Consider the following 70639-nt stretch of genomic DNA (forward strand, 5'->3'; position numbering starts at 1 on the left):
TGGGATGCAGGTGTTCTAGTTCTGCTCAACTTTGAAACCATCTACTTTACATTTGCACTCAAAGTTTGTCTGTCATGGAATTATATCACTCTGTACTCAGCATGGAATATAGGACTGCTCTCTGAACTGCAATCCATCTATCTGAGCTCCACTTACTCAGGTATGTGTCCAATTGGGGTCTCTTTAACATGGAATCCTTTATCCTTCCTTCTCATTCATTATTTACAAATGCATCTTTCCATTTCTTCAGGATGGAATCAATGCCTTACATCTCTTCATATAGTGAAATGGATCTTTGCCAATACTTTCAGAATGGAATATTTTGGCATCATCTCTATTCAGCATGGAATACTTGGTTCTTCTCAGCATGACATCATCCATGTATTCCAGCTTTGATGAAAAGGGTAAATGATCTCCCCAGTGTTATGTTCAATACATGTAAAGTGGATTTGCTACATTTCCTCTTGTTCTGAAATGCATCCCTTTCCTAGCAGGTGTCAGCAGGGGATGAGTCAGCAGTTGCCTTCATCAAGGAATACACCTATTCAAGTTCTCCTCAGCGTGCATCTTTCTACTCAGGATCTCAGCATGGTACGTGTTGAAAGCGACTGTCATCTGCAAGGTAAGTGCCCAGGTAAGCATTTTTTAGCATGCAGTCTTAGTAGCATAGTGCTCCCTGTCACAAACTATTCCTACTGCTGTTCTCCTCAGCATGAGATCTGTTTCCCTCCATTCTACTCAGAGTAAATAAGCACTTTTCTGCTCCCTTGAATGACCTCTAGGCCTTTCAGGAACCTAGAGCCTGACTCCACCTTGTAGAATATGAGCTGCTGACACACACAGACTCTGCATGGCATATGTCTGCAGCTTTCATCCTCAGAGAGGTAAATGTGTGTTATAGCACCATTCTTCGTTTGGACTTGGCTTGGAATGCATTTGCCTCCAGCCATATTTCCCAGGAAGCATTTGATCACATCCAGCTGTCTTCACCAAGGAATACACGTTCTCTACGTGTGCCAGCTGGGATCCCTGTGCTCAGCATGTCAGGCTGGCAAGTGATATAGGAAGTTCTCCTTGGCGAGCAAGCTATGCATCAACTCCAGTTGTTGGCAGCATGGAGCCTTGCTACTTCCTGCTCCTTGTCATGGAATACCTGTCTTGTAGCTCTGAACAAGTCCAGTACAGACACTAAGCCCAGTACAGAAAAGAGTGGGTCTTCTCCAACTCATTTCTTCATGGAATCCATCAGCCATACATGTAAGGCCTAGCCAGCCTGGGTTTACCTTATCAATCCAGTTATCACCATGAAATGAATGCACTGTTGCTACTGAATATGGAAGTTCTAATTTCCACTGCACATAACATGGGATGCAAGTCTTTTCATTTGTTATTAGTGGAGTGAGAATGGACCAGCTCTCCTTCTCTGGGAATGTGTATCCATGAATTCTCTACCCTAGAATGTTTCTCCTCCAGTTCTTCTGAGCAACAAATGCATGTCCATGACTATTTTCAGCACAGAATGCATGTAATCCAGATGTCCACACCAGCGAATACATTGCTTCAGATTTTTTTTCTGAAAAAAAATTGCCTTCACTGGGCTGGGAAGGTGGCTCAGTGGTAGAGCGCTTGCCTTGCATGCCTGAGGCCCTGGGTTTGATTCCTCAGCACCACATAAGCAAAAAGAACAAAGATATAAGTGGCAATGTGGCACAAGTGGTAGAGCGCTAGCCTTGAGCTGAAGAGCTGAGGGACAGTGCCCAGGCCCAGATTTCAGGTCCCACGACTGGACCCAAAAAAAAAATGCCTTCACTACATTCAGTGGTTTCCCTGAGGCAGTTCCAGGCACAGGAACATCAAATCCAGCTCTGGTCATCAAGGGAGGTTTGAACTCCAGAATTCTCCTGCATGCAGTAGGGACTTCTGCATGTCTCCCATGGAATGGACCAGATCCAGTTCTCCTCAGGAAGGTTTAAGAGTCTATTTCCTCAAGTTATTTCATGGCTGCTTCTCTAGCTCATTTCTCCTCACCAGGGACTGCATGGAATTGCCGTCTCTTTGGCATGGAGTGTCTCTACTCAGTCTCTCAGGATGGCATGTCTTGAAAGCATGTGTTCTCAGCAAGAACTGTTTTAAATGTGGCATTCTGCATGATGCAGTCAGGTCATCACATGATACTTGGCCTAAAATGCCTCAACTTAGTATAGAATATAAATGTTGAGGCCATCCCTGGCTGGATTCTGTCTACACCTACTCCTGTCAACTTGAAATCACTGTAGCCAAAGATTGCAATTCTCCTCGGCATGAAATGTGAGCACTCGTCCTCTACTGTGCATGAATTGCACCATGGGTGTTGTCTTAGGAAAGATTTGCTTTCCATCCATACAAGGCTTGCAGTTCTTCTCCTCCAATCAATGTGAGAATGGAGTGAGATTCAATATTCAGCAAGCTAGAACTCTTGTTCCAGCATCCCTCTGCCAGGAGCATGTATACTCCAGATAAGCACACCATGCAAACTGTTTCTCCAGCTCTCCTCCACTTGGAATATGTTCATACAACTCCACTCGATGTGGAATGTCTCTCATCCAGTGTTCTCAATCCAGAATGCCGTGTCTCTCCTCCAGTTTTGAGCAAGAGGAATATGGCCTCTAGTTTTTTGGCATGTGCAATACTTCTCCTGCAGTGGTCAGTATGTGGAATATATATTCTCCAGTTCCAGGCATGTGGAATAGGTCTCCGCCAAATTTGGGGCCAGGCCTCTTCAGCATTGTGGTGAGCAGGAAAGTTATGTTCTGCAGCTTGTCTCGGCAGGAAGGGGGCTCCTCCAGCCTTCCTCCTGTGGAATCTGTATGCTTCAGTGCCTCTCAGCGTAGAATGTGTTTATCCAGTTCACAGTCTACAATCTACCACTTCCAGCATATCTGAAGTTTGAATCCATTTGTCTCAGTTGTCCTGAAGATGGAAAATGTCAAGGCCACGTCTCTACAGACTGGAGGCCTTTTCCTTAGCCCACTCTAGCAAGGAATAGATCCACTCTACTGTTGCTCAGCAAGGAATGTACCTGTCGTTACTTTCTGGAGCATGAAGTGAATGCGTCCCAAGTCTCCCAAGCATTGCTCTCATCTATTCCAGCTCTTTCCAAGAAGTTGATTGTTCCCTTGAGGATTTCTTAACACGGAAATATGCCCAATATCTACCTACAGCATGGGACACATGTGCTCCTGTTCTCCTTGGCATGGAATGCATCTATTCCAAACATCCTACAGAAGTACAGCATTTAGTTGAGGTAAGCATTTGTTATCATCTCTTTTCTGTATCCTCATGCAGTATTGCATCTTATCCCTCACTGCTCACAGCAATGAAATCTGCGCACTCGAGCTCATCTCTCATGGTCTATGTCTCCCTCATGTCTCTGCAGGAAGGAATGACGCTACTGTGGCTCTCCACAGCATGGACTGTAGCACATGCAGCTCGACTCAGAAGGTAAGTATCATTTCCTGCTCTCCTTGTGATGGCAGCTGTCTACTCGAGGTGTGCTGAGAACGGAATCTGTGTAATGCAGCCCTCCTCAGGTAGGTAATTATTAACAAATTTCTCCTCAGCATGTTGACATGTGTACTTATAGCATAGGACATGTCTACCCATGTCCTCAACATATAGACTGTGACTCTCTTTTCTCATTACATTGGAATGTGTGGGCTGGAAAAATTTACAGCATGGCATGTGATTCCACCATGCCTCCTGAACTTGGAATGTGTATCTTCCATCTCCCTTCATTGAACAAGTTCTTTACTCCAGCTCTTTTGAGCTAGGAATGCTCCTGCTCCATCTCTCCTCATCATGCATAATTTGTCCACTGAGTGTACCTCCTCAGTTTCTCCTCAGCATGGAGCTTGTGTAAATCAACTCTCCTTTTCTTGGACAATTACTCTTCCATCAGTCTAAAGCTTGAAATCTGTCTGCTGCGTGTTCTTTCATCTTGGAATCCATCACTTCTAGTTCTCTTCATCAAGAGAGTTTCTTGATGGAGCTGAGGCTCTCAGCTTGACATGTGCTGAAAGCAGCTCTTTTCAGTGAGGTAAGTGTCAACTCTGGCATTCTCTGCATGGAATCTGAAGTGTATAACTCTCCTTGGCATTAAGTACATTTTCTTCAGTTCTCTTCCGCATAGGAGAGATCTGTGGACTCCATTTCTACTCAGAATGAGAGTGCCTCTTGCATGGAATGTGTATTACCACAAGAAGTGGTATGAAATATGCCTGCTGCTTCTCTTTTCAGAATGAATGTATCCAGAGAGCTTACTTGGTTATTATTTCCAGTATATAAAGGAAAGAAGACATCTTTTTCAGTCTTTTGCAGTCTACTTCAGAATGGAGTGGGACTCCATCAGCTTTTGTCAACATGGAGTATTCTAACTCTCGACATCAGGGAATGTGTCTACTGTTGCTTTCCTCAGCGGAGAATATGTTTCCTCACCGTGGAAGGTGTCTCCTCCACATGAGATGCATTTCTTCCAATTCATTTCATTGTGGAATGCCTTTCCTGAGCTCTATTCCAGCTCTGCTAAACACGGTAGACGTCTATTCCAACACTATGAAGAATTGACCATCTTCTGCTCTTCTCAGTATGGAATATATCTGCTCTGGCTTCTATTTCTGCTTCTGTCACCATGGAACTCTTTGATTCCAGCGTTTCTAAGTGTATTGCTAGGTATTTCATATACCTCTCCAGTTTGTCCTTGGAGTACAGTGCATATCAGCAGCTCTCTAATGAATAGAATTCATCAACAGCATCCTATCATGGAGCAGGTATCCTCCAGTTATGTGATGTACAACTGCTGCAGCTTTCCGGAAGACATGATATTTTGATGCAATTTCAACATAGGATGTGTCTCCTCTAATTTGCCTCAATTTGCATTGTACCTCCTCTTAGTCTCCTATGGATGGAATGAATATGTCTAGTCTGGTTCTCGTCAGGCTGAAATGCTTCTCTTCCAATTTTCCTGGAGGTGGATGAAATGGAGCTGCAGGTCTTATTCCATGTCTCCAGAGAAAAATTCATGACAGCTCCAAATCTGTACAGCCTGGAACCAATCTCATTCCTCATGCAACTCAGTAAGAAATTCACCTATTCTTACTGTTCTTATCATGGAATACACTAGCTCCTGGTCTTCAGGAAATGAGATGCATGATTTCCAGCTCGATTCAGCATTGGAACCACCTTCTCCACCTCTCTTCAAGAAGATAAATGTGCACTCCAGGTTTCTCTATCATGGGATCATCACTCTCTCTACTTAGCAGGAATATAACACTACTCTCTTCATTCTGGAATCTATCTGAACTCTGCTAACGAAGGTAAATGTCAACTTGGATCTTTTTAACATGGACTTCCCTCCTTTCTGTTTTCCTTATTTCCCAATGCGTATTTTCCATTTTTCCTCAGAATGGAATCAATGCCTTGCAATTCATTGTGTGTACAATTGGTTTCCACAAATGCTTTCAATATGCGATATGTTGACACCATCTCTACTCAGAATGAAATATGTCAATACAGTTCTCCTTATAATAACATCCATTTATTCCAGCTCATTTTTAGTAAGGTAAATGTCCTACAGTAATGTGTTTAATATATGTGAAATCTGTTTACAATATGTCTTTTTTTTTTGTGAGTCGTGGGTCTGGAACTTTGGGCCTGGGCGCTGTCCCTCAGCTCTTCAGCTCAAGGCTAGCGCTCTACCACTTGAGCCACAGCACCACTTCCAGCTTTTTCTGTTTATGTGGTGCTGAGGAATTGAACCCAGGGTCTTATGCATGTGAGGCAAGCACTCTACCACTGAGCCACCTTCCCAGCCCACAACATGTCTTTTTGTTATGAAATGCATCTCTTTTGGTGGTGTTTGGAATGTGTCAGATTCTGTTCTTTTTTCTCTTCATCAAGGAATACACCTATTCCAACTCTCCTCGGCATGAATCCTTCTACCCAGGGTCTCAGAATGGCATGTGTTTAGAACAGCTCCCATCAGCAAGGTAAGTGACAATGCCAGTATTGTGTAGCATGCAGTCTTGCTAGTATAGTGCTCATTGTCCTGAATTACTTCTACTTCAGGTCTCCTTGGCATGAGATCTGTCTACCTCTCTTCTACTCTGCTCGACTGAGCAGTTTTCTGCTCACTCAATGACCTCTACTGCCTTTAGACTCCAGGATCTTGCACTCCTCTTTGTAGAATGTGACCTACTCAGGTACTGTCAACATGGGATGTGTCTGTAGATGTCATGCTCATAGAGGTAAGTATCTGCTTTAGCATCCTTCAGCATGGCATGCTTCTTTCACATTTCAACTTGGCTTGGAGTACATTTGCTCCAGCCCAATTTCTCACAAAGAATTGTATAAAGTCCAGATGTCTTCAGCAAGGAATGTTCCAACTGTCCTCAGCATGTCAGCCTGGAATGTGTTAAAGGTGGTTTTCCTTGGAAATGTATGTGTCACCTCCAGTTTTTGTCAGCATGGAGTCTAACCAATTCAGTGTCCCTTGTCATGAAATACATCTACTTCAGCTCTGATCAGGAAAAACACAGAACGAAATGTGTCTCCTCCAACTCTTGTCATAATGGAATCCATCACCCATTTACTGAAATTCTTGTCATCCTGTGATGTACCTAACAGTTCCTATTATTAGCATGAAATGAATGCACAGGTGCCCAATCAGAAAGGAGATTAATAGTTCCAGCTGTACAAAACATGGAATGCATGCCCTGCTCATTTTTTATAATGTACTGGGAATTGACTAGCTCTCCTCAGTGAATGTGTGTAAATGCACTCTCCACATAGAATGTTTCTTCTCCAGTTCTCTCAGACTTTACTGTATTTCTGTGAATATCTTCAGCACAGAGTGTATATAATACAGCTGTCTTCACCAGGGAATATATCTTTTCAGCCAGATAATTTTCAAGTGTGGCATTGTTGAATATTCAGGTGGCTACCACCATGCTACTTGGCCTGGAATATGTTGACTATAGTTCTCCTGAGCATGGAATGCCACTACTCTAACCCATCTCAGCATGAATCTATCTCTAATATTGTCTTCTTGTAATCCCTGTTCCCAATGTCGGCAATGCTCCTTGGCATGCAATGTGATTTGTTCAGCTATACTCTGCATGAATGGGAACCACAGGTGCTGTTTTAGGGAAAGTTTGCTTCCCAGCTGTGCAATGCCTGCAATGCATCTCCTCCAAACCACTTGAGAATTGCTCGAGATTCACCCAGCTCTCCTCATTAAGGAAATTGTATAATTGAGTTCTTCTCAGCAAAGAATTGCTCTGGATCTAGCAGTCATCAGCCTGAAGTATATGTACTCTAGATCAGCACACCATGCAATGTGTTTCTCCAACTTTCCTCTGTATGGAATGTGTTCCTCCAACTTTCCTCAATGTAGAGTGCTTCTCCTCATATTTTCTCAGCCTGGAATATGTCTCCTCCAGTTTGGATCATGGCAAATACGTCTCCTTCAGGTCTCCTCAGCAAGGAAATGTGTATCTTCCATTGTTATAAGCATGAAATGTGCACACTGCATGGATTCTATCTGTTCCAGCCCCTCTCAGCATGGAATGGATCTACTCTAGTTCATAGCCTAAACTGTATCTCTTCCAGCACTCTTCAATGCATTTAGCCCACTTCCCCCAAGGAAGGAAAATGTGAACGCAAGGTCTGTACTGACTCACGCCTGTGTACTTTTGCTTACTCCAGCAAGGAATAGATCCACTCTGATTTTTCTTAGCATGGGATATGTATGTCACTGCTCCCTAGAGCATGAAGTGGATGTATTCCAAGTTTCCCAGCATGCATTCTGGCTCTCTGAATGCAAGGGGAATGCTCCATGAGGATTCTTTATCATGGAAACATCTTCTCCCACTCTCCTCTGTATGGGATACATGTGCTCCTGCTCTCCCCTGGGCACGGAATGCATCTATTCCAACTCTCCTCAGAAAGGTAAGCATTTATTTGGGCCAATAATTTCTTAGTATGAGACCATCTCCTTCCTGTATCTTCAGGCAGGATGAAATCCTCCCTCTTTGCTCGGAGCATGAAATTGATCTCATCAGCCTGTCCACTGAATGCAAGTACTCAAGTTCATTCCTCATGGTCTATGTGCACACCTTGCCTCTGAGGGATGGAATGAAGCTACTGTCACTCCTGGCAGGTTGGAAAGCATGAAGTGCAGCCCTTCTCAGAAGGTAAGTATCATCACCAGTTGTCCTCTTTATGGAAACTGCCTACTCTAGCTGTGCTGAGAATTCAACATAGAATCTGTCTGTCTCTGTTTTCTTTCTAATGTAATGTGTCCACTCCAGTGATTTTTCAACATGGCATGAGATCCCTTCATGTTTCCTCTACTATCTGTGTTTCCTCTATTATCCAGCTCCCTTCACTGAGCAATGTGTCCACTCCAGCTATTTTGAGCAAGGAATGCTCCTACTCCAACTCTCCTCAGCATGGAATATGTGTCCTCTTACTCTTTTCCATGAGGAGCACATTACTCCATCTTTTCTCAGCCTGGAGTGCATCTCCTCAGGCTCTCAGCTTGGAATGTGTCTAAAGCAGCTCTCCTCTTCATGGTCAATGTCTAGTCCACCATTCTGCATCTTGGAAACCTTTTGCTGTGTGTCTGCTAAGCTTTAACTGTATCACCTCCAGATCTTTTCATCAAGAGGTTCTTGATGAAGCCAAGGCTCTCAGCATAGCATGCACTGAATCAGCTCTTGTCAGAAAGTGAGGTATCTACTTGGACAATGTAGAGTCAACAATCTGCTCTTCTCAGTATGGAATATATCTGCTTTGGCCTTGCCAACCTCTGTTCCTGTTTCTTCACCATGGAAGTCTTTGATTCCAGCTCTCCTAGGTTTATTCCTAGGCATCCTAATTCTCCTAGGATACATTAGTCTCAGTAGCTCTACAATGCATAGAATTCTTCAACAGCCCCCCTCCCCGCTTCATGTGGCAGATCTTAAATTGTGAGTAGATGCATTTGAAGGCACAAAAACATGAAATGCTTCTGTTGCAGCTTTCCTGAAGACCTGATCTTTGACTGCAGGGCCCTTCAACATGGGATGTGTCTCCTTTAGCTTGCCTCTATGTACATTGTATCTCCTTTTCTGGATGGAACAGGCCTAGTCTGCTTCTTGTCAGGCTGAAATGCATCTCTTCTAGCTCTCCTTGGGATGAATGAAATGGAGCTCCAGGTCTTATTCCAGGCCTCCTGAGGAAAGTCAACATCAACTCCATACCTGTACAGCTTGGAATCAATCTCCTATTGCTCACACACCTCAGCATGAAATACTAATACTCTTAAGTATTCTTATCATGGAATGCATCTAGTCCTGATCTCCAGGGAATGGAATGCATATGTTCCAGTTCTGCCCAGCATTCAAACCATCTACTGCTGCTCTTTTCAGGAAGAAGATAAATGTTCACTCCAGGTTTCTCTAACACAGAATCATTACCCACTCTGCTTTCTTTGTCCTGGAATCCATCTATCTCAGCTCTGCATACCAAAATAAGTGTCAACTCAGGGTCTCTTTAGCATGGATTCATGTCCTTCCTCTCTTCTTATTTCCAAATACATCTCTTACAACTCTTCTCAGGGTGGAATCAATGTCTTGAATCTCTCTTCATGTTAGACTTGGTCTCCACAAATAAGTTCTGTATGGGATGTGTCAGCACCATCTCTACTTTGCAGGAAATATGTCAACTTCAGTTCTCAGCATGGCCTCCATTTATTCCAGCTCTCTTAAGCAGCGTAAATGTCCACTCTAGTCATCTGTAGCATGAAATCTTTTTACTCCTTGCCATTTTGTTATGAAAAAATTCTCTTTTACCAGACACCAGCAAGGAATGCGTCAGCTCCGGCTCTCTTCAACAAGGAATGTACCTTTTCCAGCTCTCCTCAGCATGAATCCTCCTAGACATGGTCTCAGCATGGCATGTGTTTAAAGCAACTCTCATCCGCAAGGTAAGTTTTAACACTAACATTCTTTAGCATGTAGTCTGGCTAGTACAATGCTTATTGGCCTGGACTACATCTATTGTAGCTCTCCCCACCTACACCAAGTCAGCTGCAGTGTGGAGAGGTGGTATATGGGATTATCGTTGCCTCTCTGACCCACCCTTGACTGCAACTCCATTATGGAGCACTGGATTCTGTGTGAATAGATGCATGAATCAGACTTGGTCATATCTAGTACTTTCCCTCCAATCACAGGTATCAGCAAAGAGATACACAAGCCATCCATCCTTGACTTTCCCAAGCAGTGGCCTGGGGTTGTCCATGGTCTCCTGGATGGAATGTCATTGTTGGCCTCACTACTTGAGCATGATCCTCCTATCCTGCTGGCAGCCTCCGTGGAGCTCTTTTTTTTTTTTTTTTTTTTTTTTGCAGGACAGAGGGCTACCAACCTGGGCGGTGTCCCTGTACTGCGTGCCCTGATACCAGCTCACGTGGAGAGACCCAGTGGGAGACCCTTCATACTCCAATGACTGATGCACTTCCTCCCCTCACGTCCTTCTAGATGAAACTCCACATCCTGCACGTACGTCTTGAGCTACATCTTCCTCAACACAAGCACAACTTCTGGCATTTACAGTTGGTCTCCCAGGAAGCTCAGAGCATCACCACCGTGAACATGGGTCCTCCGTTTCCACAATGGCTTTCATTCCTCACAACAGCCATCTTGTGGCGTTAACTATCATTCAGTTAAATCAACTGTACAATAAGCAGGGACTGACTCACTCTAATTCTTCTTATCCACGCATCCCGTTTGATTTCTGTTTCCTATCTGTATTTTACCTTAATTGTTTTCTTTCCATCAATTTTTAATTAACATTAAAAATGTTATTGCAAACAAAGGAGGAGGCAACAATGCTTGATAAGAAATGTACTCATTACCTTGCCCATGTAATTGTAACCCCTCTGTATGGCATTTTCACAATTTAAAAAATAGTAAATGTTATTGCATAAGTAGTAGTATAACAACCATAAAGAAACCGTGTTTCAAAAATGTTTCTGCCTTTTCTATTTAACATTAGTGCCTTAGTTGTTACCTTTGTGTGTTTGTGTGTGTGTGTGTGTGTGTGTGTGTGTGTGTGTTTGTGTGTGTGTGTGTACTGAGGCATCAATTCAGGGTATCATGTTTTCAGTCAGCTTTTTCACTCAAGGCTGGAGCCCTGCATTTTGAACCTCCCTTTCTGACTCTTTGCTGTTTAATTGGAGATGATTGTGAGGCTCTGAGTTCAAGTGTTAATGCCAGCACAGATTTGTCTGCATGGGCTGGCTTCAAATGTTTATCTTCAGATCTCAGCTTCCCGAGTAGCTGAGATTATAGATGTGAGCCAGTAGCACCTGGCTTGTTTTTGTTTTATTGGGGGAACTTTATGTTCTTCCACATGACTTGCAAGATACCTTGTTTCCTGATCCGTACCTCTTTGCCAGTGAATTCCTCTCCTATTTCCTGGGATTACATCTGTGCTCCAGCCACCCTGAATTACTTACCATTCCCCCTTTGCTCATTCTCTTCCTTATTCCCAGAGAAACCTTCCTTCTTATTCCTGTAGCAAAATGTCTGTTTGCCTGCCAAAACTCAATAGGAAACCACCTGGTCTATGTATCCCTCTCTTATTAGCTTTCAGCTTATTCCTCGATACAAGATCTCTTATACGGTTTTGGAACTGTGGGTTCATTTATGGCCCCCAAGAATGAGCCGTTCTGGGTAGAACACTTATCATTCATAGCATGCTTCATTCTGCAGATCTGTGGTGGCTTTGTGTTTAGTGGAAAGCACTAGTAAAATGAGCGTTCCCCTCACAGTGAGAACAGTTACAGTAACACCACAGCCTTGGGCTTTGGGAACTGGTGTTTTGTAGATAGGGTCCTTTTTTTGGTAGTAATGCCTGATGATTACAGACTGGCCTCATGGTGGCACAAACGCTTCTTGTTTCACACTGTTTAAAGGATTACTGGATACCTGGCCCTGATTAGCCCATTATAGAGAGCCTATAAGCCATTGTTTATCCTCAAAGTCTTTTATTAATGAACATATAGATCTTACCCCACGTGTCCTTGTCTCTCAATGTTGCTCTACAAGGCACAGCTTCAACTTGAGCCTCTCTCTTTATGGAAAATGCATAATAAGATGACCAGTGAGAAATGAGCAGTGTTTTGGCAATGTCATAATGTATTTATGTGTCTGTAGTATGTGTGAGAATGTATTTGTGTGTGTGTGTGTGTGTGATTGTGAGCACTGTGAGATTTGTATGTGTGCATGTGCTTGCATATGTTCATGCTGCATTTGTGTGACTGGTGTGCATTGTGGAGTACATGTGGAGGGTTGTCTGTGCACATGTGTATGAGTGCATGTGCATGTTAGGGATATGTTTGTGAGCTTTTGTGTGCATTGTGAGCTTTTTATATGCATGTGTGTGCTTGTGTGTTAGGGGTATGTGTGCATTGTGTTGGGGGTATGTATGTATGGATGTGCATTGCTGACTGCAAGATGGGTCTTGGCATAGTTTTACAGTCCTGGCACTCAGGTCAAGGTGTGTTTGAGACTGGAGGGTGGATACTTCTTGCTGGGAAGAGCTGGTCCCTGCTTCACCTGCCCTGGTGCACCTGTATGCTGACAGGTGGAAAAGCACTGAAGGTCTGTGCATTAGAGCGTGGTGTTGGAGTGAGGTGAGGTTAGAGATGCTGGTGTCCCCAGGCTGAGTGGCCCAAGAGTCATAGTCATGGTCACTCATCTGGTATGGAGGCAACTGGGAACTGGCCTGTCAGGAGGTAACCACTCCACTGATGGGGTCCCCAACCCTGGGTAGTGTTGAAACCTTGTTTTTAAACTCCAGGTTCTAACTCCAGGAGCACCTGGTGGAGGTACCCCCTGGGTTCTGCTGCTGTAATTCTGTATCATGGAGAGATATAGGGACTCCAGGTCTCAGTGTGGGGCTGGGAGAAGTTGCTCTTGACCAGTACAGTTATACAGTGACTGTCTTCTGATTGGCAATCACACGAAGCAGAGTGGTGAGCAGGGGTCGGTGGGCTGCTGTGCTGAGGGGCACCTGCATGTTCCAGGTGGTTGGTACTAGGGATTCTGATAAGATCTCTTCTTTATCTCAATTCCCTACAAGTAGGTGGTTTGTGCCCCTGTACTGAAAACTTGTCAGTGCATATTTCTGTCCCTAGATGGTGCTGCTGCACCATGTCCTGAGCCAGGCAGGGTCTAGTGAGTTGAGGTGTTTTCTGTCTTGGAGATGGGGGAAGAGAGAAATGATTTATGTTGAGACAGTGGCCCAAACTAGCAGCATTAGTTTCTAATTTTGTTGAGCGGGGCTCCAGAGTTCCGATCCTGAAATATTGCTAAAGTTTCTATGACTTTGGGCAAATTGCTTAGAGGGTTTGGGGGCTGGTTGAGTGATTTACTGTATATGAAATACTTAGAAGAGAATCCAACACATGGTAAGTTGCTCAATAATCCAGTACTTCTTTCTGAATGACACTGCAGTGACCTGGATCAGTTGGGGGCAGGGACGGTGGCTGGGACCCTCTTTGCATCTCAGTTGATTGGCCAGAGCATGAGCTCGGTAGACTATGCTCTTCTCTATTCCCATCAGTCAGAGGAGGCAGTTACTGTGTCATGTGGCTTCAGAGAAGGACCCCAGGTGACCAGAGAGAGACTTCTGGGAGGTGGTGGTATATAGGATAGGTGGGTTGGTTGGTTATCTATGTTGTCCGTGAATGGAATGGACTTGCTCATGACTGTCTGGGCTCTGGGGTCTGCAAACAGAACATATCTGCCACTCAGTGAGAAGCAAAGAGGAACCTGGTGCCAGCACTTTTTAGTGGCACCATTTCCTTTTTTAAAAAATTGTGCTGAATTATTTACCATAGCTGAGATATGGAACCAACCCAGATGCCCCTCAGTAGATGAATGGATCAAGAAAATGTGGTATATATACACAATGGAATTCTATGCCTCCATCAGAAAGCATGATATTGTCCCATTTGTTAGGAAATGGAAAGACTTGGAAAAATTATATTAAGTGAAGTAAGCCAAGCACAAAGAAACATAGGTCTCATGGTTTCCCTTATTTGCAATAACTAGTATATGTCTGGGACAAGCAGAAAAGCTATGTACATATGACCAGATAAGATGATGTTAAGTGAAATGAACCCCAAGATAGGGACACAAGTGGTTGTTTGTGTCTTGCTATTGTTTCTAACATATTTATAATGTACCATGTGATTTTCTGTTGCTTTGTATGTTCCTCCCCCACAGTATAACCCCTGTTTTCACTGTATTTGATGTCCGTCTAATATGGGGAGGGGAAGGGAAAAAGCAAAATGTTTAAATAGGGATACGGGTTGGCCCATTGTAACAGTGAGTTGTACAAGACACTATATTGAAAAACAAACTTTACAATTAAGGCGGGGGTTGGGGGTATAGTTGTGGAGGTGGGAAGAAAGGGATGGTAGGGGAAAAACAAAGGAGGGGCAACAATGTTTGATAGGAAATGTACTCATTACCTTGCTCATGTAACTGTAACCCCCCTCTGTACAGTATTTTACAATAAAAAACCTTATTAAATTTAAAAAAATTGTGCTGATCTTGGGACTTGAACTCAGGGCCTAGGCACTGTCCCTGAGCTTTCTTGCTCAAGGCTAGTGCTCTACCACTTGAACCACAGCTCCACCCCAGCTTTCTGCTGGTTAATTAGAGGTAAAAGTCTCACAGACTTTCCTGCCCAGGTTGGCTTTAAACCATGATCCTCAGTTCTCAGCCTCCTAAGTAGCTAGGATTATGGACAGGGGCCCATCAGCACCTAGCCAGAGGTTCCATTTCTAAGTGAGATGAAAGAGACAGGAAGGCCTGAAAGAGCTGGGAAATTCCAGGAGATTTAGGATTGGTGAAGATTCCTGCCAAGAGAGGGAGGGAGAGAAGGCAAATGGCAGCCCAGGACCTTTTCCCTCTGTCAGTGTCTCGAACTGGGCAGACTGGCATAGGGCATGGCCTGTGGTATCTGTGGGTGAACCGTTTACCCTAGCTGGCCTGTAGTCAGCTTCTGGGGTGAAAGCTGACTCTGCCCACACTGGCTCCTCTGTTTGTTGAGAGGCTTCCCTGCCCACTCAGTACCAACACCAAACACGTGGGCATCACCCCCAAGCTTCTACTCTTTATCACCCCTATCCAACAGGCCTGCTGGGACTGAAAGAGTAATTTCTAGTGTGTCCTGCACCACGGCTGCTGGCAGGGATGTATACCATGCCTCAGAGCAAACACATCAGGCTTGCCATAGATAGCATCTTCCTGTCTCACTCAGAGCAAAGCCAGGTCCTGATGTCTCCAGGAACCCTGCATGATCCTCCTGGGGCCTGCTGCTTGCCCTTTGCCATCGCACTTTGCTGGCCACTGGCACATGGGGCTCCATTCTTCCTCCCACATGCCAGGCAGACTCCTACCTCAGGAACTCTGGACTTGCCATTTCCTCTCTACCTGCTTCTGGTCATATATATATGTGTGTGTGTGTATATATATATATATATGTGTGTGTGTGTGTGTATACATATATGTGTGTGTACATATATTACACATATACATACACATACGTAACGTTTTAGCATATATTAATTGTACATTAGTGTTTCATTGTGATACTTCCATGCATGTATATAACGTACTTAGCTCAAACTCACCCCTCTATTACTTTCAACGGGTTTTATCATTCTATTTTCATACATGTATATAGTACATATATCATATTCGCCCTCCCTCTGGCCCTTACCTCCTCTAAAGTCTCTGTTATACATTCCTGTACTTTGTTTGTTTCCTTTGTCTGTGCCAGGCCTGGGGCTTGTGAACTCAGGGCCTCATGCTCTCATTTGACTTATTTGTTCAAGGCTGGTGCTTCTGAGCCATAGCCCCAGCACTTTTTGATTCACTTTGTTTTTCATATGGGTCTTGAGCTTTTGTTCCTCTTACATCAGCTTCCCTAGCAGCTGGGATTACAGGCATGTACCACTACACCAAGCCATCCTTGTTTGTGAAGCCCTGCAAGAAGTTTCTGTATGAGAGAAGGGTTGGGCCTCATTCCTCCCCAGCATCTTGCCTTGCCTCAGGCTAGTAAGGCTTTGAGTCTCAGCTGGTTGTGGTAGGATTGGGGGCTCTCTAGAGCAGACTTCTTGTGCAAGACACTTGGTGTGTGTCTGTGGGTGAGGGAGGGTGGCAAGGGCCTAGGATGCTAAACGTTGCCAAGGGGGGGGGGCTCCTGGAGCAACCTCTGCCAGGAGCATTGGCATCCAAGTGCTCGCACTTTAGCCACAGGCTGGTGACCTCCTCTAGTAAGTGCTTAGTACATGGAAAGTAACACCTCTGTCCTTGACAGGTGTTCTTAGGAGGGCTCTGGGGGGAACTCAAGCCAGGTGGGGAGATGGAGCAAAGGGCCTTTCATAGCCACATCAAGTCCCCCTCTTTTATTGGGGGTGTTGAGGATTCTGGGGATCCAGCTCAATAAAGTCCGTTTTATTTTGGCGGCATTGGGGTTTGAACTCAGGGCCCTGTGCTTGCCAAGCAGATGACTGAGTCACACCTCGCCAGCCAGGCATTTCAGTTTTTAGAATAGGGTCTTGATCCCTGTGCAGGTCAGTATGTGGACCCTCATCTGCCTACTTTAGGCTTCCTATAGTTTCTGGGATAACAAGCACTCACTCAGCATGGCCTCCAGCTGAGTTTCAAAGACTTGATAAAGTCTGGTGAACTTTTCTGTCCTAGCTTGAAGTCTGATCCTCCCAATCTCAGCCTCTCAAGTAGCTAAGATGATAGATGTGAGCCTATAATGGTGCCTAACTCAATCGAATCCATTTTGAGAAGAGAGGACTCATCGAAACATGGGGTCAAGAGCCAATAAGGGAATGGTGGGACATGAAAGCTGTCCTCACTCCCACAGGTCCTGATTGCAGAGCTACAAACAGAATATCTCTACTTCCTGATGCCCCTCTCAGGATTGGAAATCTGGCCCCTCGAATCTAGCATGTCTTAATAACTTTTTCTGCTGCTTTCCTGGCCCTTAGTCTCACCTCCCCCTTGGTGCCAGAATATGAGAATCAAACTGAATTCTTTCTTGGCCTTCAGCCCCTATCCCAACCCAAATCCAAGGCCCAAACTTCCATGGTAGCTGCCTCTGTGTTTTTACTGTTCCTCCCCTGTGTGTTCTTGCCCATGTGTTGTTGCCCAGGCTTGTCTTTTGTTCCCCCTCCTCTAAGTTGGCTCAGTGAAGTCACAGTGGGAGCTGTTCAGAGGGAGCTGGGGCCCAAAGGGACTTCTCTTTGGGGCTTGGTGCCTGGATTGGATCTCTGTCCCTTGCCTGTCCCATGTTCATCAGCTGGGGGCACTCCTGTCCCATGGATCCCAAGCCCACTGGCTCTTGGTGGGGGTGGGGCCACTGGAATTGCTGCTGAGCAGCCAGCCCAGCCTGTCTGGCAGGTCTGGGTGTGGTAGGCAGGCCAGGAGGGGGAAGGTATTGGGGAAATGTGGTTGTGCTCAGTGGGGTGTGTGACTAGCAAAGCAGAGTATCTACACATGACTAGAAGTGTGTGCATGTGTGCACATGTGTGTGTGTGTGTGTGCGCACGCACACATTGGACCCATGAGCTGGTATGGGTTGTAGAGAGATGTCTTCCCAGGCCTAGAGATCCTATAGTAGCATTACAAGCGTTTGAGTAAAAGGCTGTAAGTCTCATCTTTTTTCCCATGTGGGCTTTAGATTCCTTCAGAAAGAGGCTTGGCGTCAAATCCCCTCTGCCACTGGGCCATCACTTAAGCTCTTGTAGTCCCAGCATCTTTGTAAATAAGGTGGGGACAATAACACTAGGGCTCCAGGACCATGATGAGGCCCAGAGCTGTGTGTAGGAAGCACTTCGCCCCTGGCCTCCACAAAGTGGAAGGAGGAATGGAGCTGTCAGATAGAGATCCCTGTAAAGTGACAGCCCCCAGGTACCAAGCCAAGGAGTGGGAGTTGTGCCCCCAGTGTGCACAGCTGCAGGACAGGGAACAGGGTGGCATCGGACCTCAGGAATGGTCTGTACTCATCACAGGCTAGAGATGGGGACCACCAGGAGCTCCCCTGGAAGGAAAGAAAAGACCCTCCAGCATGGAGGCGTGTGGCCTGTTTGGCGGGTATCATGGGTCTTATGTGGCTGGGGCAGTGTGCATGTGAAATAAGTGGGTGCTGACTTGCAGATTATAGGGTACCTTGGAGGCTAGTGAGGAAACTGAAGTCAAGTCCACAGGCAGGGGTGTTTGAGGGGCATCAGGGCCACAGTGGATCTGGGCTCTGGAGAAACCTGCATGGCCCACTATATCAGGTGGAGCAGAGCCCTCTGCTCAGCAAGGCTTGGAGTAGTGACCAGGGCCTGAGCCAGAGAGACCTCACCCCTCAGGTCTCCAAAAGTGTCAGGAGCCTAGCCTTGGCTAGCGTTTGGAGTGGGAAATGGCCACCTCTGAGGAAAATCTCCTTGTGCTTCACTGTGAGAAATCTGTGTGGATAACTGGAAGAACTCTTTGAGTCCAAGTCTGGGAATGACACCTTAGCCTGGGGCCTGGCCTACCCATCCCTGAGTCCCCAACCTCCTCCTAACTGCAATGAATACTCCTGGCCCCTGACTAGCGGCCTAGGATTGAGCCCTGGCTTTGGTGAGGCCCTAGTAGGGCCAAGGGAGTGTGCACATGTATTTTGGTGAATGGTATGTGACAGGTTGAGCCCTCTTGGGTCTTCCTAGTCCACCCACGGGGGTGGGGCACAGCTCCTGGCTGTCATACTCTGGGCACCGGGGTTTCTGATTAAGATGGTGATAGGCCAAGGTCAGGGTCAATTCAGGATGGTCCAGCCTTCCAAGTGCTGAGCGGGGAAGGAAGGCTATGCAAGCCTCATGCGTGGCAGATAAAGGCAGAATGCCTGCCTGAGAGGGGGGCCTGCAGTAGGAAGCTTCAGGCTAGGGCTGGGGCATCTTCTCATCAGGCCTCAGAAGCCACCATGGAAGTGGAGGAGGGTTCAGAGGCACAGACCAGCCAGCCAGTCCTGTCCTCTTCCCAGGTGGCGACTAGCCAGGGATTGGCCTCCAACCAGCCTGTGAGGCCATTGGGACAGGCCAAGGCACTCTGCATGGGGAGAGGGTGAGCTCAGGTCGAAGGGGTGCAGGGGTGCTTGCCGCAGGCATATTGACCTGCTCATTCGAGGTGCCTGGGTTTGACTCCCTCCATTAAGACGTGGGTTTCCCATGGTCTGGGTAGCAGAGTGATCCGGGGGCTATCTGTGGAGAGTTCCTAGATGGACAGGTAGAACGATACTGCCTGTGCTGAGCTCCTCTCAAGAGGGCTGTGAGTTAGGAAGACCTTTGGGAATCCTGGCAGAATGCTTTCTCCACAGCCCCTGTCCTCTGTGGTCCCACTGCTCCGAGTCCAGGCACAAGCTCCTAATCCAGCAACTCCCCATTGCTAGACAGTGGCATGGGGTGGAAGGGGGAGGGGTGTACAGCTTGGCTTTGGAAAGTATAGGGTAGGGTTAGCAGGGAGGGAAGAGACAGGGTGTGGGGCGCTACTTGGGTGCAGATCAGGGAAGGCCCTATGGGGAAGGCAGGGCTTGGAGGAATGTGATGGGGTTGAGGCAAAGGTAGACTGACACTAGAATTAGGGGGACAAGTGTGGTCTAGGAGTTGGGATTTAGGATGCAACTGCTTAGGGCTGGGCTTTAAGAATGAAGGAAGGTTTGGCGTGGGGGGGAGTGCAGGGGGGGTGTGGGGATGGGGGGGTGGACAGGGGAAGGGATAGTAAGGGGAAACAAAGGAAGAGGCAACAATGCTTGATAAGAAATGTATTCACTATCTTGCCCATGTAATTGTAACCCCTCTGTATGGTATTTTCACAATAATTTTTTTAATGGAGGAAGGGCTGGGTGCTGATGTGTCACACCTGCAATCCTAGCTACTGAGGAGGCTGAGATCTGAAGATTGTGGCTGAAAGCCAGCCCAGGCAGGAAAGTCTGTGTGACTCTTATCTCCAAGAAATCATAGAAAAAGCCAGAAATTATGCAGTGGCTCAAGTGGTAGAATGCCAGCCTTGAGCAAAAAGGAGCCCCAGAGACAGCACCCAGGCCCAGAGTTCAAGCCCCATGACTGGCCAAAAAACAAAAACAGGGGAAGAGAAAGAGAGAGAGACAGAGACAGAGAATGGAGGAAGGGAGGAAGGAAAGAAGGCTTGGGCTTAGAGAAGCACTCAGATTTGAAGTGAAGTTGGTTTGAGGTAGAGTTGGGGGGGGTACAGTGAAGGGTTGGGACTGGTATAGAGTCTGATGGGTGTGATTGTGAGGGAGTGTGGGGGGTGGCCTGGGTGGGCGTAGGCCCAAGCTGGGTTAGGCTGAGTTGGATCAGGTTAAGCAGTGTTTCCATGCTGGGTTAGACACCATGGAGGATTTGGTCATGGCAGTCCTGTGGAGTCGCTGCTGCTTTGGCTCTGTTGCTCTCATGTGTGGCCTTGGGTGGGCACCCTGGTGGCAGCAGGACCCTTTTGAGTTCAAGCACCTGGTATCAGCTGAGTAGGGGCCTGTGATAGGCCTCGGCCTGTGACCTCTTCCTGCCAGGGAATGCCACATTGGGCCTTTTACCACACCTGTCCTTGGCCTTCTGGGCTCCTCCCCTTGCTTTGCACCTAGTGTGAGAATCTGGGCTTCTATGTTGAGTTGCAGTGGGTGGTGGGCTCATCAGGGTAAGGCCTGCTTCTCCTGATAGGCCTCATTCCTGAGTGCAGGTGGAGAAGCTGAGCCTATGCCTTAGTTGGCCCTTACCAGAATGAAGGCCTCACTCTATCACTTTGTCACGACTCCCACACATTTGAGGCTCAGACCTGGGAGGAGTCAGGATCAAACCTGGGTCTGTTGTGGGTCCCTGGCCCAACCTAGCCTGTGACCTTCTAGGAAGCCAGTGTCCAGGGACTCATGCTGAACTGCTCAGGTGGGTAGGAATGCAGTGTCCTGATGGGTTGGGGTCTTGCTCTGTGTCTGAGCTCTCCCCTACACACATAATTCAGTGGCTTAGCTCCTGTGACTCAGCTAGGTGAAGGGCTGCCTATGACCACTGTCACAGGGGGTTGGGGGAGAGTGCATTTGATCTCCTGGGGTGGGACCAGCCAGGAGGGTAGAGGCCCTGCCTGGGTGTATCTGGGTATGACTCAGGCTGGATGCCCAGGCCTTGAGCTGGTGGCTTTGTTCTCCCACTGGCTGGGTGCGCACATGCCACAGCCCTGAGTCACCTGGGTGTGGTCTGCTGCCTGGCTGCACAGCAGATACACACAGCCAAACACTGGGGCCCAGGGCATGGTGGCCCAGGTACCAAGGAGCCTGGCCCAGCATGGGTATTATTATTCTCATGTTCCCAGCATATCCCTGGTGATTAAGGGCCCTATGCTCCTGGAGCAGCCCAGATGTGGGGTCCTCCTTCTTTTCTTTGGTTACATCCTGGAGAGATGGATGGGCTCCAGGCAAGGCATAAGGGGCTGGAAGCAGGTTTGGCAGTTAGGGCATAGCAGACACCTCAAGGGGCACATAGACCTCCCTAGAATCTCCTGAAGGGCACTTGTGGGGTCATTAGGAGCTGGCTTTCTCCCGTGTCAACCTCCTAGGCCCTTAGCTACTCTGGGAGAAAAGATCCTGTGGTTTCCACTTTCCAGATGGGGTTCTGAGTAGTAGGGGGCTGTAGCTGTCTGAAGCGACATGTCAGTGAGTGCCACTGACTTCAGACATCAGACACTCGGCAACTGTAGTTTGTTCTAAACCAGATGTAGAGAAAGCAGTGCTGCTGGTGTAGTTCCTGTACCTCAGTACTAGGACCCCCCCCCTACACATACACACACACACACACACACACACAAACACACACACACTCCCTTAGTCCAACAGGGGCTCTCCGAGTCGAGGGTCTGCTTTTCCCTCAGGAAATGGTAGAAGAATAGCTGAGCCTGGCTCTGAGGGTGTGTAGACATGACCAGCCTTCTCTGTGGGAAAGAAGGAGGTCCTGGGCCCTGCTGAGCAGCATCCTCCTTGTGAAGACAAGCTTCTTGTCCCCAAGGACAGCACGGCAAGTGTGAGTGCCTATTGGACCTTCTCTACAGGTGACTGCATGTGTCCCGGAGTGGGGGATTGGCAGAGCCAATTGTGCTGTAAAGGGAACATGGAAGGAACCAGTGTAGGTTTAGGGGCTCTCATCAGCCTGGGGACAGCCCAGTCCTACAGTGACAAGTGTGGGAATCCCAGGGGGAGCTGTCTGCCAGACCAGGTGTTAGGTCTTGAAGGCTGCCCAGGCTGGCTGATTTTCCTGGGGAGCAGTGGGGTAGATGATGGCCCCACCCCCTTCCACCCACACCCCATCACGACTCTGTCAGAAGCTGTTCCAGGGAAGGAGAGAGCACCTTATTAGGTAACAAATGCCTGTGCCAGGTGGGGAGACGATGGGCCTGTCTTCCTGCCTGCAGGCCCACAGCCAGGCCCAGACAGAACCCAGCTTCAGTGCTGTCTCAGAGATGGCATGGCGCCCAGCTACCTCCAACCCCTTGCTTTGTGGGAACACTATTTCCAAGCCCCAGACCCTAGGGAATATCTAAGGATACTCAGGAACAGCAGGAACTGGAACGAGTGATTTGGGGGGCTGTGTCACCCTGGCTTGGAGGCTTCTCTTTCTGAGACTGTTTCCTCTTTGGAGGGTGAAGGCTGGGCTGGGGCTTAGAATCCTTAGCTCCATAGCTCAGCCCTTCCTGACGCTCAAAGGCTCAGGCCACATGGCCTCGCTGCGACTCCCAGGGAAGTGGCCATTCTGAGGCACAGGGCTCCACGTTGACAGCCTGTGCAACTTGGCCACTGTGGGGTCTGAGGAGAACTGTGGCTCCATTATGCATACCTCTCTGGGGCTAGGGCTGCCCCCACCCCCGGCCTTTTTGGTAATGCTGGTGTTTGAATTCAAGGCCTTGCATTTATTACGCCAGTGCTCTACCATTAGAGCCATGCCTCTGTCACTCTCCCGGCTTGCTGGCCTATCTAATGATCCTCCAGGGATTGTTGACTCTCCCATACTTTGATCTTAGCTCCACTGGCACCTACCAGTGTTGCTGTTTCCTGCTAGTATGGTCCCCAATGGTTCCAATGGTGTGTAGAAGTGGCTGGTGCTTGGTAAGTATTTGGTAAGGGATCAAGTAGTCCACCTCTCTCCACCCCAGGGAGTTCACCACTTCACCGTGTGGAAAGTGTCATAGTGGGAAGCATGTCTGGCCTCGGACTGGCCCCATTGGCCTCCATTCCTAGAATGCACAGAGTGGTCTCCGGTCCCCTGGCCCACAGCCTTCAAATCAGGGACTGTGGCCAGCTGACATTCTAAATGGGAACTTCGGGAACAGATGTTCTAGGTCCAGCATCACAGCTATTATTATTGTAAGTGTATACAGAGGGGTTACAGTTTCAGAAGTCAAATAAAGAGTACATTTGGTCACAGTCCTCTTAATAGAATCCTCTGACCACATGACTCTTGCCTTTCTTACCTGCTGGCCTGTAAGCTTATGTTAGGCCTTAAAGGACCTAAGAGAGAAGAAGAGACCACAGAGTCTGTTCACAAGTCACCATCCCCTCTAGGTTACTGATGTGGTTTGGGGGCTGGGGCAGGGGCTTGAACCCAGGATTCCAAGAAGGTGCTAGAAGCCAAGAGGACCAGGCCATGAGAAGCACATACAGTTCTGTTGGCCTAGGTTCAGAAGGAGACTGAGAGCAGGGTCATGATCTGTAAATAGTTGTTAGTTCATGTGATTAATGGATGCTTATTGCATACAAAATATGCAGTGACCCTAGAAGGGGAGAGCACACTGTGAATCGAAAAAGCCCAATCAAACCCTGAATCCTAGGTCCTCTTTGGCCTAGGTATATCTGACTTCCAAACCCATAAGAAACCAGGAAATTCCTTGAGCCTTGTGGCTTTCAGGATTTCAGAAGCTGCATTACTGAGGAGGGCTTGGTCCTTCTGCTTTAAGTGGCAGATGCGGACAGACCCTTAGGCTGCTCCAGGCAGGAGACACTGGACGGGCGAGGTGGCTCTCTGTACATTGGCTGTTCTCACATCTTTGGTCTTGTTTCCTTCTCAGAGCACAAGCTGCTGCGTCAGCCTCCCTGGAAGGCACTGAGAGTGGACAGGCCAGGAGGCTGTGGAGACAGAGGCAGGGCATGGGAGGAGAGGCCTGGGCAGGGCTCCATGGAGCAGGGGGACTGACAGGCAGGACTCTTGGGCTCTAAAGCTGGCTCTGGGCTCCCTCCACCGTGAGGCTTTGGTTGAGGCAATACCCTTAGATTTCCAGTTCCCATGCTTCCAGGGCCCCCCCTGGGAAGCCATGTTCCCCTGACTCTTATTGGGTGAGCAGAGCAGAGCAGGCCCAGCCCTCCCACCAGGGAGCCCTTCCTGTTAAACCACCTGCCAAAGGTCCCCTTACAGGAGCTGTTGTGAAGACTAAGTTAAGCAATTCTAAGCTTGAAAACTTAAGTCTAGACACCTGATTCCCTGGGTCACTCAGCACTGTGTGGTGGCTGGGACTAGAGTCAGTGCTGTTCCTCTGGTACCTGCTGTTGGGAAGGGAAGACTGGCCAGACAATGACTGTATCCCCAGTATCCTTAAGTCAGGGGCCCAGAAGGGAGGAAGTTCACGGTGGTGAATTTCCATTGGACCAGGAGGAACTGACAGGCACCAAAGTGTGTGTGTGTGTGTGTGTGTGTGTGTGTGTGTGTGTGTGTGTGTGGCAGGGCATGTGTTGTGCTAGTGGGAAAGATGGGTTGAGCATGTGAACAAGGCTTGGTGGAGCAGAAAACCCAGTGTTTTCCCAGAGCTGCTGTTTGATTCTGAATCTCAGGGGTCTCTGAGGGGGTGTCATGAGGACCAAAGGACCTTACGGATGGGTTGTGGGCAGGAGGAGGTATACAGATCCAGGGCCAAGGGCAGGTGGGCTTGGAGTGGGGCAGGAGGGGCAAGGAGCCTCCAGAAACTAGAAACTTCTTTGCACAGCCGGGGCTGTGTCCAAGGCCAGCTGGAGCAGTCTGCAAGATGGGATGGCTTCAGAACCTGCGCAGGTCGGAGGGTAGAGGGGACTTCAAGCCCCTGGCTTTGTCCTGCCCCAGAACCTCTAGCCCGGCCCCCCAAGGACCAGCAGGAAGTGTCTGATGGTGAATCTGGGAGGCTGGAGATCTTGAGGATCCCCAGTCCCCCGCCCTCCCTCCTTCCACCCCTGTCCCCATTGTCCCCCCAACATCTGCACCAGCCCCATCCCCCCCCCCATGCCGGCAGGGGGCGGCGCCCGACCGGCTTTGGGAGGCTCAGGACCCCGCCCAGGGCGCGGCGGCCCGGGGAATGCAGCGGGGCTCAGATGTGGCGGCGCCGCCCGCGTCCTGTCCAGTCCGGTCTCGTCCTGGCCCGTCGGGGCAGCCCCGAGCGGCCTCCCTGCCCGGGCACGCCGGCCAGCCAGCCCCGATCCACACAGCAGGTGTTGGCGCTGAAGGAACCGAGGCTCCGGAGCCCCGCCCGGGGGGACCTGGCGTGAGACCCCGGCCTGGGGTCCACACAAGCAGTCTTTCAAGATCTATGCGTCCCTCCATTTCTGTACCTCCTCGCATCCTCCTCCCAAAGACAGATCGATGGACACACAAGACACAAAGAAAACAAAAAGCAGCAACGCAGAAAAAAAAAGTCTTGTTTCTCTTTGCTGCAGTTCACTTTGATAACTCTTGTTTCATAGGATGGGAAGGGACGCACTTGGAGGGGCTGTGTCCTCTAGGGAAGGAGCCCGTGGCATGAGCCGCCCCGGCCTGCCCTGCTTCCCACAGCCCCCAGACTGCCCACATGCCTTGCCCCTAAACAAAAGCCATGATCCTGGCTATCTGTGCTGTGGTGTGAACCTGTGGTGGGCTCTGGCAGCACAAAGCAGTGATCAGGGGAGGGGAGGGCAAACCCTACCTCCATTGGCCAGCTGGGTAAACTGAGGCTCAAGTTCTTCCAGTGTTCAGTGGCAGAAATAGGATAAGAACCACGTCCTGGATTCCCAGTCCAGCTCTCTGTGGTCACTTCCTTATCTTGCCAGTGCTGGGAGAGATGTGGGTCTCAGACTAGGTCTAGGGTCCCCCTTCCCGGATCTACTCCTGGCTGTGGCTACACCAGTGACACTCTCATCTAAACAGAGCCTGCTCTGGAAATTCCAGAAGGAACCCTGAAGTTCTTTTCTTGAATACAGAAGTCCTCCTGGTTTGGATGAGTGTGGTCCCTCCCTCCCTCCCAGGCCCAGGCCCTGGGGTGGCTGGACAAAGCTGTCTTATAGGGAAGCTTGGGGTCCTGGGAGAGGAGAGCAGCTCTTCTAGGAATCCATGGGGAGAGCACGCGTGAGGGGGTGATGGGACACAGGCTTCCTGCCTTGTGGGAGACAGTTTCAGCAGCAATGGCTTGTGGGAAGATACAGGTGAGGAGGGGGCTGTCAGACAGATCCCAGGAGGGCCTCAGGCTCTGCAGTTTCAGGAACAGCTCCCACTAAAGTACCTTCCACTACAGCCAGGCAAAGCCTGTCTGTGGTCGCCTGGGGGGGTCTCTAAGGTACACCTCAAATGGAGAAACTGAGCAGGCAACAGGAATGCAGGCCCTGTCCCAACAGGCACTGGAGGGCTGAGCTCTGGGTGGCCACGTGTTCTGAGCTCAGCTTACAGCTAAGCAGCCTTGGCAAACAAACAGTGGAGACACATCGGAGTGTGTGTGTGTGCGTGTGTGTGAGTGCGTGCTTACACGTGTGAGCATCTGTGCCAAGGTTCTCTAGGCTCAGGGGCTTCATTGCTTCATTTGCAGATGAGGATCTACTTACTCTTTAGTCAGTCACACACAGGCGCCGTGAATGTGGCCCACTGACACCACTTAGGGCCTGCCACAGGTGTTCACTGCTTTCGTCCTCCAGACCTTGCATACAAGCATCTTTATTCCCATTTTCAGACTCTGAAAAGTGCACAAAGTCACAGAGGAAGGAATTGGGAAGGCCAAACCAAGGTTCAAAACAGGTCGGCCTGACTTCAATCTTGCTTTACCCGGGCACCCATAGATGTGTGAGCATGTGAGCACTGACCAAGAGATGTGTGTGACAGTGGAGCTACAGCTTCATGTGTCTGCAGAATACCTGCACAGACATGCCCACAGACGTGCAGGCACTTATGTGACCCACACATGAATGTGTGTGTATACACATGCATCCATGCAAGAACACATCTGGGCAGATGTATGCACAGGGTGTATGCATGTAAGTGCCAGAGCCACACAGAGCCACGCCCCCATGTCATGTGGTCCAGTCCATAGGCTGAGCTCCCTCTTGGCTCACCCACCCTCTCCTTTTCCCAGGATGTATGTGAATGTATGTCAGGGCCAGTATCATGTGGATGTATGACAACCTTGGGCACTGCACAGAGATTTCTGAGAGCCTGAAAGAGCACTTGGTAGGAACAGTACTTAAGCAAAAAAGGGGTGATGGAGCTGGCGTATAGTGGCTCATATCTGTAATCCTTGCTGTTCACTAGGCTGATATCTGAGGATCTTGGTTCAGGTTCAAAGCCAGCCTGGGCAGGAAGGTCTGTGAATTAAGCACCAAGAAAAAGCCAAAAGTGGAGCTGTGGCTCAAATGGAAAAGAGTCCTGAGCAAAAAGGCTCAGGGACAATGCCCAAGTCCTGAGTTCAAGCCCCAGAACTGGCACAAAAAGAGGAGTTATGAAAGGAAGGGGGTTAAGACTAGGGACAAAGCAGGTGTGGATTTCTTCAGCTCCCCACCAGGACTGGACAAGGGAGCCCCAAATCCTGACCCCCTCTACCTGCATCTTTCAAGATTCAGTCTCTAGTAGGAAATACTCAGAGAGCCCATATGGGGGAGAGGAGGCTGGGAGGACACATCTGTGCTATGCCAGCATATCTATATGCCAATCAGTCCTCTTCTGACCCCCAACGGAACAGAAGGGTGTCCGAGGTGGGCATGCTAAGCCTCCCTTGTGTTCACAAGAATTAGACTGAAAGGCTGAGATTTTCCTGGGTCTTGTCCTAGGAACTTCCCAGGACTTGACAGGTTATAGCGCCAAAGTTTTGAAGCCTAAGGTTCTGCCTGGGACTGTCCAGAGAGAGCCCAGGCCACAGGCTATTATAAAATGCAGGTGTAGGTGGAGAAGGGGACAGCAGGGGGCGCTCTTGACCTGCAGATGATGGGGAGCTACTGAGAGGTGGGCGGGGCTGAAACTGGTAGATACCTACAGAGCAAGGGGGCAGGGAGGGAGGAGGAGAGGGAGGAGGAGAAGGAAAGGAGAGAGAGAGACAGGGATTGCTGGGGAGAAAGGCGGCATATGCCTGGCTCCCCACCTCCCTTGGAGAAGCATCCGCTCTCCCTCTTAGAAGGCTGTGAGTTGGTGGAATGAGGCCCTGGTGAGCCCTGTGGAGGCCAGAGTGACCCACTGGCCAGCACATCCTTCTAGTGAGGCAGAGTGAATTGTCTGTGAGTGAGGAGGATGGGTGTGAAGCCAAGGACTTGAGTCTGACTCCAGGTGACCCTAAACAAGTCACTCAACCTCTCTGGAAATGTGGTGACATCTACCAGGTATCCTACTTAGTCCTTAACATACAAGGTCACCCTGTAGGTTGTGGACAGCTGAGCCTTTCACTGGTGCATCTGTGTGTTTCCTCCACAGATGTGTAATGAGCACCTACAAAGTGCCTTGCAGGGGGGTGTAAGTAGGAGCAAGTTACTTGTCCAGGGCACCTGTCCTGTCTCAGGGCGATACCATTCTAATGCACACATGGCGGTGTCCTATAAGGCTTAGTACTTTGAAAACTACACCTTCCCTTGATTCTGGGATGGGAATTACAGGATAAAAGAGACACAGGCAGAGAAGGCCCTTTCATTACATTATTAGTAATCCAATGAAGGCAGAGAACATTCCAGATGCTGCTGCTCTGCTCTGGCTTCTTCACAGTTCTATATGCAGTAGAACCACATAGCTACTCTGGCTCACTGCCCCTTCCTAACATAGTGGATCCAGCCCCCCACTGCCCCCAAACATTCATCCCATTCAATCAGAGGTGAAGCCCATAAATTCCCTAGGAGGCCAGGTGCATCCAGAGATGCAGTCCCTGGGGAGCCGTTGCTGCCCTGACTGCTTTCTTCCCTCTTTCCCTCTTCCCTCCTTAGAGGCCTCAGCCCTGTGAGGTGACCTGCCTGGCTCTGAGCCTTGGCTTCTCTGCTAGGCTGGCTCTTTCCCTGTTGCTGGTTTTTGCTGACCTGTCCCCTGCTCTTCCTATGAGGTGACTCCTCTACCCCATTCCTTTTTCCCCTAGTACTTTGTTTGTGCTACTCCTGGGGCTTGAACTCTGGGTCTGGGTGCTGCCCCTTTAGCTTTTACACTCAAGGTTGGCACTCTACCACTTGAGCCACAGTTCCACTTCAGGCTTTTGGGTGATTGGTTGGCGATACAAGTCTGAGAGACTTTCCTACCTGGGCTGGTTTCAAACAGAGATCCTCAGATTGCAGCATCCTAAGTAGCTGAGTGGCTCGTGCCTGGCTTCTTCCCAGCACTTCTTGCCATCTGGTCTGCTCCATCTTTTACACCACTACCTTTCTTTCCTGTCTTCTCTTTCATTTGTTCACTGATGCCTTCCCAGTACATTGCAGGTATCAATGAGTGTTTACCATTTGAATCTGGGATGTGTTCAAGAGGGTCACCACTCTTCATGGTTGGAACTTCAAATGAGGGGGGTGGTTTGACTTCAGTGCAGCTGTGTGATGCTGGTATTTCCTGTGGGGCCAGGCTGGGAGGGAGGATAAGTGTTCAAGCGCCATTTTGCTTATAAAATGGAAGTTGAGTGGTTCTGGTGACATCTACCAAATCCACATGCCCTAGTGGGAATGTGAAAGGCTAAGTTTCTCCTTGAAAAAAATAAAAATGTGAGATGGCAGACCAATCACCTGTCATCCTAGCTACTCAGGAGGCTGAGATGTGAGGATCATGGTTCAAAGCCAGCCCAGGCAGGAAAGTCCATGAGACTCTTATCTCCAATTAACCACCAAAAAGCTAGAAGTGGAGCTATGGCTCAAGTGGCAGAACACTAGCCTTGAGCAAAAGTGCTCAGGGACAGTGCCTAGGTCCTAAGTTCAAGCCCCAGGACTGGCATACACACATGCACGCATGCACACACACACACACACACACACACACACACACACACACACACACACACGTGCATGGACACAAGAAGGCCAGCAGATGAGAGGAGGCACCTATTGTTTTTGTTTTGTTTGGGCCTGGCGCTCCTTAAGCAGGTACTGTACCTCCAAGTCCAGCGCCTATTGTTTCTGAACAGAGACTGGGGCAGGGGACTGGCAGCGTCACATATGTCTGTCTGGGGCACCTGTGCCAACCTTCTGGAGACCATGAGAAACTTGGCCACGTGGCTAGAGCAATTGCCCAAAGGTTCCCAGTGAAAGAAAGAGTCTCCCCCAGCTCCTGGCCCCTGCCTTCAAATCCAAGAACCGGGCCCCTGGATCCTGACTGGCTCCTGGCCTGAAGACTGGTCTTTTTGCCTGTGCAATAAGGCCCTAGTGTGGTTTCTCTTTCTCTGATTACATGTCCACTCACACACCAGAAAAAGGAGAACTGGGGTCACACAGCATGCACCCTGATAGGGATAAGCTACTGGAAGTATGATTCCCATTAGACAGACGTTCAGAAAAGGCTTCTGTGGGTCCTGCCGTGGATTTAGAGTTGAACGATGAGAAGGAAGCAGTGGTGGTGGGGGAGCAATGAGAGTGGGGATGGGGTGAGGGCTGTGGGCTGTGGTGTCCCCTCAGTGGAAGGTGGCTAGGGTAGGGGCAAGGGGAGGAGAGGGAGGACTCAGTACCAAGGCTCAGCTCTGGGGGTCTCTGAAGGTTGAGGCTTGAGAATCAGAGGAATCAGAGACCTGAGTTCAGCACTAAGAACAGCTTCTACCAGCTTTCCTTCTTCCTACTTCTCCTCCTTCCCCACCATGGGAATTGCTGGTCCTGCTGTGGCCAGCAGAGGGCAGTGGCGGCTGTGGTGTAGGCTGGTAGGGCAGTACTGAGCTTTCCCCAGTGGAATGGGGTCTGGGCGGCGGTCAATCAGTACTGAAAAGGAAGTAGAAAGGCTGGGCCACATACTTGCCTTCTTTAATCCTCAGCTGTCTATCACAGATTCCCAAGCTTGGGCTACAGCAGGGGAGGAGGGAGAAGGTGGGACTGATGGGTGGGGCTTAACCACTCCCAAAGTGAGGCTACCTGTGCTAGGTGCCTTCCCTTTCAATGCGGATGAGGAGTGTGTTTGCTGTTATCTATATTCAGCACTCACTTTGTGCCTGGTATGGTGTTAAATTCTTTCTTTCTTTCTTCTTCTTCTTCTTCTTCTTCTTCTTCTTCTTCTTCTTCTTCTTCTTCTTCTTATTATTATTATTATTATTATTATTATTATCATGCATTATCTCTGAAAAGCTTCCCCACAAAGGGTGCCTGAGATCACTCAGAGCCAGGGTTTTCCATGAGTCCCAGTGGCTATTTCTGCTGCCTCCTGAGGAGCCCAATGAATTCACAGGGTGGGAGACAGGACACCATACTGGGGACTAGAGTTACGGACTTCGTGTTCCCAAATGTCCTAGCCTGGAACACTTAGGACTTCAAGCATGTGAAGATTCGAGCCTGGGAAGGGCTCTGGGAACCACCCTTTCCTAGCCTAGGTTCTAGCAAATTCTAAAACATTGCCTTCCTTGGACCCTTGACAGCTAGCTCCCACTAGCTTGCAGTCTTCTGTGTATCTCCTGGTCCTGCCTAACCCTCTGTCTCAGCAGACCAGAAGTTCTTCTGCTGTTTTTCTCATTTCCCTTCCTCACTTTTGTTTTGTCTGTGTGACAGTATTAGGCTTGAACTCTGGTCTCCTGAATAGCTAGGATTACAGGTGTAAGCTACTGGTGCTGGCTTCTGCTTGCTTGTAAGGATCCTGCGTAGGTGTAAAGTTAACAAGATCTCTGTGATTTCCCTGTTGAATCTGCCTGGGTCAATGGGGTTCCAGGCCCCAATTGAAGATTCTGCTCAAGGACACAGATAGGTCTTGGCCTCTTTACCCTCCCTGTGTGGTCTGGAAGCATCTGCAGGGTGATTAGAACTGCCATAGGTGCATCAGCCAATCACAACTAAAGGATTTGGGAACAACAGGGACCACGAGCTGGGGTAGCACTAGGCCAGCACCCCTTGAAGGTAAGGACCCATTTTGCCCTTCACTGCCCCTCATCGGGCTCTCCCCCCACTGTACCCATCCCAGGAAACAGCACAGAGCAGAGGCTCAGAACATACTCTGAGATGGTTGTACCTTACGCCCTTTCCTCTGTTCACTCATTTATCCAGCACCTAGCAACTACTGACCACACACAGGACACCTGCTGGGCCCGGTCCCTGTGATGAGTAGGTTTATATCCAGCCCAGGCAAGGCCTGCTTCAGTAGGGAGCTGAATTCTGAAGTAAGAGGTTGGTTGAGTATGGTATGTGCAAGTATGTGCTCAATAAATGCTTGTCAAAGGGATGACCCACATGTGGGTTACAAATTTCTCAAGAACTTATGAGTCAAAAGCCAGAGGAGAGGGGTAAAAAAAGTAATAGAGGGGGTGAGTTTGATCAAAGTAGATTATATGTATGGATGGAAATGTCATGGTAAGCCCCTTTGTACAGTTAATATGGTAATTTAAAAGAACTATGAGTCAAATAATAGCATCATTTTAACCATATAATAAAAATGCTACAAATGATAGAAAGCAGTCAAAATGATACTTATATGATCTCCAAAGAAACTTACATTGGAAAAGAGGAGCAGAATGGAAGCATTCAACTCAAGAATTGAGAAATGAGCTGAGTGTTGTGGCTCATGCCTACAAAGCTAGATTCTCAGGAGGTAGAGATAAGAGGATCAAAAGGCCATCCCAGGTAACAAGACTATTTTCAGAAGCAAAATCCAAAAACTAAAGGACTGGGCTTGTGGTTCAAGTGGCACAGCATTTACCTAGCCTGGGCATAGCCCTAGGAGTCAGTACCTGTACAGCGAAAAAAAAATAGTAAAGTTGGAAAACTATTTAATTCAAAGACTCAAGGAAAGTAGAAGGAAGGAATAACAAATGCAGAACAAAGTGTTTTGATATGAACATATGTTTCAGAAAATCAGATACTCAGAACTTAATAAAATAGAAAAGAAGGTAACAAATTTCTCTATGTTGCAGCTCTCTGGGGTGGGCATATGGCTTATCAGGCCTTCTGTCCTGCATTTTGAGGACAGAGGTCAGGATCCCCAGGAGAAGGGACAAATGGGAGGCTGTGAACTTCGGTGGGGCTTGGTTGTGCTGTGCCCTTAGTAATCCAGCCTGGGGCTATCTCTGGTGCTTGAACCACATGACTAGTAAATTGTCTGTAATCCTGAACATCTAAGAGTAATGACATCATCTGCATACTGGTTGAGCTGGGCATAATGCCAGTAGCCAGAGATGTGGCATTCCCGATAAGGACGACCACAGCTCTCTCATCAGATCCCCCAGATACCTCTGAGGCAGGTGGGAGGGCTGCATGCTCTATCCATAGCCCCCAAGGGTGAAATAGAGGCTCTGTAGGCCCCAGATCGCATAGTGCTAGGTAGCTATGCCAAACCCAGCCCTATCAGGTTTCCCTTCTCCAACCTGTCATCCATCCATCCGTGAGAGCTCTCCAATCTCAGAGCCTCACTTTGGGTTCCTGCAGTGGGGGGGGGGGCACAGGGCAGGGCTTGCAGAAGGCCTTTGATCCTTATTTATTGATGTTGAGTTTGATTGGACAGGATTAGGCCTGTACCTATCCAAATACATGCTGGGCTTTGCCAACCCCAAGGCTGGGCAGAATGCTGGGGAGAAAACCCTGTCACCGGCCGGGAAATCCCCCTGTGTGCCACTGAAGTGGCCTATGTGCAGCCTGCACACGTCAGGAGGCCCCAGGAACTCGGATCAAGGTTGTTTGAGTCTGTCTGGAGCCTGATAAGATACTGGACTGAAGACACAGCCAGGTCTCTGCACTTCTTTCCCCTCAAAATGGAGAGTTCGTAATGTGCAGTGACCAACTTGACTAGACCCATCCCAAGAGAGATGAAGACAGACACACAACTTTATCCATAGACAAATCACAATACTTTATTTGCCCCTTGGCAGGGAGAAGGGGCACTACTTCCCCGAGGGGTCAGCCTGTCATGCACGACGTGGCTGGGGTATGTGTTCTCTAGAATCCAGATATTACATACAGCATGGATCATGCAGAAACAGGAAGGGAAGCAATAAGTTAAAAGCCACATAAGTTATGAAAAAATAACATATACTTTCTATATTTCATATTCCCACTGAGGATTTGCTCCTATGGAAACCAATAAATAGCCCCAAGAGATAGAGAGAGATAGAGAAAGATAGAGAGAGGGGGAGGGAGAGGTGAGAGAGAAAGCAGCAATTAAGTACCCTTTGGGGGGACTTCAAGGATGAGTCATATGGAATTATATGGCTGTGTCTGCTGCCCATTAGCGCCCCCTGCAGGTCTGGAGGGCTAAGGCCTTAGGATACCCTGTCCTAGAAAATGAGATGAAAGGATCAGACAGGAAGTGGAGGAGACAGGAGAGAAGGTGGCTTGTGGGGTGGGAGGCTGGCGCTGTTTGGTCACTCTTTAAAAGCTCAGCGGTGAGGGCCAAGAGGAAAAAAACAACAGGAACTTGGCTGCCAGATTTTCTTGTTGGATGCAGTTTGTCTTTGTGGGATTGAGTCCCTTTAAGACTGCCCTGGGGCTCCCTAGCCCAGCTCAGGGGCTCAGAAGCTCTCAGACCTGCTGGACTGCGCCTTCTTCATGGCCTCCTGGAGCCTGGGAGGGCGGAAGGGGCCAGAAGGGGAAGAAAAGAGGGAAGTCTACAGGATAAGATGTCCTGGGTCTCTAGGATATGTAAAAGAAAGGCCCTGGAAAATGGGGTGCAAGGGCAATGGGCCTGGGGTTTCCTGGCAGGGTGGGCTAAGGGATGGCCAGGGCCTGCAGCACCAGGCCAAGGATGAGAGAGGCCTAGGCTGGAGACATGACACCAGAACCCCAGCTGGGACGCGACCCCCAGAATGGCAAGGTCATGAAGGGAAGGCCAGTTCTCCTGCTTGTTCTCAGACTGCCATCTGGCTTCCCATACTCGTGAGCATATAGAAACCAGAGTAGCTTCTAAAAGGTTCTGAGGAGCTGGTTGGGGGTGGTGGTGGTGTGGAAACCTTTCCAGTTCTGACTGAGATCTCCTGGGAGGGGCCCACAGGAGGAGAGCAGGGTGCAGGTGGGTGTCTGGGTTGACCTGAGGCCTATGCTCAGGCCTCAGACACCCAGGCCTCTTTTCTCCTGACCCCCTAATACTGTCAGATATCTGGAGGGCCCAAGTTCAGGAAAGCTAGGGAGTCCTCAGTCCCCAGATCCCCAAGAATTCTAGGTATGAGATAGACTCTGAGTGTCGGCTTCAGCTCAGCTCATGGCCTGGGCGGGAATTGAGGGCCTTGGCCTCAGACCACTGGGCAGAGGCAGAGTGAGGCTTAAGATAGTAGTTCAGGGCAAGCATTGGGCAAAAGAGTCAAAGCACCTGGGTCAGAGCCCTATGTGGGAGGAGGAGGCTGGGAGGAGGTGGACAGAGACTGACCCCCAGTCCCCGTTTATCCAGCCAGGAACACCTCTTGCCAGAAGGTTGAAAGGAGAGATCGAGACACTGACTGGGAGTGAAGCTGGTGGTGCTCCCTACTTCTGGCCACCTACAAATAGGGGGGGTCTCCAGTTAGAACCCTTCTTTAGTTCAGTATCAGATTTCGTCTCCCTACCCAACGTGGAAGCTCAGAGCCATTTTCTGGAGTCTAGCTTAAGTCCCTCCTGCTGCAGTGGGGTTCCTGGGGGGTCCAGCTGCCTTATCATTCGGAGGCCTCCGACTCCTGTGAGAGGTACTTCTCTGACATTTCTGTAATTTGGATCACGGGGCCTCTGTGGGTCTTCTTCTTCCTGGATGGGGATCTGGAGAAGCTGGACTTGGAGGCAGCTACAGGGGACACAAGAGGTGGGGAAGAGGTGTTAGAGTATTGACAGCCACTTAAATGCTTTGAGGTCATGAACCCCTATGAACCCCAGGCCCCTCCCTAGCATCAGTTCCTGGGCAGGTAACTCACCGGATGTGGCTCTGGATTGTACAGACTGCACGGTGCTGATCACAGTGGCTGAGGGCAGGTCCATCCTGGGGGAGGAGGGGGTGGAAACATGGACAATGTATAGGGAGCCTGTGACTTTAGCAACTTTGGGATGGGGGTTTGTGGGAGTCTAGCGAGTGACAGGTGATTCTTGGTCATCAGTTCTAGCCCTGCAGTGGTACTACAGTGTGGCCAAGACTATAGGCAGCTTTCTTTGCCTCTGTCCCTTCTTATCTCTGCAGAAAGGAACTAACATTATTCAGGACTTGTTTCAGGCAGGTGTGTGTATATGGCTTTCCTACCACAGGTGAGCCGTATTTGCAATCAGCCCCTCTTCCAGATGCTGAAACTGAGACTATAAAAACAAAAGCCAAAACTCCAGTAAGTGGCTGAGCCACATCTGGCAGGAAGGTGTGCCAGGTTCACTGTGTTGTACCCCCCAGACAGAAGGCAGACTCTGGGTGAGCTTGGACCTCCAACCCTTCCGCTCTCCGCACACCCTCCCTTCATCTCCCGCCCCCTTACCGGCTCTCCTCGCCCTCCACCAGCTTGCGGTAGGTGGCGATCTCGATGTCCAGCGCCAGCTTGGTGTTCATGAGCTCCTGGTACTCGCGCAGCTGCCGTGCCATGTCCTGCTTGGTCCGCTGCAGGGCGGCCTCCAGCTCTGCCAGCTTGCCCTTGGCATCTTGGAAGGCCAGCTCACCCTGCTCCTCTGCTGCCTTGATATTCTCCTCCAGCTTCAGACACTGTAGTCAGAAGGTCAAAGGGACGGAGGTCATGGGAGGGAGGGAGGGAGGGAGGAGACCAGGCCAGGGCCAGCAGTTTGTACCTGGTAATGTGTGTTTATGTGTGGAGGAGAGGTGGGTGTGGTAATGGATTGCCATGCAGCAAGAGGGAGTTCAGTTAGACCTAAAGAGATACTTTCCTAAGGTGAGAGGGAAGTCTAGTTGTGCTCCTAAAGCAGCCTTTGCTCTAAAGTCTTGTCTTGGCTGAGACTTAGTTCTCAGACTTCCTTCTCTCTTGTAGCTGGGCAGGGGGATGGGCAGTGTGTGGAGGGTTAGACTGGAGGCCAGGCCTCTGAGTGTGCCTGGTGTGTGCATATATGTGTGTGTGTAAGAGAGAGGGATTCCAGCAACCCTGGCCAGTTTGCTCACACGATCCTTGTTCCCCACAGTCTCAGCCAGCTCTGCTTTTCTGCCATGTGGTGGTTCAGGAAACAGAGACACAGGTGAATTGGGGTATTCAGCACCCTGGACCAGGTGTGTGTACTCGTGTGTGCAGGTGTGAGCTCTCTGCCTGCCCCCGTGGCTGCCCCCGTGGCTGCTGTGGTCACTCACGTGGCTCTTAATGGAGAGGATCTGGGAGCGCAGCTTCTGGATCCGCACGTTGAGATCGGCGATCTCGCAGCGGCTGCTCTGGAGGCTGTTCCCGAACTCCGCGGAGCGGGCCACCCGCTCCTCCAGCTGGAGGATTGAGGAGGAGGCCATGGTGAGGGGTGGCTCATGGCAGCCCTTCCAGCAGCTCCTGACCCTCTTCCCAGCCCCTTCTTTCCACAAACTTTTCCTATCTCCTTTGCAGTCCCACCTGGATCTTCCTCCCTCTCCCCTCTGCCCGCCCTGTCCCTCTGGATAGCAGCCACGGGCAAGCCCCATATCTCTGCCCACATCTGGCCTCGGTGACGGCACTATGGAAATCTGAAGGAGACACACTGTGGCTTCCCTTTAGCCATCAGGTGCTCACTTTCCTCAAGGTCACCTAAAGGTCAACGGCTGTGGTCCCTTCCTTGTCCCGGGCCTCCCCAGTCCCCCAGTGATGAATCTCACAACAGGGAACTGCAGTCTCTCCAGTTGTTCTGTGGCCCCCGCCAGGGCCATCCACGCTCCGAGCCAGCCCTGTACCTGGCTCCGGGAGTACGCCTCGGCCTCCTCCAGGCTGCGAGCCGCGATGGCGTCGTACTGGGCCTTCACCTCCTCCACGATGCCGCTCAGGTCGATGTGGCAGCGGCTGTCCAGATCGACAGTCACCGACACGTCCTTCACTTGGGCTGCCAGGTCCTTCAGCTCCTGAGCCAAGCACAGACACACAGACAGGCTCAGGGTGGCTGGGAGGCTGGGAGGCCTCTTAGCCCCACCATTTTCCCTTCACCCCTCAGCCTGTGAAGCTGCTCCCCTCTCTATCCTGGCAGAGGGGTCACGGTCTCTGCAGTGACCCTCCGGCTCCTCCCTACCCATTGTGCCTCTCTCCAAGAGAGGGGAGAAGGCTGGGAGAAGCTCTGATGTACCACAGGCATCAACCTTATCCCCCGTTTTCTCTGCCCCTCCCAGGCCTGGCACCCCTCCTCCTCCTGGCTCATGGAGGAAAGACTTATGAGCCCTCAGAGCTAGGGCCTGGTAGACAGCTCCATTCTTCTCTAGCTCAGTGTAACCAATAAGTGTTGGAATGGAGCACCAAGAATGGCAAATGGCAGGATGGGAGCCGAGGCTGGCTAGCCGGCCTCCCTGCCCGTCACCGCCCTGCCTCGTTCAACATGGGGTACAGCCTGCAGAAAGCAGAAACTCATGGCCCGCTTCTCTCCAACGGGGCCAGCTTGCTTGAAATCCTCTCCATGGAGCCTCCTGCTGGCCTGCTCATCCTCCCCCGAGTGGTGGAGGGGACCCTGAGGCACAGGTGGAGGCGGAGACCGTTGGAAGGGGCAGAGCTCGACCTGAGATCCTGTCCCCTTTGCTCCGGCTCAGCTGCTGACATGGGTGCAGATAGGACAGGAGCTGAAGGCTTCTTCTCCATCTTTCTATCCCAGGGCAGATGCTAGCTCTTTAAGCCTGCCAGTTTTCCCACCCTTGAAGGCCAAGGGGTGTGGAGGGAGGGAGATGGAAACAGTGTTTCCAGTGTGGCCCCAACTAAGGCTGCTTGCCTTGGATGGGCACAACAAACACCAGGCAGGGTAGTGTGTGTGTGTGTGTGTGTGTGTGTGTGTGTGTGCACATGTGTGCATGCACTCGCGCCAGCATTGTGCGGTGTGATTGAATTGGCCAGGCCACCTCTGCTAGGTAGGCAGAAGGTGGGGTGGTGCTGAGCTGTGGCTTGTCCTGTGGGTGTGGGGTGTGAACTGCACAGGGCTCACTGACATTCACGAACCACCTTTTGCCTGTATGTCAATCATCGCGTGTCAGTCAGTGTTCCCAGGTGCTGACGGCCTTGTCACTGTTTATAACTCTGAACCAGCTCTGATCGTCTAAAATAATATTTATCAAAATGAACTCCAGGAAATGGAAACAAGAGGGTTTTTCCCCTTTGTGTTTCTTTTTGTCATATTTGTTCATTTAATCTGTCTTTGGGAGGATACGGGGAGGCACAGAAATGAAGGGACAAAGGGTGAACAAACGCAGCAGTGGTACTCACTAGACACTAGGTTGAGGTGAGGTGGGTGAGGATGGGAGGGAAAAACGGAGACAGCAAGAGAAAGAGTGACACTTCCCAAAAAGAAATGTACTCTTTACCTGATTTATGTAACTCTAAACCCTCTGCACATCACCTTTATAATAGCAATCAAAAATAAAAAATAGAAATAAGTAAATAAAAAGAAATAAATGTTTGAGGGGCTAGATATGTTTAGAATGGTTGAAATGTCTGTGTGCTGTATTGTGTAATGTAAAATACCACAATAATGTGTATTGTTTTTAGATTTTTATGTGTCAGTTAAAAACACAGCTAAAAATTAGAATAAGAAAGCCGTTATGGGGAAGAAAAACAAAAGGAGCCAGGATCCAAATGGAATCTGTACATTGCAAGGGTCCATATGACTTGTGTATGTACATGTGCGCGTGCGCATGCTGGTGCTGGGCTTGAACTCAGAGTCTGGCTCTATCCCTTAGCTTTTGAACTCAAGACTAGTGCTCTACCACTTGAGCCACAATTCCACTTCTGGCTTTTTAGTTGTTGACTAGAAGATAAGTGTTTCAAAGATTTTCTTGCTGGGGAGTTGACTTTGAACAATGATCCTCAGATCTTAGCCTCCTGTGTAGGTATGAACCACTAGTACCCAACTCCGTATGACTCTTTTCATTTGTCAACACCCTCTATTTCTCTGTCTTGTGCTCCATTTTTCCTTACAGGTTTTTCTTATTGAAATCACAGCCTTGTCTGGCTTGCAGGATTCCTCATACTTTGAACTTTACCTGCTGAGGCCCATCAGTGGGTGTTGTTATAGCGTTGACCATGGCTTATGCCTGGAGCTGTAGAATATGGGGCTCAGGTGACATCAGATCTGCTGCATGGACAGAGCAGAAGGGTACCCTTCCTGACCGCTCATCTGCCAGACCCTCTTTGCCCAGCAGCACTTCTTGGGAGAGAGTGGCAGGCACTCTGAGAACACTTCTTGGGCAGTTACTGCTGCCATGAACCTGGCAGGACCCCAAGCTTAGTGTCCAGCTACCCTGGAAGGAGTGGCTCCTGTTGAGGGGGGATTATTGATCTTCAAATGAACGGAACATCCCTTGGCTCACACCTGTAATCCTAGCTACTCAGGCGGCTGAGATCTGAGGGTCACGGTTCAAAGCCAATCCCAAACAGGGAAGTCCATGAGACGCTTGCCTCTAATTACCCAGAAGTAGAGATATGGCTCAAGTGGTAGAGCACCAACAGCCTTGAGTGAAAAAGCTCAGGAGCAGCACCCAGGTCCTAAGCTCAAAACCCAGGCTAAGTAGAAGTGTAATAAACAGAAGAAGGAAATGGGTGTTCAGAACATCTGTAGATCTGTCCAGACACGCCGTTCCCCGCTGGGAACAGACCACATAACAACCCTTGCCTGAGTGGTGTAGAGGTGTTAGGTAGGAGTGGGCCCTCAGCACCCCGAGGCTGACAAGAATGACACTGCAGTCCAGCTTCCCTTGGATGCCAGGGTCCCAAGAGGCTGCTGGGTGTAGCCATAGATGGCAGGTAGACATAGCCTGGTCAGGAATAACTCAGTGCGGCTTAGTAAATAGCACTTCAGGGCACTTGACTCCAAATACCACCACTGCGTATTTGTTAAGCAAGAAGATCGGGCAGAGCCCTGCTCCAGAGCTTCTCCACAGTGTTCAGGCTGGGTGTTTTGCCCTAAGGGACTCCATTTTACAAAATAGTAATTTGCTACTTTTTTATGGTAAAAATGCTGAAGCAGAGTAACTCTTGGTCTTCTTTGTGCATGTAAACAACTACCATCTGTCCAGCACAAAGCATGGGACAGATTGCTCAGTAACTTAATTATGCAAATAAAATTACCATCTATGAACTTATCAATTGACATCAAGAAAATATGGATGCATGGTATATCAAACCCACATCAGAAGGACCAGGCTCAGAAGTTTACCTGACACATGAGATCAAGCAATGATGCACTTCTCTCCACTAGATCATATAAAAGCAAGATCCACTGCTTAATTGACTCCCCCAACCTCAAATTGCCATTCATCCAGACCCAGTAATCTAGGAACCAGCCCTGTACCTTGAACAAACTTCTCCTGAAGCCACTGTTTTGGTAAGACTAGGCCTACAACAGTGGCAAGTTTCTTAGGTTAATAATATCTTATCTAACTACCTGCAGTGTCTTTCTTTGCAACTATGTAAACCTTTGGTTATTTCCTTGTTAAGACCTCCTGGAACCCTACAGTTGCTTTAACCCATTCTGTAACCTATCGATTGTTGGAAAGTATAATGTGTGATCTGGGAGCTAGTGTTAGTAATTAAGATTGGAATAAAAAAACGCTACTTGCCAATGGATGATGACTATCAAGTGAAATCAGGAGTATTTAGTGAACTAATGACAATAAAATTGGTATGGCTCTGAATTGATTGCTATTCAATAAATTGTGACACTGCAGAAAGGCCCAGGTGTGTCCCTCTATGTTTCTGACATAGCTTGCTCATGACATTAGGTAACTGTGGTCAAGTTGTTAAACATCTCAGTTTTCTCATTGGCAAAATAGATGTGATTACAGAACTGAAACCAGCTAATGTTTGTTAAATGCTTACCACTCTGACTGATACTTTTCTAAGTGCTAGCGGACCTAGTAGTAGGTGAAGTAGAGCTATTATTTTTTCCCTTTCTACGGGTGGAGAAATTGCGGCATGGAGAGATGAAAGTAACCTGTCCAATTCACATAGCACTGAGCCAGGACTCAGATCCAACCTGCTCTAAAGTCAGTGCTCCTAAATTTAATCCTAATCCCTAATTCACAGGGTTGTTGTGGGGATTAGTTGAGATTAGTTCTGGAAAGACTTTTAACTCAGTGCCTGGACTACAATAAATACTTAATACATAGTAGTGAAGGATATTATTGTAATTGGTAACAATGATGACACCAGGACTTAGGGTCAGAGCAGCTGGTTGCTGGCATGACCTCCCTGCCAAAGCGGTTTAGGCAGCTGGAGCTTCCGGACCAGCCTCCGGGAGGGTGGGCTTGGCTGCAGGAGGTCACCAGCATAGTTAGCAGTTAATCCCTGCAACCAGAGCTTATGGGTGGGGCAGGCTGAGTTCTGGATGGATGCACAGCATCTGGGTTCCACGTGTTCCCCTACGGGGCTGGCTTATGGCCATGGGTCCTGCCCAGATGGCTAGAAAGGGCTGTGTGCTGGGAAGGTTCACCCTGCTGTGTGCTTGTGTGTGTCAGGGAGAGAGGAGGGCTGCTTTCTGGGACACAGAATGGGTTTACATAACTAGGTTTTTAAATTTTGAATCTAGTGTCCATCGCTGGTGGGGATACCCAGGCTTCTGCATGTCTCCGTGAGACAGCTGTAATTGGTAGCGGCCTTTGCTCTGAGCTGCTCTGTCCAGTGAGGTGGCTACCAGCAAAGGGGGCTAATGAGCACTTGGAATGTGACTAGTCTCAATTAAGAACCTGGAAGAATGAAATCCACTTCAGCCGTGTAAAGCCGACCAGGCAGGAAAGTCTGTGAGACTCTTATCTCCAATCAGTCACCCAAAAAAGCCACAACTGGAGCTGTGGCTCAAGCGGTAGAGCAGACTGTGAAGATTTAATATGAGGAAAAAGTAAAATAGCTCATGCCTGTAACCCTGGCTTCTCAGGAAGCTGAGATCTGGGGATTGCAATTTGAAGCCAGCCTGGGCAGAAAAGTCCCCATGAGACTCTTATCTCCAATTAACCACTCAAAAACTGGAAGTGGTGCTGTGGCTCAAAGTGATAGAGTGCTAGCCTTGAGCAAAAAGAAGCTCAGGGACAGCACCACGACTAACAAAAATAAAATAAAATAGCCTTTTAAATTTTAAGTATGTTTATACAATGAGATAATCATAGTTTGGATATATTGGGTTGAAATAAAAGACTGTTAAATTTTATATATAAATATAAGATATAAGCAAATATAACAAATTCATAAGTTTATATATATATATAATTAATTAATTAATTAATTTTAGTGTTAGAACCCAGAGTCTCATATATGCTAGGGAAGGACTCTTCCGCTTAGCCACAAACCCAGACCTGCTTCTGTTGTAAAATATAAAATATGGCTGTTAGGAAACTTATGAATGACATATGTGACTGATATTTGCAGTGAATTTGTGTGTATATGACAGTATTGGGGCTTGAGCTTGGGGGTCTGGGCACTGTTCCTGAGCTTTTTTTTTTTTTAAATCAAGGCTGGACTCTAGCACTTGAGCCACATTTCCACTATTGGTGGTTAATTGGAGAGTAGAGTCTTACAGACTTTTCTGCCTGGGCTGACTTTGAACAATGATCTTCAGATCTCAGCCTCTTGAGTAGCTAAAATTACAAGGCGTGAGCCACAGTTATCGGCCTGTGCTAAATCTTTATAGCAAAGAGTCTAGAGTTGCCTTATCAGCCACCAGAGGTAACTGGAGAGAAATAAAACATATCCCACGGACTTCCACACCGCTGCTTGCAAAATCAATCACTGTTAAAGTACTGCTTTTTCTTATCATTATTCCCCTAGACAATTCAGTGTTGCTACTACTGTTTCTATAGCATTTGCACTGCATTAGGTGTTACCAGCAATCTAGGGATGACATAAAGTATTTGGAGGAGGCAGGCGCATAGGTCCTCTCTGAAAATCGTGCCAGTCTGCTGTACATGAGGAGCTCTGCATCTGAGGATCTGAGTGTCTGCAGGGCTCCAATCCCCAGGGTCTGGCCCTGCCCTCCTTTATTGCTGTCTCTGCCCAGTTGTCATTAGAGCACAAACTGTAGCCAGAGTCCCCTGTGCACTGCCCCTGGCCAGTAGCCCCTCAGTGCCCATCGCCTTTAACTGAGGTCAAATTCTTACCTCAGAGCCCAAGACCACACTGGATCTCCCTACAGCACAGCTCCCACCCTGTTCTGTCTGCTCTGAGCACCGTGGCTTCCTCATTTTCCTTCTGCCACCAAGCTTACTGCTGCTCAGGGGCTTTGTGTAGCTCTTTGGGCTGGGCCTCTGTTTGCTTGTACCTTCTTGGAGAAGTACCTGGACCATCGCTTTAAAATGTCCACTTCCTCCAGCAAGATCACATCGCTGATTTATTTGTGACCTGGCTCTTATCTCCCTCTGTCCTGGCTCTGCCAGCTCTGCTAGCTTTCAAGTTTCCATGAGCATAGACTCTGAAGCACTGGCCTTCTGGTACGTGCCTACCTGGCCTCTACCAGTTCTCTGAGAACTTAGGCAGAGTAGCACCTAACTACTTCTCAAGTCCTGGGCAATACCCCAGCCTGGCTAGGCTGCGTCAGGGCAGGATGCTTGGCAGGTCTGCTGGCATGGATGGCCAGGAGGCTGCCTGCTGGCTGCTCCAAGGTGTGGGACTATTCTCTCTGCTGTGCCAGATTGCATGGCTACAATCAGGTCTCAGCCACACAGACACCCCAGGAGTACTCAGACTGCCAAAAAGTGTATGGTCCATACACAGCCACAAAACTTAGGCTCCCTTTCCACAGGATGAGGCTCTGAAGGACAGCCCGCCATGCCATAGCACAGCTTGTTGATGGTGGTGGTCACTTTGCTCTTTGGTTGGGATTTGTGGAAGGGTCCTTTGTGTGTGTGTGTGTGTGTGTGTGTGTGTGTGTGTGTGTGTGTGTGTGTGTGCACATGCCTGGTACTGGGCCTTAAACTCAGGGCCTCCTGACTTTTCTTCTTTTTGCTCAAGGCTGGTGCTCTACCCCTGGAGCCACATCTCTGCTTCTACCTTTTTGCTGGTTAATTGAAATTAGAGTTTCACAGACATTTCTGCCCCAGCTTCCACACACAGTGGGGTAGGGAGTCGAGTGCAGGGCCCAGCAGAGGGCTTGCTTGAGGGTAGTACTTACTGCACCACAGGGCTTGTCAGGCCATTGTTCACCCAGGCTCAGTAGAGGATTCAGGAGGTAGGTGAATACATGTTTTGGGGCTTTGCTGTCTGCATTTCCTGAATCATTTGGAGGGACAGAAGATGGGCTGGAGGTCTCTGCCTAAGCTTGCAGTAGGGAGGGGCAAAGATTTGAGGGTCACGAATCAAAGCCAGCCCAGGCAGCAAAGTCCATGAGCCTCTTATTTCCAATTATCCACCAGAAAACCAGAAGTGGCGCTGTGGCTCAAAGTGGTAGAGCACTAGCCTTGAGTGAAAAAGCTCAGTGACAGCACCCAGACCCTGAGTTCAAGCCCTATGACTGACCAATAATAATAATAATAATAGTGGTTCAAGGAACCTGGGTAGAGGCCAGCTTTCGGATCTTTGCCTGATGCCCCTTGTCCCTTGTGTCCCCCCTCAGTAATTCTTCCAGATAGAGCAGCCTATGAGCTCCTGCCCATGTTTCAGGAAATGAATAACAAGGTATAGAATATCAGGACAGGGAGGGGCTTAGGATGTTGTGGCCATAACCACAGCTCCCTTCCCTTCCCTGTGCCTCTTGTTGGTCAGCTCCGGCTCAGTGGGATGCTGACCCCGACTCACCTGCTCATAGATAGTTTTCATCAGCTCCACAAAACTCTGCAGGCCTTTTAGCTTGGTTTCCAGTTCAGTCCGTCGAAGACACTCAGCGTCCAGATCCTGAGGTTGGGAGCAGAGGTGAGAGACTGGCAGGGAATGGCCAAGTCCCAGGGTAGGAGAGGGAGTGAATGAAAGTAGGGACCAAGGGGAGGGTTCCTGGAGGTCATCTGGCTCAGGGCCTGGGAAAAGGGGCAGGCTGGGGATAGGCTGAGCTCTGCCTGTGCCCATTTCTTGTTCCTGGGACTTAAGCTTTTTCTAAAAGTTTCTTTATTGAGATGAAGTGATTACATACATTTCACAGTAATGTGGGATAGTGGTACTTAGCTAAAGTCACAAACACACTTTAACCTTCACAAGGCGATTTGTCGTGATCATGGTCCATAAAGCTTAGGAACTCTACAAACTTTGACAATACAATCATTTCTTCCAAATCAGGTGATAGGCACATTTCTTTCCTTTTGCTTAGTGTAAACTGTTCCCTCTTTCTCTCTCATTCCCTCCCTCCCATCGCTGCCCTTGAGTTGCTTAGTTCACTTTCCTCAATGGGACTTAAGCTTTTAGAGGACTGGGTGTGGGCACAAGAGGAAGTAGGCACTCCTAAGGGAAAGAGGGTAAGGGAGCTTAGAGGAGGGCCCTGGGGTGGGCTGGCCGAGCTACCTTCTTCAGCTGGACAAAGGTGAACTCCAGGTCTGTGCGCTTGGAGATCTCTTCCTCATACCTGCGGGTCGGGGGGGGGGGAGATGAGGAAAAAGGTTGCTCAGCAAAAGTGGCAGGAGCTTGGGGTTTGATTTGTTCTCTTTGCATGGCTTAGGCCTCTGCTTACCCAATCAGGGCCTGTGCCAGGTAGACACTGATCTTCCATGACAAATCCCCTCTCTCCAATGACACTGGTTCTCATTCTCCCTCCCTCCCAGCAGTCCCCACCCACTCCCTGGCTCCAAGCCTATCTGTGTCCTCTTGGAAGCCTCTCTGATAGCAGCCCTTATTTTCACACTAGCTCCCTGTTCTCTTCTCTCTCCCTACCTCTTTCTGGAGAATCTCAGGTTCAGGCAAGATGTGCATGGGTCAGATCCTTCCAAACATCCGGTTCACACCTTCCCTTCTCTCAGCCCCCTTTCTCACAGACCCACCTCCTCCCTCTGCTCCTCTAGATAGGAGAGGCCATCACATCATGCAAAGGAGGGTAGGATAGGAAGAGACAAATATGATCATCCCTCTTTGCTTGGCTTCCTTGTCTCTAAGGGTTCTCTTGGAATAAGGGAGGGGCATCGAGTCAGGCAGATATGACACACTGTGTGTAGTCAACACTACAAGTGTTGCTCTCCTCCTTACTCAAGGCCCTCTGTATTTCATCTTAGGCTTCCCACAAGGCCCCCCCATGGGTGGGGAACAGGCTCCTTGGGTCCCTGACTTTAGCTTTCTTCCTCTAATCAAAGTATTTGTTTTGTCAAGGCAGGCTGTGGCGACTCACACCTGTAATCCTAGCTACTCAAAAAGCTAAGGTCTGAGGATCAAGGTTTGAGGCCAGCCTGGGCAGAGAAATCTAGAAGACCTTTATTTCCAATTAAACAGCTAAAAGCTTGAAGTGGAGGTGTGGATCAAGTGGTAGAATGCCAGTTTTGAGTGAAAAGTCAAGTGAGAGTATGAGGTCCTGAGTTTAAACCCTCATACACACACCGCTAGAGACACAGAGACACAGACAGACAGACAGACAGACACACACACACACACACACACACACACACAGATGTTTGTTTTGGACCCTCAGGTGGGAGAGCATCTACCAGCCTCAGGCTTCCTACCCTAGCCTTCCGTGGCTCTCCCAGCGTGGGATTTGCCTCTTCCTTCCTCTCTAGGGAATGCCTGAGTCACTGGTGCTAATTACAGCCCCTGCCTGCCTAACCCAGTCCCTGACCTCACAGCAGGGACTTGGCGCAGTCAGTTGACTGGACACACTGCCTCAGGCCATCTTGTCCCCCAGTCCACCAAGGGGCTAAAGGCAGGGTACCTACGGGCAGTGAGGGTTTATAGATACTTGGGTCCCTGAATCACAGGGTGCCAGCTGTTCATACTACCTCTTGTTTCTAATATGGGCTACAAGGGTGAAAATTATAGTGGCTGGATGGGGGGGGGAGGAAGAGGGGAGCAGGGAGAACAAAATGTCCCTGAAGTCCCTGAAGGGGAATGTGACAGGGAGTATGCTGGTGCTCGCCTGTATACTCTCCTGGGAACCTCACACTGACTGGGATGGAACTTCATGTCATTCGAAGAGCTACAGATGGGCTTCTGTGTTGCTATGACTTTGTGTTTTGATCTCAGCTAACTAGAGAGAGAAGCAGCCAGGCCAGGAATGGACAGGGGCTGGCGTATTTGAATAAAGATGCATATAGTTCCTTATGGGGGACTAGGTGTTAGGCATTGGAGTCACCTAGAAAGCAAGGAGATAAAGGAACACAGCCACTACCTGGAAGATGCTGAGCAGACAGCAGGTGGGCAGTACTGCCCAGTGGCTATGGGTCCTGGCCTAGACACTTAGAAACAGGCGTTGGTCCTCCACTCCACCCTCACTAGCTCTGTAAACTGGGACAAGGGAGTTAGTTGCTTCCTAGCTGCACCTCTGTTCCCTCCTGTGTGAAATGGAATGACACACACCCCAGCTAGCAGGAGGAGGAAATGGAGAGTTTAGCAAGTGGGGCCCAGCTGCAATAAACAGCAGTTTCCTGTCCCCTAGAAGGGGACAGAACTGGTCAGTTTTGAAGGACAGAAAAGGCCCTTGGGTGGCTCAGAGAAGGGGGGTGCAGGTCCCACGGGTTCCTTCCCACAGATGAGGAAGTGGAGGCTCAGAGAAATTCTTGAGGGTGTCTGTGATGTGCTGGTGAAGCAGGGGGCTCAAGTCTTGGTGTCTTGGGGAACTAGTCATGTGGCTTTGGGTTAAGTTACTGATGTGTGTGCCTCAGACAATGGCGATGTGTGAGGATCTGCTGCCCATAGCAGTCAGAACCTCAGGAAGCCTCAGAGCAGGGTTGGAGGGCAGCTCCCGGCACACCCCTCCCCAGTCCTCAGAGATGGGCTGAGCTGAACAGGCTTCCCAGGGCACTCTGGGGGCTGAGGAACTCCTTGGTCAGGGAACCCAGCTGGAGACCCACTGGCTGCCTGTCACACAAAAATGGTAGATGGGTGGGTGAGCCTGCTCCTGTCTTCCCCTCCCCTCCTCCTCTGGGTTGCATAGTCCTGGCCAGCCTGGGGGGTGGGGGAGGCAGCCAGGGGGGACCCCCAGGTGCTCAGCCCCTCTGCATCTTCTTACTGGCCTTCTTGCCTCCCTCTCCCTCAGATGGTTCTGTTACTTGGCCCACTGAGTAATTTCTAATTGCATGGTGCCTGTTCCCTGATTTCTGTTTAGCTTGGGCATCTGAAAAGCTTTAGGAGAGGTACTAGGCCTTGGCTGAGTAGCTGCCCACCCCATGAATATGTCCTCCATTGGGGGAAAGAAACCTATGTTTCTAGATTGTTCCTTGTAGACCCACCCAAAAGAATCCCCTGGGAGATCTGAGGAAGAATGCAGGTGGGAAGGGGAGTCAGGGGGTACACCCAGGAGTGTGAGGACCAAAGGAAACCTCCTCATGTTGTCTTGCCCAGGGTTGGATCTGCCCTGGCAGGGCCTGGGCCCTCTAGGTGGGCCAAAGCCTGATCCATAGGCTGGTGCACAGCAGGACTTCTGGGCTGAGGCCTGATGTTGGGTTCCACTCTGGGCTGGTCTGTGACTTACTGCTGTCCATTCATAGCCTTTTGTGTGACTTAGAAAGCTCCTTCCTCGGGGGTGTGGGACCTGCCTCAGCCCTCGCAGCACGATGTGCTTCGCACTCAATTGGATTTGATTCCCCTTTCACCCTTCCGCCTCTACCAGACCCAGCTTGCACACATGTGTGCAGACTCCCAGAGTTGCTATGTGGGCTTGGGCACCTTGCTTCCTCTCGCCGGGCCTCTGCATGGACGAGACAGATCATGGACATCCCTGATCTTTCCACGCCCTTGGAAGCCTCCATCCTCACAGGCAACACCTTAGTCTCTCTGTCTCCTCCTCAATGCTCTGCCAGCCTGCCAGCTCCCAAACCCCACCTCAGACCCTTTTCAGCCGGGGACTCCTGCACCCCTTCCACTACCACTTGTTTATTTCAGGGAGCAAGGCTGATCTCATCCCCTTGCAGAGGCGGGGCATAGCAACAGAGGCGGGGCATAGCAACAGAGGCGGGGCATAGCAACAGAGGCGGGGCATAGCAGCTCCTCCCCATCAGGGCTCCACCCAATTTCTACAGCTCCCTCCTAGGGGCCCCCAGGCTTTGCACACCCAGGTGGCCTGCAGACCTAGGACTCTTGCCATTAGTTCCAGTCCTCTGCTGTGCGGACTCCCCATGCACAGACACAAGAGAAGCCCAGAGCCTAACCCAGCAAGTCAGGCAGCCAGTGGACAGAAACCAGGCAGCAGGCCAGGTGAAAACAACAAGCCGCGATTGCACAGAACTCTTGCTGAACATGGACGCCGTCTAGCTGGGCTGGTGAGCAGCCTTACCTGGTGAGAATGGGTTTAGCATGCATGGCTGTGTGCCTGCAGCCAAGCCCCACCCTCTCTGGGCCTCGGTTTATTGCCATAAAAGGACCCAGGACCCCCCACCCCCACCCCCAAACACACACCCACACCCAGTTCTGTCATTATCTGATCCTCAGAGGGCCAAAGACCTACGAAGAGTTAGTGAACCGAGCTGGGGATTCTCGTGAACCGTGGTCAGTTGGGGTGTAGCTGGTCAGCCCAAAATGGGAGATTAGACACCCTGTGTGTTTCCTACAACCCTAGAGGGCAGCACTTGAGGAAAGGTCCTAAGATTCTTGGACAAGCAGTCCCATCCTCAGGCTGGCCTGGCTGTACCATAGAATGTAGGCCTCACTTTCAATTGCCAGGGCTTGGGGCTAGGCTGTACCACAAAAAGGGGACAAGCAGACAATCTGCTTAGTCCTCCCCTCACCCTAGCTGGGAGTTTCTCAGAAAACCAGATCCAAGAAGAGGACACAGGGGCATGGCTTCTCTGCTCTGTCTCAGTCTCCTTGTCCCAGAAGCCCTGCCTGCTGCCTATTCACAGAGAGACACCCCCTTCTCTGAGCCACCCAAGGGCCTTTTCTGTCCTTCAAAACTGACCAGTTCTGTCCCCTTCTAGGGGACAGGAAACTGCTGTTTATTGCAGCTGGACCCCACTTGCTAAACTCTCCATTTCCTTCTCCTGCTAGCTGGGGTGTGTGTCATTCCATTTCACACAGGAGGGAACAGAGGTGCAGCTAGGAAGCAACTAACTCCCTTGTCCCAGTTTACAGAGCTAGTGAGGGTGGAGTGGAGGACCAACGCCTGTTTCTAAGTGTCTAGGCCAGGACCCATAGCCACTGGGCAGTACTGCCCACCTGCTGTCTGCTCAGCATCTTCCAGGTAGTGGCTGTGTTCCTTTATCTCCTTGCTTTCTAGGTGATTCCAATGCCTAACACCTAGTCCCCCGTAAGGAACTTTATGCATCTTTATTCAAATACGCCAGCCCCTGTCCATTCCTGGCCTGGCTGCTTCTCTCTCTAGTTAGCTGAGATCAAAACACAAAGTCATAGCAACACAGAAGCCCATCTGTAGCTCTTCGAATGACATGAAGTTCCATCCCAGTCAGTGTGGCCACAAGCAGGCTACTTCCAGGCTCCGGAGGGAAGTCTACTGGACTCAGGTCTGTGGGCTTGAATGGTGCCTAAGAACCACCAGGGTTTAACTGGGAGCCAGCCTCACATTGTTGTAAGGGTCACTCCCTGGAAGGGAGCAGCTATAACTCAGTATTTAGGATAGCGTCTGGTTTATGTGACACCTTCCATAAATCTGTCTCGAGATGACAAATGTCCCATGACTTCTTTCCCTTTGCTCTATCTTGACGGAGTCCCTGCCCATGGCACCCACAGGGTGCGACCTACCGGATTCGAAACTCCTCCACCTTCTCCAGCACCTGAAGCAGATTGGCCTCCAGCTGTCCCCGCTCCTGACTCACTTTGCGCAGTTCGTCCTGTAGCCGGCCCTGGAACGCCTCGTAATGGTGGCCCAGGTCAAAGGTGGCCGAGTCCTGGCTCTGGAGGAAGCTCCAGCGGGTCTCCAGCAGCTGGTTGCGCTGCTCCAGGGCTTGTACCTGCGAGAGCAGGAGGGTGTGGAGTGAGTCAGAGGTGGCCCCATCATCAGCATCAGCATCAGGGGGCCCAGGCAGATTATTGCACCCCCAGGGGGTTGTCTCTGGGACGTGGTGGCTCATCTATGTACATCCACCTGGGCTGACTGCATGCAGCACGCAGCACGCACCTCCAGTTACTGACTGAGCCGGAGATGTTGAGATAAGGAGGGAATGGAGGAGGGGCAAAGGCTTCCCAAGGAGGGCAGGGCTGCCCAATGAGGGAGGGGGAGCCAGATGTGAACCATGTGGCAGCCAAACGGTAGCTGGCTGCCTGGTGCTGCCCTGGGAGACCCCTAAGAACATGAAGTATCAGAGGCCTGATGGGCCCTGCCCTCTACAGCAAGCTTGGTTTCTGCAAACACTCCACAACTCAGCCAGGTGGAACCTATTTGGGACCTTCATGCTAATCTTCTGGACAATCCCAGACTTGCAGCCTCTCTACGCCTCAGTTTCCCTAGCTAGAAAATGGGAGTGACAGCACCTGCCTGCCTGTGAAGGCTGTTGGGGGCAGAAGCTAAGCTGTACTTGGAATAGTTAAGTGCCCACAGCTGTGTGATGTCTCACGCATGCCAGGCCTGGTTCTGAGTGCTTGTCTTTAACTCGTTAGATGCTGGCCACGCCCCAAGGTGTAAGGTGTTCTCCTGAGCACATTTTACAGATGAGGGAACAGAGGCAGACAGCTGGAAGAAATGCCCAAGGACACAAAATTAGCAAGTCCCCAGACCAGACCTGAATCTACCCGGTTTGCCTTGAGGTCTTTGAACTAATACAGCACATACGTCACTGGTCTTTTGCTATACCCCTGGGGTCCTGGGACCCAACTGCCCTGTCTGGGTGAGTTCTGCCTCCAGGGCCAGGATTGGGAGGGCTCCAATTTCTTCTGTTCTCCCCCAAGCTCTGCTTCCTACATGCCTCCTGCTGGACCCAAGACCGGCCACCAGCAGGCAGTCAAGGTCCCTTTTTCTGTTGTTGTTTTCGGTTTTGGTGAACATTCCTGGGGCTTGAACTCATGGCTTGCATACTGTCCCTGAGCTTTTGTGCTCAAGGCTATTGCTCTACCACTTGAGCCACAGCTCCAGTTTTGGCTTTTGGGTGGTTAATTGGACATAAAGAGTCTCATAGATTTTCCTGCCTGGGTTGGCTTTGAACTGTGATCCCTAGACCTCTTTCCTGAGTAGCTAGAATCCTACCTACCAGTATCCATCCAGGGTCCCATCCTTCCCTCAACTAACCCAGTCCAGCCCAGCTTACCCTCTTCCCTCTTCCACATCCAGCCTACTACCTTGGCACACTCTTTCCCTCCATCCAGTCCTATCTGCTTCCTTGCTGAAGGAAGCTCTGGGAAAATCAGCCTTCCTTCTGGTACCAAGGCTCAAGGCTGGCCTGCTTCTCTGACCTTCACCCTCCTCATTAGACTGGGACCCATCTACCCCTATCCTGGAGTCCCAGGACAAGGGGAGGCCCCTAAGAACGAAGGAGTACTAGGCCTATTCCTGCTCCTGAATGGCCAGGAATGTTTTTGTCCTATGGATGCTGTGATTTTTGGCCAGTGATGCTCCATAGGGTCTCAGACAAATAGACAGGCCACCCCAGCACAATTGCTAGCACCATTTTGGCTCCCTTTATAGAGGGTGATGAAGGGTGGGATGAAAGTTGAGGGTCAAGTGATGTCCAGGCAGGTCCATGCAGCAAACTAGTGGCTACACTCCCCATGCAGGCCCCTCTGATGCCTACCATGTACCCTGTGCCCTCATGGGGCCTTCACCCTTTACTCTTTATTTTTATTTATTTATTTTTGTACCAGTACTGGGGCTTGAACTCAGGGCCCAGGCCTGGTTTCTGTTCCTTAGCTATTTCGCTCAAGGCTGGTGCTCTATCACTTGAATCACAGCTACATTCTTGGCCTTGTTTTTTTTCCAATTAAGTATAATTGGAAATAAGAGTTGCCTGGACTTTCCTGCCTGGCCTGGCTTTGATCACAATCTTCAGATCTCAACCTCCTGAGTAGTTAGGATTGTAGGCATGAGCCACTGATGACTGGCTCTTTCTCTAATCTTGAGGGACCCCACCAGCACCTGCAGTTTCCTTTTATTAGGCAGGCACTGGGGTTTGAAATCAGGACCTGGCCCCTATCCCTGGGCTTTTGTGCTCAAGACTAGCACTCTACCCCATTCGAGTGAGCCACAGCTCCACTTCTGGCTTTTTGGTGGTTAACTGGAGAAAAGAGTCTCACAGACTTTGCTGCCTGGGCTGGCTTCAAACCACAATCCTGAGATCTCAGTACCCGGCTGGCTCACAGTTTCCATTTTGTTCTGAGACACTCTGGCAACCTTGGCAAACTTCCACTGGGCATCTAGGGTCACTCAGAGCAGCAGGAACACTAGATGGCAGTGACATTGGTGCCTTGTCACTCTCATCTGTACATGTTCCGTACTCTGCTCGAAGTTGCTTTAAACCTCCTGGTTGGTTGGTTGGTTGGTTGGTTGGTCGGTCTGCTGTTGTCACAGCCAAACAGGTTCAGCTGGGATGGAGCTCAGGAGGGGTTCTGTTCTGCTTTTGTGTGTGTGAGAGACAGAGCGTGGGGGGTGGGGGGGAGGCATCTGCTCACTCCACCTTCCCTCTGTTCTGACAAGCAGGAGCTCTCTTCTGTGTTTATACTGAGGGTGGGGTGAGAGCAGAGACATGAGGCTCTTTCCTCCACCCATGAGCAACAGGAAAACCTTCACACCAGGAAGTTCTTCCTTTAGTCTTAGCATTCCATGTATTGGCCTTGGCCTGCTGGGAAGTGATGTGCATTTGGTTTGCTACTTCAACCTGAGGGCCCTTGTGGCCTAGGGGTCAGGGAGGGCTAAAGGTAGCCCCCTATCTCCCACTGCAGTTGGGGGCAGTCTCTTGTCTCAGTGGGTGGTGATGGAAACTTGTCCCTCACCCAGTTCCTTTCCTGCACAAAGGCTCCTCCCTCTTGGAACAAAGACTTAGGGAGGGCCCATAATCCCAGCACTGAGAGGTGCCAGGCAGTGGCCCTCAGCCCATGGAGGCGGCTGAGCTCTCCCCTCCTCTCTGGTCTGTCTGATCCCTGTCTTTCAGCTCTAGGAGAGATCTGGAGATCATACATCTGATCCACTGGCCTTCCCATTTCATAGATGAGGAAACTGAGGTCCAGAAGGTTGTAGGGCAAATGGAGTAGCCAGAGCTGGAACTCCTGGCTGGAGTTGGGGATTGCCTTGGGAAGGCAAGTTCTACTCAGGGCTAGGATGTTGTTCCAGGCTTGTGGCTTTCCCTCCATCCTCTCCATGGGTTCCCACCTGGAGGCTTTGGCCCCCAAGACAAGCAGGGTCCAGTCTTTGGGAAGGACATCAGATTTCTTGCCTTCAATCAAGGCTTTGAGTCCCTTGGAGGGCTCCAGAGGGGTCGAATTGAGGGCCGTCCAGAAGTGACAGCCTAGGGGAAGGCATTGCCTCTACCTCTCTGTTCCCAGGCATTCCCACCGTCCTCTGCTTCCCTCTCCACAGCCTCCTCAGTCAGATCTTGGACACTATCTGTCCACCTCCTCTGCCTCTGTTGTGTAAGTAGTGAGAAGCTGGAAGAGCGCCCCTGCTGGGTGATGTGGGTACTGCCTTCCCCCACCTCCCTTCCCTTTCCTGCTGCCACTTCTCAGTTGCAGTCTTGCCATTGGCAGGAGTTCAAGGCCACCCACAGAGCAGAGCACACATGGAATCAGCACAGAGGTGACTAGTGTCCGAGCAAACACAGCTAACAAGAAACAATACTATTTCAAAGCCTGTCTATTCACATGGAAGACATTCCATGGAATCTTTTGTTGTTGTTGGTTGTGGGGCTTGAACTCAGGGCCTGGGTGCTATCCCTGAGCTTTTTCACTCAAGCCTAGTGCTCTGCCACTTTGAGCCACAGTGCCACTTCTGGTTTTCTAGTGGTTAATTGGAGATCAGAGGCTCATAGACTTTCCTGCCTGGGCTGGCTTTGAACTGTGATCCTCAGCTCTCAGCCTCCTGAGTAGCTAGGATTACAGGTGTGAGCCATCAGCACCCAGCTTCCCCTGCATTTTCTTTCCCTTCCCTTCTCCCCCAAGCTGATTTCTCTCTGAGACTTGGAGGGCCCACAAGGGAATGGAGTCGCACCCCTGTACTAGTCACGGCATCTTGTCCCCGAGCCTTCCCCCAGGGGGCACACCTGCTCACCAAGTACCTTCCCTTTTCCCTTTGCATGCCCTGTCCCCTCCATTCCCTCCTTCCCAGAGTTGTGCCTGGGAAGGGCTAGCAGGAGTCTAGGAGCTTCCAGGGCCAAGCTCATTTGTTTTATTTTGCCCTGTGCAGTTATAAAGCACTTACTATATGCTGGGTGTGTTCTAGCTACTTTCCAAAATTCATCCTGTTTGATGGAGGGTCCCATTTCACCTCTGTGCGTGGAGGCACAGAGAGATAAAGTCATTGGCCTGAGATCACACAGCCAGCTAGCAGCAGAGCCAGCTTTGAAGCTCAGCAATGATGTTGAACAGCTTGCTCTTATGACTGCTGTTTGTGTCTGCTTGGCCTTTCTAGCCTTCCCTAGGAGCCAGGGCTCCTTGGGGACAGACCCTCAGCAATTAAAGATACACCCTTGACACCCCTACTTAATGGATCCCACTGCAAAGGGCACCCCATCTCACAGCCAAAGCTGAGGGTTTGGAGGTTCCAGTTCTGTTAAGATTCTTCTAGGACATCACCGTGGCTCTGTGCATAAGACCCCATCCTTAGGTGACCCCTCCCTATGCCCACACCCACTGGCTGCCACCCCTTGCCCACGGCGGGGGCACAGGTGACATCAACACTGGCAATTCGAGGGAGAAAAGCCACCCATCTGAGCCAAATTACATAGCTCAGTGAAGCATTCCTTTTAAGGAATTAACCAGGTTTGGCGGGTAAGGAGGCGCCTCTGCAGAGCCCTGCCTCCCAAGGGTAGGAAAACCAACCCAGCAGTGGGACTCTGTGCCTCCCACTGTGGGAAAAGATGCTCCGTCTGGATTGCCATCTTCTCTCCTCCCTGCAGCTCTCTGTTTGGACATCTCAGCTGTGAGCCAGGAAGCTCCGGTCTCAGCACACAAACGGTGGAGGGAAAGACAAGATTCCTGCTTCAGGAAGGATACCAGCGGCTCACACCTAGCTACTCAGGAGGCTGAGATCTGAGGGTCTTAGTTTGAAGCCAGCCTGGGCAGAAAAGTCCCAGTGAGACCCTTATCTCTAATTAACCACTCAAAAACCAGAAGTGGAGCTGTGGCTGAAAGAGCTAGAGCACTAGCCTTGAGCAAAAGAGCTCAGGGACAGTGCCCAGGTCCCAAGTTCAAGCTCCATTACTGACCAAAAAGAAAAAAAAAGTCCTGATTCAGAGACCACTGGCTTGTGTCTAATCTAAACTGCTCTGTGTGTGTGTGTGTGTGTGTGTTTGTGTGTGTGTCCTTGAACAAGGCCTGTAGCCTCTCTGGAACTCAGTTTTCCCATCTGCATACTCTGGAAAACAATAGCTTTGCAGAAATGCTATCCAAGCTACCTTCATCCAACTTTCCAACGGAGACCCTGAGGCACAGAGTGCCAGGGCACTGGGCCCAGCTGGGCCTGGCCAGGGCTGCAGGGCAAACTGAGCAGTCTCAGCTAGAACTCCTGGCTGGAGTGGAGAATGCCTTGGGAAGGCACTTCCCACCTGGGGCCTGCATGCTGCTTTCCCCCATCCTCTCTGTGAGCTCCTGAGCTCCTGTCTCCCGGGGAGACCAGCAACAACCAGAGGAATGTAGACTCTGAGGTGAAGATACAACAAGGACTGAGTCAGGATGGAAGGCTGGGCTTCTGTTTACAGGGAGGAGGAGGAAGGTAAAGTTTCCTTTATCTGTAAAATGGGTGCTAATTGTCTTTTTTTTTTCCTTCTGGTACTGGGGTTTGAACTCAGGGCTTTTTGCTTGCTATGCAGACACTCTACCACTTGAGCCATACTTCCTGCCCTCAAATGTCTTCTTTCATAAGGCTCTTGAGAGAATTAGAGATAATAACAAACAATCAATGCAGAAGTCAGTCTCCTGATTCCCACTGTTGGGCAGGACAGGACACAGTGGACCTGAGAGGATCACATGGAACCTTGGGAAGGCTGGACCCAAGGAATTTCTTAGAGGAGGTGAATGGGGAGGAGGTTTGAGAGGAAATCAGGACTTCCTTTGGAGCTCTCTTGCCCTGGGGCTAGAGATAGAAGAGCCCCAGACAAACTGGCACTGATGGGAAGCAGAGTCTAGAAAGTATGGGGACCAAGGGACTAGGGACTTCTTGATCTACTCAGGCAGGTTACAAGGAGACCCCGCTGGCTACTTGGTTCTACCTAGAAGCCTCCATCCCTTGCATTCCTATCTTCTGACGCCAATGCATCTTTACCTACCACAGCCTTCAACAAGTCTCCTTTCGGCAGCCCCAAACTCACTCCTCCATAGTCCTGCCTGCTCTGCTTGCTGCCTTGGGAAGCTGGGCCGGGGGCTTGAGAAACCAACAGGAGGATAAGGCTCCATGTCATCTCCTTCATTCCACTGCCCTGGAGATAGGAGAGCCCTCCACAAGCCCTTCCTGTAGGAAGCATTCCCTTGCCTTCTTCCATTCTACTTTGGAAGTAGGATGCCCACAGGCCATGAAGCAGATTCATAGCTAAACACTCTTGGGAGTCCATTTCTCCTCAGACACCAGGGGCATCCCTCTCCATCTCTTTATTCAGGGTTCGCTTGCTGGCTTTGTCATGCTGCCTCCCAATTGGCTGGCTCTAGGGGTGGGGCTTGATGAGTGATGCTCAGAGAGTGATGCTCAGCCACCTGCCCTGGCCTGGCAGCCCTTCTGTTTTGGCACCTTTCCGGTCCCCTGCTTACCTTGCCAATCAAGGAGGCAAATTTATCATTGAGGACCTTCATCTCTTCCTTCTCCTGGTTCTTCTGCTGTTGGATGGCTGGGTCCACCTTGAGATCCAGGGGTACCAGGAGGCTGGGGTTGACTGTCACCTGGGGTATAGTGCCAGCTGGCCGGCAGCCTGTGAGGCTGCGGGAACTGAAGCTGGGTCCACAGGCCCCCAAACTGCTCCATCCTGAGGCCCCAGGCCGGGGGCTGCCTGCAGGAGTCACCTCACAGCCACTGAGGCTGCTGAAGCCAACGACGCAGGAGCGGCAGGCCATGGTGGCCCCCCCGGCCTGGGAGCGGGAGGGCCCTGGGGTGAACAAGCAAGCCTTGGAGAGGTGGCAGGCAGCTACCTCCTGTCACAGCCAGGACAAGCTGGGGACTGAGGCACAAACACCTGTTGTACAGTGCTCATTAGCTGCAGGAGGGCGGGACGCCTCCCAGCCCGACCAACCTGTTAGATGACGTGAGGCTCCTGCCCCTCCCCCAGCACCACACACCTTCTGCCTCCCTGGTACGTGGGGGGGGGGAGAATCTGCCTTGCTGGGGGGGCCATAGCCTCCCTCTTTACCCCCTAATCCAAGCCAAACCTTAATCTCAGAGAAGGGGACCAAAGCTGCCGGGCTGAGTGGGGCAGGGATGGGAGACAAGAAGAAAGCAGACTTAAAAGCAAGGAAAGAGAGAGCTTGTGGCTTCAGACCTCACGGCATACCTGACCGGTGACGTATCAGGCTCACATACTTCTTCTGGAACAGATGAGGCAAGCGCAGCCCTGAGCTCCTAAGTGCAGGGCAGCTGTCCCGGGCACCGCGCCAACCGGGCACAGGAAAACAACATTTTTATTACTTTTTTTCTTGTAGCCAAAGAGTCTCTTTGGTTTTTCCTTCCTTCCTTCCTTCCTTCCTTCCTTCCTTCCTTCCTTCCTGCCTTCCTGCCTTCCTGCCTTCCTGCCTTCCTGCCTTCCTTCCTGCCTGCCTGCCTGCCTGCCTGCCTGCCTGCCTTCCTGCCTTCCTGCCTGCCTGCCTTCCTGCCTTCCTGCCTTCCTGCCTGCCTGCCTGCCTGCCTGCCTGGCTGGCTATATGTACCCTACTATCTCAGGAGCTAACACAAAATAGATGGTCAAAACCAAGAGTCCTGTCCCCATCCCCCCTCCCCACACACTTTGGACAAACAAGGTTGGGTTCAAGACCCAGGTTAGCAGCTCACCACTGCAGGGACCTGGAGCAGGTTACTAAACTCAGCAAGGAACTTACTGGAAGGAGCCTACCATGGTCTGAGGCATTTTCCTGAGCAGAGATGGCAAGAGCTGGGTACATGGAGCTTTGCTCTTTGGGTAGAAAAACACTTCCTGCTACCTGGCTTGCCCCGGTGCCGACCCGTCTCCCCTGCTTTCTCTAGTTCGTTTAACTTCTTTTATAGGAAGTATGCAGAGGAAGTAGAAGATGGACTCCTGGACTGAAGAAGGTCCCCCAGCCTGTCCTTCTGCACCTGGCATCCCACCCTTGAGCAGAGAGGAGAGCTTGTCCTGGAGAGACGCATAGGGTCCAAGATGGAAGCTGGAACTCCTGAAAGGGGGCCGCTTTCTCAGTCGCATCACCCACCGTGGGCCTGGGTCCTCAATCTACCAGTTTCCCACATGTGAGCACTTCTAGTTCACGAGGACACATTTTGGGGGTTCTGTGGTCCATCCTGATACTGATTCCCAATACCTGCTGCTGGAGTGGGTGGCCAGGTCCTTTTGGGTGTCTGGCTTACTCTAATTCTGCCATGTACTGCCTCCTCAACCCAGTGGCCAACTGCCACCTCTCCCCTGGCCTGGTATCCCCAATGGCATGTGGTCCGATAGAGCAACCAGATAGAGCTCCCCTCCCCTGGTTACCCTTGAATGTTTCATGAGGAGAGGAGAGGAGAGAGCAGACAATGGCATTTGGGCTCTGCTGGTGTCAAAACAACTACCTACGTCAGGTATGCCCTGAATGTTCCCCCTGTCCCCACTACAACTGCTTATTTGAGGGAGACTCTGAATATGTCACCCTCACCTTTAGAGGAGGTGCTGGGAGGGTGGCATTCTTCACCTCAGGGTACCATCGTTCAGGGATGGATGGATGCCCACAACTGGAGTAGGAGTTCTTATACTGGCTTTTGAATTCTGAGATTCCCCAGGAAAGACGGGGCACAGAATAAGAAGCTTCCTGCTTCTTATGGTTGGGCCTCACCCATGGGTCCTCTGCCTCTGAGCTGGCTACCTAACTCTCACCTCTGCCAGGCTTCCAACTGCCCTTTGCCATTTCTTCCTTGCTTCTGCTAACCAGTGAATTCCCAAGTCTCTGGTTCCTAGGCTGTCATTTTGGGGTTTATTTCTAGGGCTTGAACACTTAGAGACTTTCTTTAGATGGGGTGTCATGGTTTCCATGGTAGAATCGAGGGTGGGCCACCTGGGCCTGGCAGAGATATGGGGCCTTCCTGCTGCTTCTTCTCCTGCCCAGCAGTGCAGTCATAAAGACGTCCTTGACCTTCTTAGCTCTGGCTGCTAAACAGGAAGAGCAGCAAAAAAGCCCAAAATAAACAAAACTCTGCGGACTGCCCAGCCCTGCCTCCATCTCCCTTCTCCTTATTTGTCCATGTCCGCTTCCCTTCCCCAGAGCCTCCCATATGGGCCTCTACCCCTTGGGGGTGGGAGGGTGTGTCTTCTGATCCAGGCTACTATCTCTGATAGCAAGTTCCTCTTCCCCACTAGTGAGGACCTCCACCCTCACTGAACACCCCAAGTGTGACTCTCTCCTGGCCTTAGTGAGTAGCTGCACCCCTAGGGTACTGCACCTAAAGCAGGAAGTTTGTGGGAGTAAAGGATGGGGGATGGGAGATGAGATGGTGTGTGTGTGTGTGTGTGTGTGTGTGTGTGATATTTTCAGTCTCTCTGGGATGTTTGAAAACCTACATTATTGTCCAGCTCCCTCCTGCTTATACTAACACTCACCTGGAGCTTCAGGTGAGACCAGCCTGTGTGGCATTTTGTGTATCTCTGGATTGCTGAAGACCTGTTCTGATTAGTCCTTCCTTGATTTAGAGACAGAAATGGCAGTCTCCTTTCCCTTACCCCACATCTCTCCTTGATGTTCCCAGTCCCCAGGTCACTGAGAGAGAACAAGACATCATCCCATTCACCTAGGAGGCAAAGAGGGCAGAGAGTGGAGGGCTGGCGGGAGATGAGGGGTGGAGGAGGAGGAGGCCTGAGTGGACACCCGGAATCTCCTAGAATTAGTGGTCAACACAGGGCGGCTTTCTCCTTTCTTTTTCTCCTTTGTCCTCCCATTTCTCCCTCCAAATTCCTCCTCCTGGACCTCTGACTCTGTCTCTCCTTGCTTTCATTCATCTCTTTGTTCCTGGGGTTGTGGTCTCTCTGTCTTGCCTCTTGTCTGCCCGTCCTTCTCAGTCTCCTGCTACTCAGAGGCCTGGTTGGGCTGTCCTGTTCCTTGGCCCTGAGGGAAGAGAAGCATCTGGGCTGAACCCCCACCTGGATGGCTGATGGGAATGGCATCCTTGTGTCATAGTTTCTCTGCCTCCTCTGCCCTGCTCCCTGAGGCCTGGTCTGTGGAGCGGCAGACTTCATAAGGCAGGACGGCAAGACACACCTGTTGGATGAATGTTCCAGTGAGAACATGCTGGTCTGCTCTGGCTCTGGACATGATAGAATTATGGAGAGCCAGGTCTGGGCTTGAAGTCTGCAGGGGACAATCTTAGCCTCGCTGTAGGGCACCATGGGAAGATGAGCTTCTTCTCCAGGAAGTCTTCCCAGATGATGCCCTCAAGTTCTGTCCACCCCTCACTACTTCTCCCGAATGTGTCTGTGTTGTCCACGCCTATGATCATTGGCTGGTCCATGTCTGGCTTCCTTTCTCGCAGATCTTCCCTTGAGTAGGGCTGTCCCAAAGCTGTAGAACTCTTGCCACGATCCCCAATCCTGGGAATGGGGTCTGTGGGCCTTTGAACAACCTGAGGCTGGGTTATAGGACTTTCTGAGGATCCAGAGCTGGGAACTGGAGAGCTAAATATAGATTTGGGAAGCACCGAGGCCCAGAATGAGGAAATTGTTAGCAACAGGGAGATGAGGACTTCTCTTTGCACCAGGCCAGACAGGTTCCAGACACATGAAGGAGGCACCAACCCAGGTGGAGATGTCTAAGACACCTTGCCAGAGGGGACAAAGGGCAGAGGCCTAGGGAGGAGGAAGAGCTGACAGGCCAGGAGAGGGAGAGGTGCTCCAAGCCCAGAGTAGCCTCATGTTTGTGTGGGATGGTGATAATGGTGAGAGACAGCATTGCAGGAGTGTTAGGAAGCGCTGTAAAGCTCAGGGACCCATGGCTTCCTTTGCAGCCCACGGAGGCTTCGATGAAACCTTTTGAGCCAGGCACTGGTGGCTCATACCTGTAATCCTAGCTACTCAGGAGGCTAAGATCTGAGGATGATTGTTTGAAGCCAGCCTGGGCAGGAAAGTCTGTGAGACTCTTACCTCAATTAACCACCAGAAAACCCAGAAGAGGAGCGATGGCTCAAGTGGTAGATCAGCAGCCTTGAGCAAAAATAAAAGCTAAAGGATAGTACCCATGCCCTGAGTTCAAGTCCCAGTCCCACCATGTAAAAAAAAAGACCTTTTGTCCTTCGGTGTTTCTCCATGGTTTTTAACAAAGAAGGTCCCAACCCCCCAGCATGTCAAACCCTATTCTGAGGCCCTGCTGTGATTCTTCCCAGCTCCGCCCTGACTTCTCACTGCTTCTCTGAAGCCCCCTCAGACTTCCTCTCCCTCTGTTAATGGCCATATCTCCCTGACAGTGGAATGGGACACATGTCTGTGTTGTACAGCACAAATGCAGAACATGGCGATCATCATGGACAGCTGGCTTTTGTGAACGGCTCTGGTCTGCAAAGGAGGGAGGCATCTGAGCTGGGTCAGGAGATGGTAGACTCCTGGAGGCTAGAACCTGGTTCAGAACAGGTTGGGAAGGCAACATGGTGTGGTGGTGGGGACGGGTGAGATCTGGTTTCTGGTCTAGTGCTCTACCACTCACCAGCTGTGTGGCTTGCGGGGGTGGGGGAGGTGTGCTTGGTCTCTAGGTCTTGACAGCTAGTAAAAGGGGGTTACAGCGGATGATATTTGTTATTTAAAATTAAACAATATTGGCCAGGTACTGGTAGCTCATGTCTATAATCCTAGCTATTCAGGAGGCTGAGATCTGAGGATCCCCAGTTTGAAACCAGCTTAGGCAGAAAAGCCCAGGAATCTCTTATTCCCAATTAATTAGCAAGAAGCTTAAAGTGAAGGTATGGCTCAAGTGATAGAGTGCAAGCCTTGAGCAAAAATAAAAGCTAAAGATAGTACCCAGGCCCTGAGTTCAAGACCCAGTACCAACACACACACACACACACACACACACACACACACAACACACACACACACTTGAGTGCTATTGGATAATCATTGTTATTTTCCTTTTTTCTAGTTTGTTTCAATCCATGTGCCTCAACTTCAATATTTGTCCCCCACTGTACTTGGCCTCCAGCGTGAACCCTGGCCCTTGGTGCTCAGCCAAGCAGCTGAGGTACTCAGGCCATGCAGGTGTTCTGTAATGAGGGCAGGCCTTGAGGGCCAGGGGAGGCATATACAGGCTAATTACACTTTCCCATCTTCAGAGCACTTAGCCCAATTTGTAATTATTTATTGTTGGTTGTTGACGTGTTTGTGTCTGCCTCTCTGGCTGAGCTCTGTGAGCACTGGGACAAAGTTGGGATCAGGGTGATCCAGTGTCTTGTACATAGAAGGGGCTGATGACTAGTTCCTTCTGAGACAAGTTCAGGCTATCCCTGCACAGAGGACTCTGACCCTATGAGTTCCAATGAAGGATGTGCCACCAAGGGCTTTCTGGTGCTGTGGAGGGTTAGGATGTGGGGTGTCCATCTTGTGGTGGGGTGGGATGGGGTTTTCCATTTGGGGTGTCATGTAGACCACCACCAGCAAATTTCTAGAGACTGTATCTTCCTGTGTCCCACACCTTTGGTTTCCCTCCCCTGTCTGGGGGTGAGGGGTGGTGCTGACAAGTCCCTTCATAGGTTAAAAAAAAATGGAGCCCTACCTCCTGCAAAAGAGAGAGAAACTGATGCAGTCTCCCCACAGGGGCGAAGGCCCCTCTGCTCCAGGGTGTAGACAGGTGAGCACCCAGGCAGGCAGGGACCAAGCCAGAGGCCCCCAGGCTCTGTCTTTTTGAGGCAGGACCCAGGTATCAAGCATTTAGTTCAACATCTCCTGGTCCAGGCTGCCTCTGGCCCTGCCTGTTCAGGGAACCCAGCCCATGGCTAGTTGTGTGGGTGCTGGGCCCATGCCAGTGGCTTCCTAGGCCTACCTCTGGGTGGAGAGGAGCAGGAAGGATTGCACATAGGGAAGCCAGCAGGAGGGCAGGCTGTTGATGCTCCTCTGGGGGGGGGGGCTAGAACAGCCTGGGCTGCCTGGCTTCCTGGGAATATACCACATTCTCTCATCTACTGCTTCTCCCAGGAGGCAATGTGGGTTCCAGAGAGCCCTCTATGCCCACACTCTGTGGCCACTCATGTCCACTATCAGATAGTGAGGATGGTTCCTACGGCCTTGATTGCTCAGACTTCACTCTGTGCCTCTGAGCCTCCACATTGGCCCACAGAAATGACCCATATTAACTCTCTGATTCTCCCTACAGGAAGTCTCCCCAGGAGTCCCTTGCCTTGCCTTATGAGTGAGAGAGCTGTCACTAGCAACCTCTATGATGACAAAGACTGTGGCTTGTCATAGTTCGACTGTCACTGGCAGAGGAAGGATGCAATAAATAGTTGTTGAATGAACACAGTGTTACTCTATTACTTAACCTTTCTTGGCCTTCTCCCATTAGGAAATCTGAAGCACTGCTTCCCCCTGCCCCCCAATCTCATTTAAGCCTCCATGGCTGAACTAGGGTCCCTGGAAAATCCAGTAACTCCACTCATCCCATCCTCTGATCTGATTATACACTCAGGAAATCTTTCCAGGGTCTCTCTTGAGCACCAGCCTTGTGCCAAGCAATGGGGCAAATACAAAGATGGGGAAGATGAGGCTGTGACAGAGGTTTGCATCCTCTAGTCTCAGGGGCTGGGCCTGCCTCTCACTGCTCTTGACACCAGTGATTTCTGAGCTCTGGAATCTCACTCCAGCCAGCCCCAGCCTCCAGCCACCCCTGCCCAGCTAGTTCCAGCCTCCTCGCCCTTTCCTTCCTGGCACAGCACACAGCTATTTAGGAGTTGCCCCCGCCCCCAGGGCTGCTTTCAGAGAGGAACAAAGAGCTACTGGAAGATGGACAGCTGACAAAGGAGGCTGGGGGAGTGGTAGGGCATGTAGGATGTTTATTTGGGAGCTCAAATCACTCCATGGAGCTCTAGCTACTGCCTTTATCTGGCTCGATAATAGACCGAAACCACATTCAGGTTCCCTACTGAAAGACCTGTGCACCTGCCAGGGTGGCAGTAGCTGGTACTGCTCTAGGTGACAGGCCAGCCAGCCCTGGGAAGTCTGGGAGCCAGGAGTCTTCAAATGGGCCATCATGCAGGGACATTGTCAGGGCTGGTAAGGAAGGCTCCCAGGACACATGTAGAGAGCTGGGGCTTCATCTGCCCCATGCTTCATCCGTCTCTGTACTCCAAATGCTGACCACAGTGCCTGCCATACAGAAGAAGCTCGATGGTTGAATTCTACGCATTCAGCAGCTGCTTATCAGGGACCTACTGGGTCTTTTGAATTCCTTCTTTCCCCCAATGCAGCAAGTTAGAGGCGGCCTGGGGCCAGCCTTGTCTACCATGTCTCAGGGAGAAAGAGGAGGAAGACTTTCCCTGTGCCCCCATAACTCACATAAGTATCCAGTGCTATAGATGCAGTCTCAGTGGCATTGCCAAGCAGGTCAATGCACTGTTGTTGTATGCCACTACAGTTCATACCCATAATTCAGTACCCAGCCCCAAGTCACATTTCCCCCTCGTGTTGTATAAGAGCTTGGTCCTGTGCTGAGTTCTGAGTTCTGGAGGAACTGACATGAGCCAGGAGAGGTGGTAAGGGGAGATGTAGTGAAAAGCAGATGGAGAATGCCTGTAATCTGAGCCATGCAGAAGACTCAGATCAGAAGAAGACCATGGTTCAAAGACAGCCTGAGCAGAAGGTCCAGGAGATTTTTTTAATCTCCAATTAACCATCCCCAAACTGGAGGTGGAGTTGTGATTCAAGTGGTAGAGTGCCAACCTTGAGTGAAAAAGATAAAGGACATCCCTGAATTCAAACCCCATACTGGCACAGGAAAACAGATATAGCAGCTAGCAGATGTAGGCTGGGGGTCCTGGAAATTGGGTGCAGGTGGACTCAGATCAGGCATCCCAGAAGGGCTATGCTGGCTGGAGCAGGACTGGATGATGGGGATCTGATGACCTCAGCTCCTCCCTCCCTGAGTTGCCTCTGGCTGCCACTTGAGTGGGAAAACAGTACAGGGCAGGACTTGGGACTAATGACTGCTTTCTAGCAAGTAGATTCCTCTATGTAGAGAATATCTTCCTGGGTCATCGCTCTACAGTCGGCACTTACCCAAGTAATAGCAGGCTGATCGGAGGCCTCCTGCCCACCCTAGGCCCCAAGGCCCTCCAAGCTGATGGCAGTAGATGAGGAAGAGGAAGGCAGGAATAAACAGGAGCGCCCCACCACCCCTCCGTCTCATGTCACTGCAGGTACGTGTATCTTCCTAGTCAGGACAACTTCTGATATAGATAGGCCTCAGCACAGCCCAACCCCAAAGAACCCTAACCCCTTGTCACAGTCCTGACTTCCTGCCCAAACCCACTGGGTCCTCTCCTTGGTCACTGAGATCCTTCCTCCTATCTCCTTCTGAACACTATTCCTCATCCATCCTCAGGAAGCCTAAGGAAGAGACGAATTAATGGAGGCCAGGTGGGTGTGAGGACCACTTGTGTCATTGGATCATTGGCGTTATTTCCAGTGGACCATTGTTGCTGAGGTTTTTGTTTTTCCCTTTTTTTTTTGGTACTGGTACTAGGGCTTGAACTCAGGACTTAGTGCTGATCCCTAACTGTTTTTTGTTTTTGTTTTGTACTCTATCCCTTGAGGTACACTTCTACTTCTGGATTTTTGTTGATAAATTGGAAATAAGAGTCTCAAACTACCCTGCCTGTGCTGGCTTCCAACTGCAACCTTCAGGTCTCAACCCCACCCCTCCCCCCCTCCCCCAGTAGCTAAGATTACAGGTGTGACCTATAGGTGTTCAGAGTGTTTTTGTTTGTTTGCTTTTTTTGTTAGATAAGGTTCCACTTTGTAATCAAGGCAGATCTGCCTACCTTTGCCTCCTGAGTGCTTGGATTATATGCGTGCTCCGTGAACCTCTGTATCTTGTAACTTGTCCAAGGTCACCCATTGTGCTAGGCAGAGAAACAGCACCCAAAGATGTCTGAGGCTGGCCAGGGCAAAAGATACTTTGCGGATTTGATTAAGGGAGAATCTAGAGATATGGAGATTATCCCAGATTATCTGGGTGAACCCAATGTTATTACTTTTAAATGTGAAAAAGGGAGATAGAAGACAGATGTGTCCATGCTGGCCTTGAAGATGGAAGGAGAGCTGGCAGCTTTAAGAAGAAAGAAAATACAAGGAGACAGAGTATCTCTTAGAGCCCCAGGAGGAGCAAGAAGTACAGCCCTGTAGACCCCTTGACTTTAGAGCGTGAGACCTTGGCTTCCAGCGCATGTCCTTTAACAGCTGCAGTGAAAAACAGAATGTAAATAAATAGCAAGTAAATAAAATGGTACTGCGTATCTGTGCCTGTGTGTGCCCATATTGAGTCTTGAATTTAAGCCTGGCACTCTTGCCTTACTATTTTGCTCAAGCTTCTGCTCTCTATTGCTTGAGCCATCACCTCCACTTCTGGCTTTCTGCTGGTTAATCGGAAATAAGAGTCCAGGCTGGCTTCAAACCATCATCCTCAGATCTCAGCCTCCTGAGTGGCAAGGATTACAGTTGAGAGACACCAGTGTGCAGACAAACAATGAGGTTTGAAGCCTCTGATTTCATGATGATGTATTACTGCATCATCAGGAGACAAATAGACCCAGCTGATGGACACAAGCAAGAGGATTCAGCCTCCAGTGGCTGCCAGCCGCCTTTCCAGTCTGGTGATAAGCTCTGCCTACTCCTTGTTTGCCTGACTTCCCACCCCCAGCCTGCAGCTGGCCAGACCGCAGTCTATGGGGGTGGAGGATGGGAGAGAAAAAGCCAAACTGGGACAGAGTTTGAGGTTCAGTTGCTTCTCAACCTCCAATCCCCAGCCTCTCCACCATGGAGGTCAGGAATGCATAAATACTTGGACACAGCAGCACATCCTTGTGGGGTTTCAAGAGAGGGGCGGTTGGAGCTGGCTTTTGAACTGCCAATGTGAAGGGGTTGCAGTGCTCAACCTATGCTTTGCTTGGTTTGTCTAGCTTGGTTACGAGGTCCTTTGAAGTAGGGGTAAAGGGATGGGGTGCATGAAGGCCCTCAAGTGTCTATCTCATGGTAGAGAGAGATAAGTGTGTTGGACTGCCTGGTTGTAGAAAGATCCAAGGTTCCCTTTGGTGGGCACAAGGGGTCTCAGATCCCGTGTACTTCCTGGACATTGTATCTGTTCAGCCTGTGTGTGTGTGTGTGTGAGAGAGAGAGAGAGAGAGAGAGAGAGGGAGAGAGAGAGAGAGAGAGAGACAGACAGACAGACAGACAGAGAAGACAGACAGAGATGGAGACAGAGAGACAGAAACAGAGAAAGAGAGAGAAAGGGAGAGCATGAGTTTGCGTCGATTCATGGCTCTGTTGTGGGTAGCTGAGTATGAGCATGTGTCTTTCATGCCCTTGTGTGTGCATCCACCCTTACCTGTGTGGGTGTGTGGCACATGTGTGTGTATGTCCACTCATATTCTGTGTGATTGAATGCACGAGGGTGAGAATGTGCACATGTGTGTCTACTCCCATGCTTGTGTGTGAATGTGGATGCGTGTGAATGTGTGCATACGTCATGGCCAAACACATCTATTCTCATCTCCAGCTGTGGAGCTGTGTGTGTCTACTCATGTGTTTGGTGAGTATGTGAATGTGAGTGAGTATGTTTATTTCCTCCCGTGT

The 70639-nt window shown here is 50.2% G+C and overlaps 1 protein-coding gene across 1 annotated transcript; it reads right to left on the reverse strand.

Moving 5' to 3' along the window:
* Positions 1–34349: 34349 nt before the first annotated feature.
* Krt80 (keratin 80, type II) lies at positions 34350–59783 on the reverse strand. Its single transcript, XM_013032468.1, has 9 exons — positions 59421–59783; positions 52284–52492; positions 46953–47013; positions 46260–46355; positions 38246–38410; positions 37685–37810; positions 36873–37093; positions 36330–36394; positions 34350–36202 (listed from the first exon to the last, which is right to left on the reverse strand). The coding sequence occupies exons 1-9, from the start codon at positions 59718–59720 to the stop codon at positions 36078–36080; spliced, it is 1368 nt and encodes a 455-aa protein (XP_012887922.1). The 5' UTR covers positions 59721–59783; the 3' UTR covers positions 34350–36077.
* Positions 59784–70639: the final 10856 nt, after the last annotated feature.

The sequence above is a fragment of the Dipodomys ordii genome, unplaced genomic scaffold (genome assembly GCF_000151885.1).
Source record: "Dipodomys ordii isolate 6190 unplaced genomic scaffold, Dord_2.0 Scaffold155, whole genome shotgun sequence".
Lineage (NCBI taxonomy): Eukaryota > Metazoa > Chordata > Mammalia > Rodentia > Heteromyidae > Dipodomys > Dipodomys ordii.

Coding starts and splice junctions, on each gene's coding strand:
- Krt80 (XM_013032468.1), bottom strand. CDS start 59,720: ATGGCCTGCCGCTCCTGCGTCGTTGGCTTCAGCAGCCTCAGTGGCTGT. Junction 37,094..37,684: donor TCCTCTCCATTAAGAGCCAC/GTGAGTGACCAC, acceptor TTCTGACTACAG/TGTCTGAAGCTGGAGGAGAA. Junction 36,395..36,872: donor GTGGAGGGCGAGGAGAGCCG/GTAAGGGGGCGG, acceptor CTCCTCCCCCAG/GATGGACCTGCCCTCAGCCA.